Below are 61792 nucleotides of genomic sequence, written 5' to 3'. Positions count from 1 at the left end.
CTAACTGCTCCCGACGTCGTAACTAACCCGCTGACGGCATATCTAAGTGCTACTTGAGAATATTGCTGAGTGTTACTTAAGAATAATTTTGAATCTTATAGAGTAAAGACAAAACCACGCCTCGGAGAAACCCAATCCACGGACCAAACCCGGGACGGAGTTTCTTTCAATGTCCTGGGGAGACATTGAATATATGTGGGCTGGTTTCAGTCATTATGCAAATGTACTGTTTATAAGATTGAAACCTGCAGTCAGCTGAGACTGAAGAAGTCACTTGGATGAGTGACGAAACATTTCTCCCACAAAACGCTACGTCCAGATGAACAGATTCAACTTTTGGAGAGACAAAGGGAAGCAAAAGTAGACACACTGACATAGCACACAACACTGTCAAAGTAAAACAGGAAATACGACACATACGCACAGACACTCAGAGCTTCACACAACAACATAACAGACTTGGTAACAGAGGGAACAAGGGTGACTAGATGTGAAACGTGGGATCAGGAAAAGCTAAAGACAAGATAAACAAACCCAGGAATAACAATAATCAAAGAATTTCTTTTCTTTCTTTTTTCTTTTTTTCTTTTGCCTGTCCTGTAACATGAAATAAGCAGGAAAAGTATCCCTTTTGTTCATGTACATGGACAAAATTTTCCTTTTTCCTTTTTATAAGTCAGCATGTTTTTTTCCTTTTTTTGTGTCTGTAACTTGTCGGGGGGGGGGGGGGGTGTTAGGATTGTTGTAAAGGCAGTTTTCAGTTATCTTCACCTTTGGTTCCTCTGTACAACTGATGATAGAGCATTTAGTGTTTTTATCTCTTTGTTGTTACTGTTTAAGTTCAGTCTATTGTGCATTTGTCAACTCAACGCAATCTGAATAAAACCTGAACAGTAAAAGTTAATTTAGTAGAGTAAAAACTAAACATTGTACAATACAAAGATAATGAAAAGCTGTTTAAACACCAGCAAACTGGCTAAAAGACATTTCCCAGTGTTTCTATAACTTATTTTGTCAGAGAAAAGGGAAACAAGATGTCCCTCGAAACTTCTCACACCACAAATGCATGGTTCACTTCCTTTTTATACATAATTAGCATATCTTAAACACTTTAAACACACAACTTCTGTTTCCGTCCAGGCTCACTTACTGTTACTGGGTGTATTTACTGTATGTCATCATACAGTAAATACATGTTAAAGCTTCTGCTTTTTTCTTTTATGCATGCTATTAATTTTTGCAAAACCAATAAATTTTCTGTTGCTTTGCACAGCTGGCTGCATTCACCAATCCACACAGCAGGTGAATCCACTTGGCTAAGAGGTGAGTGGTTAAGAGGTGGCCATTTGGGGGCCAGCCTTAGTAGTATGCGGTCTATTTCCTTCAAACAAATCATTTTATGCAAGTTGGGTTTGGCTGCTGAAATCCCATCATTACTGATTATCTGTTGCAGATTTTTCTTTCTCTCCGTTATATTTTATTCTGCCTCTTGTCTGTGTCTATTAACGCTTCACTTTTTCAATGTGTGTACCAGATTACAGTGTGTACCGGAGGAATTCACTGTATTGATGATTTCCTCTCACAGTCTGTACCCTGTTTGATGCTAAAGAAAAAGAAATAATAATTGACTTTTCATCTATTTGTGACTTAAAAAATATCAAGCAAATCGTCTTTGAACTCTGTGATAGTTTGTGATTATTTAATGTGTATTTCTTTATGGAATTTAACTCCTTGACACTTCTGAAAATGGACCCATACTGTTGGTTCTGTCTCCTGCATCGGAGTATGTAATGAGACTGGGATTTTGTGCAATTCTTGCAAGGTCATAAATTACATATTGTTATAATTACACAAAATCTGTTCCAAACCCTAAACAGTCCCTGACTACTAGGACCTCCAAGCCTGTGGTCAGCTCTTGCATTGGGGGGGTGCAGAACAGAGTGTGACGCATTTGAAGGCAGAACTACATTGCTGAGAGAAGATAGTTTCTGGTTTGCAAGTGAAGACGGTAAAGAGGGAGCATTAAATATGAAAGTCGGTCACACTTTGAGCTGCTTCATCTTCGTCAGTGAGTAAATCTTCCTATTTCTCAGATTTTCTCTGTGTTAGTTGTTTTCTTTTTTTATTTGGAGTTCATTGGTAAATTTTGCTCATTGTTGAACAGTTTCCATCTATCTCCTGTGGTTAAGCATGTTGTTCAGATTCAAAAATACACTTACACTGCAGTTTACTGAAAACACGGTAACTCCTTAATATAAACCTGTGTGGAATTTACACAAGCATCATTTAGCACAACCACGGTTTGCAGCTTATTTTTGTTAGTTTCCTCCCACTTTGCTCCCTAGAAATAATCTTTATAATATATGAAGATGTTTTTCTTCCATACTATTTCAAAAAGTGCAGTTTAACTTGTACAACTACTTAAACTGCACTGTTTCTTCATAACAAACCAGAGAAAAGAGTCTTAAAAGAGACCTCGGCTCAGATATTTATAAGCAGTTAAATGATACCATAATTTTCAAAACTACCCAGAAAGTTGGTTCCTCCTCCTTTTTCTTCCGTTTAGAAAATGTTTACAAAGCAACAATCTTTTTTTGCATGCATATTTATCAACACCAAGGGGAATAACATCGTTCAAGTGTTAAACTTAGAACTTGAAGTGCTAGCCAACAGTTTAAAAAATGTCATTTGACAAAGAAACGCACTAAAAGGAAATTAAGATGTCATCCCAGACCAATAAATTAAATCCATTTTCTCTCTTGCCGGATCTTAATTAAATCTTCCTCAGCAGATGGTTTGGGTACATGTCAGGAAGAATCAGGAAGTTCATCTCTTTTGAATTTAACGAACATAAAACATATTGCTGTATTTTACAGGAATATAGTGAGTGTATAATATTTATCATTTTCACAGGCCTGCATGGAACCATTGGCCTCGCCAACGCAGAAAGTTCCATCCATACAGGTAAGTGAAAACATCACAAGCGAATGCAGATTTGTTATCCCTTGAAGGAGAATGCTCGTGTGTGTCTCTTAAGACTCATTGGATTACCAAATGACAAAGTGTGATTTGTCACTCCGGAGATCACGTTAATGCTCTAGAGTCCTCTGACGCTGTGCATTGTGCTTGGTGATCATGGAAAACCCATTCCATGAAGCTCTGTACACACTGTTCTTGAGCTAATCTGAAGGCCACATGAAGTTTGGCGGTCTGTAGCCAATGACTGAACAGAAAGTTGGCAAGCTCCGGGCACTATGCACCTCAGCATCTGCTGATCCCACTCTGTGATTTTACCTGGCCTTTCACTTTGTGCCTGAGTTGCTGTCGCTCCTGATAGCTTCCCGTTTGTTATACTAACACTAACAGCTGACTGTGGAAAATTTAGTAGTAAAGAAATTTCATGATTGGATTTGTGGCACAGGTGGCATCCTTTCACGATACCATGCTGGAATTCACTGAGCTCCTGAGAGTGACCCTTACTTTCACAAATGTTTATAGCAGCAGTCTGTTTGCCTGGGTGCTTAATTTTATATGTCTGTGGCAATGGAACACCTGAATTCAATGATTTGGATGGGTGAGTGAATACTTTTGGGAATATAGTGTATATTAATGCCTAATGAGGGAAAAGAATAAGCAGGTGGGAACACAAGTGGAATTATCAGGGAACAGGGGACTAAGGAAGAAAAAGTAAATATAGAGCACAAGAGATAGAAGACTACCAAACTAAACAAATACATTGAAAAAAACCCATAACACAGAGACAGGGATCCAATAAAAAGAAAACACTAAGGAGACTAGTGTCAAACAAATACAAGAACAGAACCCAGAAGATATTTTACATAGAAGATACGATAAATAATAAAACTTAAAAGGAATTAAATCTAAAGATAACTAATGAAAAAAACAAACTAAGAAGTATAGGAGGATATTTAATATAAATGAGTGCTGTCAGCGTTAATCTCGTTAAAATGACGTTAATGCTATAACTGCATTAAGGCAGCAAATCTTCGTTAGGGAGTTAACGGGAATCGCCCTGTGAGAGGGCTGCACGCCATCAATGCGTTGGCGCGATTAGCTCGTTAACATGTTTATGCCGTGCAGCCCCCCGTGCGTATGCTAGAAAAGTGCTTGAAGCACAGAATAAAGTGCTGTATGAATATGGGTGAATTTGGCTTGCAGTAAAAAGCCTTTGTCTTTTTTGTCTTTCAGGGATGGACTGCAGTAATTCCCAGTGTGTTGACCCCTGTCATAACTACACTGTACTGAATGATGACTGGCGTTCAACGAATAACACAGATATTCAGGTCCTACACTGTGATAAAAACATTGACTGGCAAGGTTGGTATCGCCTGTTTCTGGGGGAATCTGGTGCTCATATTCCAGAGAGGTGTCTAGACCCCAACAGGTGTGGAACTCATGCTCCACTGTGGATAACACAACCTCATCCCACACAGTCGGGTGAAATTCTAACTCGCACTGTGTGCAGTTCTTGGGAAGGCAATTGCTGCAAATTTGAGTCACACATCATCCATGTCAAACACTGCTATGGAAACTACTATGTTTACAAACTTGTGAAGCCAGCCACATGCCAGCTTGCATACTGTGCAGGTATTGTTCTGCTTTAAATAAGATTGCACTGTAAAAAAAATTTTCTACCTTGTCCTTAAATTCTGCTGTTTATAACAAAAATGATTTCAACACTAACGCAGTAATATCTTTTTATTTATTGTAAACAGAGGTGAACATAACAGATCCTGCAGTTCCTTTTACCACACCTGCTCCAACACCAAAGGTCTCGTCACCCTATCAGGTCCATATCAATGTTACAACAGCAGTGGATAACAGCACAGCAGTTGAGGGGGAGGTCCGCCTGGTTAATGCAGGTAATGACTCCTGCTCTGGCAGAGTGGAGATCTTCCATGGTGGACAGTGGGGGGCAGTGTGTGATGATGCCTGGAGCCTAGGGGAAGCGCAGGTGGTGTGTAGACAATTGGGCTGTGGCAGGCTCCTCTCCATACCAACAAATGCAGAATTTGAACAGGGCAAAAGACACATCTGGTTGGACAATGTCACATGTTCAGGCAGCGAAACACAGCTCTCTGAGTGCCATCACTCAGGGTTTGGATCCCACAACTGCAGCCACCATGAGGATGCTGGTGTCATCTGTGAAGGTAAATTTGTGCAGCTGGAGGTCTGTTTAGTCGAGAGGTTTGCAATCACTAACAATTATAGAAATATTATATTTTTGAATTTTACGGTATTATAACCACATGATTTTAACATAAAATATTTTGTCTTTTCATCCTGAATTATTAGAAATAAAGTCTATATTTTTAATCTTTTGACTCTTTTGAGATGACGTCCCCAGCAGCTAATAATCACTCTAAAGACGCTCTCTATAATGACTTCAGCCATTTGAGAGGTGCATGAGTCTCTTTTCAGGACAAATTCATTCATATGCATGTGCTTAATCCTAGTAAGACGGAACAAAACAGAATTTGAAAAAGACCATTACTAATCACAAATTTGGTTGTACATTATAGTTTCTCTCTTGGTCTTCTCTCAATGAGCTTCATGATGTAGTCACCTGAAATGGGTTTCACTTCACAGGTGTTCCTTGGTGGAATTACTTCCCTTCTTAATGTATTTGAACCCATCAGTTGTGTTGCGCAGAAGTCAAGTTGGTACAGAGCTGAAGCCCTATTTGACAACTGTTAGAATTCATATTATGGCAAGAACCAGTCAGCCAAGTAAAGAGAAACGACAGTCCATCAGTACTGAAGGTTAGTCAGCCTGGAAAATTGCTAAAACTTTAAAAGTGTCCACAAGTGCAGTCTCAAAAACCATCAAGCACTATGACAAAACTGACTCACGTGAGGACCGCCCCAGGAAAGGATGACAAAGAGTCAAGAGTCACCAGCCTCAGAAATCACAAGTTAACAGCATCTCAGTTTAGAGCCCAGATAAATGCCACACAGAGTTCCAGCAGGACAATGACCCCAAACACACTTCCAGACTGTGTAAGGACTATTTAAAGGAGGAGAGTGATGGAGTGCTGCTCCAGATGGCCCGGTCTCCAGTCACCTGACCTAAACCCAATCAAGATGGTTTGGGATGAGATGGACCGCAGAGTGAAGGCAAAAGGACCAACAAGTGCTCAGCATCTCTGGGAACTCCTTCAAGACTCAATGAAGCTCATGGAGAGAATGTCAAACGTGTGCAAAGCAGTAATCAATGCACAGGGTGGCTATTTTGAAGAATCTAAAATATTAAACATGTCTTGAGTTATTTGACACTTTTTATTTACTACATAATTCCCTATGTGTTCATTCATAGTTTTAATGCCTTCAGTGAGAATCTACAATGTAAATGGTTACGTGAAAAAACACTAAATAAGGTGCGTCCAAACTGTTGACTGGTAGTGTGGCTACTCCTGTTTAATGGTTTACTATCACGTTTCTCTCATTAGCTAACAAAACTGAAATTGTGTTTGCTCAGCAAGCATCATCTATTAGATGTTTCCAACAGGTAAGCTAAGATAAACATTACTGTACAAACATTAACATAAACATTACTGTTGTGGGCAAAAGACCTGCAACTGACAAATAAAGGCTATCTCATCTCATCTCATCTCAAATATTAACATACAATTTACTGTAGAAACATTAAGATAACCATTACTGTACAGACATTAACATAAACAAGGTATCAATGCAACGCACTCTCTAAAACTGATCTATTCAGAGTAGATGTCACAGGTGCTGCAGTGCACTGTAGTAGTGCCGTCGTGGAAGGAAAGCTCCACTTTGTACAGTCTGCATTTAACTTTGTTTTCTATGAAACACTTTAACATTTTTTTTTTTAATGTCTTTTTCCAATTTCTTCTGCCCTCCTGGTCGTGCTACGTTCTTCTTCATTAGTATTGAGTACAGTGTTGGCAGACGAGAGGTGATACTGCCCCGTAGCTTCCTGTAATGTATTACAGTTACAAAAACACATTTAGGTGGTTTTAAAATATGATGCATCAACAATAAAATTTAATGTCAACAAATTTTTATAGTCAACATCATTGATTATGTCAACGAATCGTTGGAGCCCTGCCTGTTATGAGTGTAGCCTATTGGCCAAGTATTCATACTGATGTAGCTGAGACCTTGCTTTCTTTTCTCATAATACAGTATGTATTGAAAAATCAAGACTATGCAACTTAAAGTACACCCAGAAAATCAATATAAACTGAGAATACTGCTAACAGGACCATTGCATAAACTCCTAACACCTTATAGCAATATGCAAATAGTGTTTACTATAACTATAAACTACACAAAGAGTATTTAAATTTAAGAGGGTCAGTTTCCTGATATTACAATGAAAATAAGAAATATACCACATTAAAGTCCTTTTTTGTTGCTTAACTGAAATTTCAATGAATTACTATCTTATTATAAGCCGGCAAACCAATATAACAGAAGATGAATGATGCAGCCTGAATATGTAGCTGGGGATCGACTTAGCTGTCACTTCGTGGATTTGGCAGTAGGCAATTTATGGATTTGAGTAATAGTTTTTACCACGACTACTGAAATGTATGTAATTGTTCATTGGGAAGAAGACATTTCACATTTAAAGTATTAATGCTATTATTATTATGCATGTCATATAAACAAAGACTGGTTCACAGTTTAGATTATTTCTTTCTTTCTTTTTTTCCTCTCTCATCCAGGCTCTCACCCAGATTTCTCCCTGCTTTTGGTTGTTATAATTGTGGTCATGGTAGTACTAATGCTGTTCTCTGTTCTGATGTTGATCTACAAAAGGAGGACCAAGACCTCTGTTGGTGAGTAAACTTCTACCACTATCTGTACCTTTAACAGTTATTCAAATTATTTATCTTCAGACCTTTTATCCAACAGGATAGACACCAACTTCACTCACACTTAATTTAATCTAATGATGTAAAATATCAATATCTTTTTTCTAGATTTGGACAGAAGGAGAAACTCAGACCACAACCAGACTGAGGTGACTCGTCTGTATTTGCTTTACTATTACTCTGTAACAAAACAAAGCACAGTGTGAATTTGTAGGTCAGAAAAAGTCAGGCTTTTGCTTTTTATTTAGTAAATACAGATGTTCTCTCACCTAATGGAACAAATGGTTTTCCACAATTAACATTCAAATTCACTTTCCTAATTGGTGATTTATACCAAGAATGTATCAGATGTCTTTGTGTAGTTTGAACATTAACAATCTGTCAGAGGCATATGAATGAATGATAAGAGGCAGGTCAAGTTTGGAGGAACACCCCTCAGCATCTACATGACAAAGGATAACAAAAAAGAATTTTATCTCTCGAGGACAGAGGGTAAGCTCACTACATGAATCATCCATTACTCACAATCCCCTGTAATTACATTATGTCAAGAATGGATGGTTATGTCTCTAAATGCATGGAGTGATCTCTGTGGGAAAAGATGGCATCACATCAGAATTATCTAGCCACAGTGCAAATTATTTGATCCCCTGTTAAATTTGTAGGTTTGTTCACTTCCAAAGAATTGAACAGTCTCTAAAGTCATTTTATGGCAGTTTCAGTTTATTGAAGATCAACCAAAAATCTAGAAAAAAAAATTACCTAAAATCACATAAATTAAAAACACTTATCAGGATGAATTTTGCCCCACTCCCAGTTGATCCCAATAGCCTTCAGTTTATTAACAAACTCCTGTGAAGTTTTGGGCTGATACACTATCTTTCTAGTTATTATCCTTACCCCATGAGGATGGTTACACTGAGAATGATTGATGGTCATTTTATATTGCTTCCATTTCCAACGGTGCACCAATTGCACCAACAGTGGTGAACTTCTCACCAAGCTTCTTGCTGATGGTCTTGTAGCCATTCCAGCTGTGTTCAGGTCTGCCGTGTTATTCCTGACATCCTTTGACAGCTCTTTGGTCTCACCCATGGTGGTGGAGAGACTGGAATGAACAAAAGCATTAAAAATCCACAAAAGCTATTATTTAACACAGCCAGATGAACTTCTAATTGCATTCATATTTATGTCCATGACACACAAGCACATACCTCTGCGTGAATCCCCTGTTACTCTGAAGATTACCCACAGTCCTTTGCAATTCCTAGCCAATGTAGGGTGACATTTGAGACAGTAGGTGGTAGCATTGGCCCATTAACGTTAATCTTTTTTGTGCAACCGCAGACACACGATTCCTTAGTATCTCTTAAAAGGGGCCTTACAGCTGTTATAATTTTTTTATAGTTTTTAGTGCTTTTCTACTCTACCGGAGCACTCAAACCATCAGCTTTGGCACGGGATATGTGTCATGCAGACTGGAGCAGCCAGGGATTGAACCACCAATCCTCCAATTGTTAGACCTGCTCTGTCTCCTGAACTACAGCCACCTGTGTTATTTTCTATTTTTCTTTTCTTTTTTTTCATTTGAATATTAATTAAATATTTTTTTTGCTTTCTTTTTTCCCCAGATTGCCCTCTATGAAAATTTTTGTCCAGTCTCCAGATGTGACGATTCAATCTACCAGAGCCTCGATCCCACCAGCAGCGACCAAGACCAAACCTACTGCAGTCTCACGCACTCAAAGTAGACAGTTTCAGAAAAGCATTCAGATCATTTCATATGACACAGAAAATGCTTATTTTTATGTGCGTGCACAAAAAGTCTGAACCACTAATGTTAAGCTTAAGTGTACATGGGAAGGAGAACTGGGAATTCGAATACATGAGGAGTCTTGGGAACAGGCTATAGCGAGGGTACGATCTTCCACCTCCTGTGCTCGTCTTGGACTCAATTTAAGGTCATACACAGGGTGCATTTCTCTAAGTCTAGACTTTCTGAATTGTATCCAGAAGTGGAAAATAAATGTGATAAATGCCACGGTTCTCCTTGTCACCTTAGCCACATGTTTTTTCTGTGTCCTGAGCTACAAGGTTTTGGACAGGGTATTTTGCTATTATGTCAACTGTTCTTGGGGTAACTCTTCATCCTTGTCCTCTAATTGCTGTATTTGGGATTTCTGTTCGCTCACTTACACTTGATTCCACACAAAAGGATATTATAGCCTTCACATCCCTATTAGCGAGACGTCTAATATTGTTGCATTGGAAGTCTGTTAAGTATCCTACTGTTTCCCGGTGGCTTAAAGATGTCATGTTTTTTTTAAAACTTGAAAAAATTAAATATACGTTGAAAGGTTGCACAGCCAAATTTTTTCACAAGTGTTAACCCTTTATCTCTTATTTTGCTAGTCTAGAGGTATTGCCTGTTTACATCTACTTTTGTTACTGTTATATTCCTCTATGTTTGATGGTTGTGTTGATCTGTGTGGGACTGGGGATGGGGGGGGGGCGTTGTGTTTTTTTTTTTCATATATATATATATGTATGTTTGTTTACTTAGGAAAATGAAGAAAGGTTGATTGTATTTCGGTAACTGCAAGTGCTGTTGTTTTCTTTTTTTCAATAAAAATATTTTCAAAAAAAAAAAAGTCTGAAGCAGAAATCTTGGCTTTTACAGAGGAAGTTGATAATGTGATACCCGTTATCTCCAAATGAGGTTTTAGTTTTCATCGAGCCAGGTAATTCAAAGAAAGCCTGTCTGTGTTCATAGTGTACCCCTCTGGTCAGACAAAGCTAAACAAACACTTAACCTACTGGTATATTTGAAGGATTTTTCTCATTATCAGTTTAAAAGATGTTGGCTAAGTTTTTTAAAGTCAGTGTTCACCTTTGTACCTTTTAATATGCTCGATGTAGGGAGTTTTTCATGTTCACCTGTAGCTTTGGCAATTCTTGATAACTGAGCCTCAGACAATGAGATTCACTGAGCAATTTACACAGCAGCAGTAAATCAAAGTTTATATATTTAGTGAAAAAAACAAAATATGTTGTTTAAGGTTAAAATCAATTATTTTTGCAACCGCAAATATGATAGTAAAGGTATCATTTTTAGAGAAAAAAGCGTTTGACTTTTTAAAGAACATCAATAACATTCAGTAACTTCAAGCAAAATACCTCCTGGTGATGCAAAATGAGTGGGTCATGAGTTAAACTTCAACTAAAGCAACCACCAATGAGAGTAGAAATTAAAATATTGATGATTGACCTATGACAGTATAGATTAGGCAACCAGAAGCTGTAATTTCCACTAGGGGCTGAATGTTAGCGGCAAAGTGATGCACAATGTGAGTCACTTCCTGTGTGAATGCCCTTTTACTTGTTTTGTAATCACTGCCTACAACAAACTCAAAGTTTGAAGCCACCATGCTTCTGCTGCTGATGCTCTCATGGTAGGAGTCTTCTGTGGTCACTGTTTAAGTACCTTGATAACAAAGCAGTCAAGGTTTTATTGCCACATCCTTTCTGAGTACTTTTTCCTGATGATGTGCGTCAGTTTACCAACTTGTAATGTGACTTCCAGGAGAATAAAGCACCATTCAACAAAGCAAAAGTCATCTCAAACTGGTGTCATTAACACTTTGTTAAGCTTCAATCACCAGAACACTTTAAAGATACAGTGAAACAGAAATTTCCAGCTGACAAAATCTGAAGAACCTCGATTGCAGGATTCATTATTTTCTCTGTGAGAAACATCTTTATTACTCAGAAAAAAGAAAGGATTGAATTTTTCATGCATTTGTGAATCTTATATACATCATGCCGTGCAAGTGCTCCAACCACTGTGTGTCAGTTTGCAATCACATCTGTTTTACTGCTTTATGGCAAAAGTTTTGTATGAGAAAAAAACAATTATATATCTTGTACGCCAATTCAACAGCCTGTCTGCATCAAACTCATTAGCCACATGCAGCGAGATGCCAGTGCGTACACAAGAGTGTCTGCTTTAAACTTTGGCATAAACATAATTTCATAAACACAGCAACACAGATGAGATGCTTTTTAGGCAGAAAATGAAATGAAATTCAATTCAATTCAATTTTATTTATATAGCGCCAAATCACAACATAAGTCGCCTCAAGGCGCTTCATAGATACAGAGAAAAACCCAACAATCATATGACCCCCTATGAGCAAGCACTTTGGCAACAGTGGGAAGGAAAAACTCCCTTTTAACAGGAAGAAACCTCCGGCAGAACCAGGCTCAGGGAGGGGCGGGGCCATCTGCTGCGACCGGTTGGGGTGAGAGAAGGAAGACAGGATAAAGACATGCTGTGGAAGAGAGACAGAGGTTAATAACAGATATGATTCAATGCAGAGAGGTCTGTTAATACATAGTGAGTGAGAAAGGTGACTGGAAAGGAAAAACTCAATGCATCATGGGAATCCCCCGGCAGCCTACGTCTATTGCAGCATAACTAAGGGAGGATTCAGGGTCACCTGGTCTAGCCCTAACTATATGCTTTAGCAAAAAGGAAAGATTTAAGCCTAATGTCACGATCCTGGGTCTTATGACCCAGTGTTTTGAGTTTTAGTTCATTTTGATGTTTTAGTTAATGTAAGCCCTTCAGGTTCCTAAGTTCATTTGTTATCATGCCTAGGTGTTTCTAGTTCTTATTATTTCCCCCTCGTGTTTCCAACTATGGTAAATCTCCCCTGCTCTTCATGCGTTTCATGTCTGTGTCTTACATTGTGAAGTTCGGGTTGTCATGTCTACGTCTCATTATGTTTCCTGTTTTATTGTGAAGAGGTCTGGTGTTTCTGTGTTCATCGTGTTCAGTTTTACTCTTCCCCTGTGGCGTTGTTATGTTCATGTTGATCTACTGTGCCTTTCTGTTCCATGTTTCAGATCCCTATGTTCTGTCTCCCCCAGTCTGTTAAGTTCACATGTCTTGAGTTCCGTCAGTGTGTTTCCTGTTTTACTTTCACAGTCTGTTCTATGTTAATGTTTCTAGTTTTGCTTCCCTTGCCTCGTCCTGCTTAATTACTCTCAGCTGTGCTCTCCTCCTGTGGCTCATTCCCCCTCGTTATCCCTCAGTGTATTTAAGCCCCATGTTTCTTTTTGTCAGTGTTGCGTCCTCCCTCATAGCTGTGTGAGTTTTCCCTGTGGCGCCGTGTGCTTTAGTTTTCCCAGTTTAGTTTATTTTGTATTGTTTTTTGTGTCCCACTTCACGCCAGCAATAAAGCTGTGTTTTTTGAGTTTACCTTTTGACTCTGTGAGTTTGCGTTTGGGTCCTACTCTTGCCTGCACACAGCCGTATTGTGACACCTAATCTTGAAAGTAGAGATGGTGTCTGTCTCCTGAATCCAAACTGGAAGCTGGTTCCACAGAAGAAGGGCCTAAAAACTGAAGGCTCTCCCTCCCATTCTACTTTTAAATACTCTAGGAACAACAAGTAGGCCTGCAGAGCGAGAGCGAAGTGCTCTAATAGGGTGATATGGTACTACAAGGTCATTAAGATAAGATGGGGCCTGATTATTTAAGACCTTGTATGTGAGGAGCAGGATTTTGAATTCAATTCTGGATTTAACAGGAAGCCAATGAAGGGAAGCCAAAACAGGAGAAATATGCTCTCTCTTTCTAGTCCCTGTCAGTACTCTTGCTGCAGCATTTTGGATTAGCTGAAGGCTTTTCAGTGAGTTTTTTGGACATCCTGATAATAATGAATTACAGTAGTCCAGCCTGGAAGTAATAAATGCATGAACTAGTTTTTCAGCGTCACTCTGAGACAGGATATTTCTAATTTTAGAGATGTTGCGCAAATGGAAGAACGCAGTCTTACATATTTGTTTAATATGTGCATTGAAGGACATGTCCTGGTCAAAAATGACTCCACGGTTCCTCACAGTGTTACTGGAGGCCAAGGTAATGCCATCCAGAGTAAGAATCTGGTTAGATACCATATTTCTAGGCTTTTCAGACCCGAGTACAATAACCTCAGTTGTATCTGAATTAAGAAGCAGAAAGTTAGCGGCCATCCAGGTCTTTATGTCTTTAAGACATTCCTGCAGTTTAACTAATTGGTGTGTGTTATCTGGCTTCATGGACAGATAGAGCTGGGTGTCATCTGCATAGCAGTGAAAATGTATGCTATGTATTCTAATGATGCTGCCTAAGGGAAGCATGTATAATGTAAACAGAATCGGTCCTAGCACTGAACTCCATAATTAACCTCAGTGTGTGAAGAGGACTCTCCATTTACATGCACAAACTGGAGTCTATTAGATAGATATGATACAAACCACTGGAGTGCAGTACCTGTAATACCTACAGCATGTTCTAATCGCTCTAATAGGATATTATGGTCGACAGTATCGAATGCTGCGCTAAGGTCTAGCAGGACAAGCACAGATGAGTCCACTGTCAGAGGCCATAAGAAGATCATTTGTAACCTTCACTAAAGCTGTTTCTGTGCTGTGCTGAGCTCTGAAACCTGACTGAAACTCTTCAAATAAACCATTCCTCTGCAGATGATCTGTTAGCTGTTTGACAACTACTCTTTCAAGGATTTTTGATATGAAAGGAAGGTTGGAGATTGGCCTATAATTAGCTAAGACTGCTGGGTCTAGAGATGGCTTTTTGAGTAAAGGTTTAACTACAGCCAGCTTGAAGGCCTGTGGTACATAGCCGATCATTAGAGATAGGTTGATCATATTTAAGATCGAAGAATTAATTAATGGCAGGACTTCTTTGAGCAGTTTTGTAGGAATGGGGTCTAAAAGACACGTTGATGGAAATGAAAATTAGCCTATGACACATTTAGAAGAAGGGGAGTGTGTGTGTGTGTTTGTGTGTGTGTGTCCTCATTATTGAGTGAAGTTCCTGTTTTGTGAGTTAAGAAGGAAGAGAAACAGCATTAAACCATCAGAGCCTCAAGATGAAAGCCTGTCACACTCTGGTCTGCTTCATCATACTTAGTGAGTGAATTCTAAATTTTAATTTCCGTGTTCTCTTTCTTTCTTTGTTGTTTGCATCTTTATTTTCTGTTTGTTAAAAACAGAAAATGGTGTCTGTTTATTAAAAATCAATCACCAGGTTTGTTTGTTTATTGGTTTTTCATGTTGAATCATTGATTTCTGTTGAACCACAAACTGTTTCAGTCTTTCTTAATTTTCTTCTCTTACATGTTTGTTTTGTGGTGTTTATAGCTGGAAACATGTAACTTGAACATGCAGGTCACTGAAAATAGAAGTTTTAAAACAATAAAAAAAAATGTCTGTGAAGGTTCTCAGTCATCCAGGTTATCGTAGTCTAAGGAGCTTGGAAAGAAAAGCGTCTGGACTTCTTTAAGTTGCTTGAAGACGTTTCACCTCTCATCCGAGAAGCTTCTTCAGTTCTAAGGTCAAATGGTGGAGAGTCCCAGATTTGAACCCAGTGGGAGTTAATCTGGTTTTGATATCGCTTCCCAGACGCCTTAACGCCCACTCACATCCTGGGCCATCTGACCTCAGGAAATCACATGATAGGGTGGGGCCAGGTTTCACAATGAGCTCACCTGAAACCCTGGCTGATTGTGACCCACACTCGTTTTCACACCTTGGCTCATGTGATTAGGTAGAGGATCATCAGGGGGTCCTTTGTCCCTCTTTGGGGGGAAACTCCCACTGGGTTTAAATCTGGGACTCCCCACCATTTGACCTTAGAACTGAAGAAGCTTCTCGGATGAGAGGTGAAACGTCTTCAAGCAACTTAAAGAAGTCCAGACGGTTTTCTTTCCAAACTCCTTAGAATAAAAAAAAAAATCACGTAAACAATATTCTTTAAGCTGCATTTTGCTCCTTAGTTCTTCTTAGGTTCATCCTAATCTCATATGCAGAAATGGCTATTTGTTGTATTTTTTGTGAACGTTGCCCATACTAAAACTTGCAGGTGTCTTTTCATGTATAGACAGTCTCACTGTTTTGCCAAATACAAATGTATCCAAGCAATCTAGCAGGAAATGTATATTTAGACACAACTAAATTCTATGAGCATTTTCGAAACCCCACATGCACCTGGTTCCTCTTTTTTGAACTAATGAGGCATCAGTCAGGTTTTTTTAGGCTCACAAGAAAAACCACAGCATGCATGTTCAAAAAATGAAAATTTTAATGTTAAGCAACAATCCCAAAACATTTTCCACAATAGAAACAATTATTATTCAATACACTGTAAAAAAAATATGGAGATGAATACATCATTAGAAGCAAATGACACTCAAGTAACTCTCAGTCAGCAGATGTTTGTGTAGATGTCAGAATCAGGAAGTTTTTTTTTTTAATTTTTTAAATATTTAAATAACAATATGAAGAATTTAACTGTACAATTAAAGCACATAATGATCTGTCTTTATAGGATGATGGTAACTATTGAATGCTAATCTTTTCAGCAGCACAGCAGGATGGTCTTGTCAATGCAGAAACACCCAGACACAGAAAAATGGAAGGAGAAGACGTCACACTTGAATGCACGTTCCTTATCAGTGGAAGCAGGAGGCTCTTCTGTAAGGAAGAATGTGAAAAGGGAAACATTCTGATTAATACAACTGCTGACACATTTCAGAGCGACAGATACAGCATTCAATATTTCAAAAAAAATTTTAGTTATGATATTATGTATGTGAGCATCACACAGCTGAAACAGTCTGACTCAGGAAGGTACAAGTGTACTTTGGACAGCACTTTGAACCCAGATTATTTTGAGATAATTGTCACTGAAGGTAAGTCTCTACAAAAATTATATTCATATTTCTGAAGATGTGAACATATTCACATCTCATTGGCAACAACATTTCTTTCAATTGATCTCCATTCAGTCATTTTTTGAATATAAGCTTAGCGTTGCCATAAAACACCTGTTAACCTACATTACTCGCATGCAGACATACAAACTGCAGGATTGTTTTTGTACTGATTGTTTCTTTGTTCACAGCTGTAAAAATTTCAACACCAGGCTCTACTCCAAAGGCTTTTTCATCATCAACCTTTCTCCTATCAACCTCAACAACAGCAACAACAGCAGCAACAACAACACAAAGTTTTAACTTCAGTTTAGAAAGCGCTACATCTACATCCTCCTCCACTGAAATCCTGAACCCTTCTGAGACACCTGCAGGTCCAGGTATGGGTTCGTCTGTGTATTTATCAAAAACCTCAACCACATTCAAGAGCAGTAGAAACATCGCTCGGTCATATTACTAAAGTGTAAACTTAACGTGTAAACTTTAATTCATTAACTAATGATGCATTGTCAGCTATTTGATTTTGAAATTTTAAGCACAATGTACAAAATGAGTAAAGTTTTCAAACAAATGCAGTGCATAAACAGTGCAAGAGTTAAATGAAGAACTCACGAACTGCACATGAACAGCTGAGTGAGACCACGTTTGACTTCCTTAAAGCACCATGACATGAGATCTAGATGACAGATGTTATAGACTTCCACTTCTGTGTGGTTACCTGTTACTGTGTGGTCATATCTCAGTGTTCTATATGTGATCCTATGACTATTATGCCATCAAAAAGTAGACAAAAATGCAGTGGGGAAAAGACTGCACAGAACTGGCCAATCACATTAGCTGTGGGCTACGTCGACCTGACATTACGTTACATTTCTCATGATGTGCATGCAAGCTTAACGTAAAAAGTTAGACTTGATAGTCACACACAGGACAGCCTCATTTGAGTAGTTGGCACTGCATGTGATGGAGGATTCAAGTGCAACAGTCGAAACTGAAACTTCATCTGAAAATAAATTAGGAGGACCAAAAGTAATTTCATACAAATGAAATGTAACTCAGAGTATCTGTGTTTTGGTTGCATAATTCATCGCCAAATATTACGAGTGTGACAGTAAAAAGAAATGTGTTCTCTTGAGGTGCAGATAAGCCGCTTTATGTGATTCTGATTCTGGTCATTATGATCACCCTCTTATCAGCCGCTTTGCTGATTTTCTACAAGAAGATGAAGGCCATTAAACCTAAAGGTGAGTCTGTAGCACAGTGAGAAACCTCTGTTTTTTACCACTTCAGAGCAACTCTGCAGATTAACCTCAGGGTTAACCTTAATTAAGTTCTTATGCTGCACTGCAAAAATTCAAAAACTTACCAAGTATATTTGTCTAATTTCAAGTCAAAAATATCTCATCGCAGTTAAAATAAGACACAATCAGCTACACAGTAACATTTCAGTGAGATATATGAACTCGTTTTTAGACAGTGCATCTTGGATCTGGAGAATTTTCACTTGTTCCAATTGCAGATTTTTTTTCACTTATTTCTTACAATTTTATTTTATTTTTTATTGTATTAAGTGAAAAAAATCTGCCAATGGAACAAGTGAAAATTCAGGCGTAGTCAGTTTACAAATTGGATTCAGGTCACAAAGTACAATGTTGGTGTCGAGTTTTAGGATGGTTAAATGCTTATAGAAAAATAAAATTGTTGTTAAACTGATTTCTGATCTGGAATAAACTGCTGTGACAACATTTGATTGTTTGACTGAAAGGTGTTCAGCACAGAGTCACATTGACCAGTTTTCATACATTGCTAAACCATCGACTTAGGAAAATTCAAATTCATTAAAAGAAAAATGAAAAATGATGTAGTGACAGAGGTTTTAACTTCAGTAGACCTATCCATGTCTGTGACTCTCAGATGCTTCTACACTAGAAGCTAGAAGTACTAGACTGATACTCACTGGGTTGACTTATTAAGATGTTAGGATATATGAAAGCTGACAGATGTCCCGGTAAAGCTGAACATTTCAGAAGCACAACATCTGCACAGCTGGAAAAAAAGATGCAAGATGTAACAGATTACAATAGGCATGAATTAAGTCAAGTGTGACTTGGCTGTGGCACTGAATACATCTTTAAGATTAAGTTGAAAGATATTCAGTTTTCATTCTTCATATTGTTCCCAAGTTTAGTTCCTTTTTTGTAGTTGGTTGTAGTTCCTGGAAGGTGTTTAAGTTTGTGTTCTCACCTGCATTTTTCAGGACCTCCTGTAGAAACAGAATACGCCAATATCACACAGGTTAGTTTTAGAAATTATGAGACACGCAGTCTTCATTACCTTCTGATTTTTATCAGTTGGCCAGTATGTTCTCTTTTTTCCAGAATAACCGATTGTGTGAAGAGATAAGAGACGGTGGTTCACCTCCTGCGGAAGTGTCTTCAGCTGATGCCTTTCCCAAAACCTGCCAGCGAGCTGGAGTTGAAAACCTCGAACTTTACAGCCTCATCACCTATTCTCAAAGTAAAGTAAGTAGAACTGTGGTCTGACTGGTCAGAAACCAGAACAGACCTGTTTGAGTAGTGTCATTAGTAATCATCGATAGGATATTTTCTTTCTGCCAGCTAATAGTAAAAAATAAAAAATGTCCAAATTCAGTGAACACGCTCTGGTTCAGGGTTATTAGGCGTGGCTAGTTTTTTTTTAAGTCCAGGACAAATCCTTTGTTCCTAAACGTTATAATTTTCAGCTTCTGTGAGGTGATAATTTAATGCAGTAGCTGAGGTTGTAGGTTGAAGTGATTTGTTTAGTTTCAGTAAACCAAGTTTAGTAAAGCAAAAAAGTTTTTTTCCACTCCTGTTTTATCTGCTGGATGGGTTTATTTTTTAAGTACGTTTAAAGTTTAACCTCACTTATTTTTCAGGCTGAAAATGACACAGATGAAGTTGATTACACTGAAGTGGATTTTTCCCACATTTCTGTAACTAACAGCACCCTCTGTGGAAAATCAGGTGATGTTGTCTACTCCACACCTCAGATACATGCTAGCCCCAGGAACCATGTTAAAGATGCTTCACCTCCTCTGTACTCTATAAAACCAAAACTGAAATAAAATACAAACTGAAAAAAGCGCAACACCTGAAGAGTCTTGCACTGTCACTGCAAAGAGAATAGAGGTTGCAGAGGGGCGTAACAAAGTGTTTGAGAAGGGTTTTTTCACAAATGATTCAAAGTTTAACTTGGAAGCCACGGTGTGAAACAAAAGACTTCACATGATGTGATGATGGAACAGAATATTTATGTTTTATTTACACTTTGTATGCAGTAAATTTTATCCGACTGGATGTTTAGTTTTTTGGAACGAAGCTTGTTCTCAGTAAAAGCTGTTTGTTTATGTTGTTTTGTACTAACAGTAGTTTTATTTGAAAAACGACCTATACTGTCTTCTTTCAGTTTGGTTCTGTATTCTTATTTCACTGTTCTTATTTCATAGGAAACATATTGTACAGTGGGCTGAATTCAAAAGCCAGTTTATCTGATTGATTATGTTCACTATGTAAAAAATTATCTAAATCTAAAATATGCAGTCATTGTCATCAAAATATTTTTGTTATAAACCTGCGGTGAGTTATAAATATTTTTAATAACAGAGTATCGATGTTGACCTTTGTGTCCCTCTGGTGGCTACTTCTTTAACCTTGCACAGTACACAGTACTTTAATGAATGTTACACTATGTTCCTGAACTTTTGCCTCCTACTAAAGGCCTCTAGTGCAAAAGAGGATTTCCTGTACTACAAAGTTTCACTTCTTAAAGTTTACCAGGGTATATCACCATGGTAACTGGTATTAAACCTAACCTGCCCTGGAGCAGGTATTCTTCTAGAGCTGATCAGATATGAAATAATTCCCTAACGACCAGTCAGTTCAACAGATGTTGGTTTCACCGTTGCTGAAAGATGAGTGTAAGTTTACCAGTACACATTTTAAAATATCCTCTTTCCCTAATGACTATGCTTATTTTAATCCCCCCACTGGTTACAAACAATTTTATGCATTTATTTACTTTTTGTTTTTGTGAACTTCAGGAATGTATTGAGAGGTGTCCTTCTTTAAAACAGGAAGCTGATGACTCAGCTAAAGGTTGAGTCACCTGTCATCTCATGTTCTTCTGCATTTCATTTTGAATTCTGTTTTATTTTAATCCTTGCTCTCAAACAGTTGAAGACCACCGACACCGCAACTGAAAAAAATAAAACTATTTTACATATGAATATATCTAAATACTCAATTGTATTCCAATTTTCAAGGCTTTGCTTAATCTTTATTTTTGCTGGCTTTCTTTCTATTTCAATTCATTATTTTTGTCCTTTGCATCTATAAATTCTTTCTTACGTATTCTTTATTAAATATTCGTTGTAAATGAATATCTTCAGTGAGAAAAAAGGTTGAATTCATAATCTTTGTGACTTTCTCTTTTGATTATTTATTTTTTATTCATATCCATCCATCATTATTTCTACAGCAGTGTGTCACGTTCTTGTGTTGAGCTTGCTAGCCATCTGGCTTGTTTAGACTCCAAGGATTTAAATCCAGCCTAACGCAGCTTTAGAAGTGATGAGACACAAAAGCTAAACCAACACAGAATCCTTCACTCTGCAGTTCAAGAAGTTAAAGCAAAGGGGAGAAGTGTAGAGCTGTATGATGTGTGTGGGGGAGGGAGTCCATCATTAAGAGAAGTGAGAAGTTCCTGGTTTGTAAGACGAGCAATATGAAGACAGTATGTGGCACTGTGGTCTGTTTCATCTTTCTCGGTGAGTAAATTTTTGTATTATTACTCCTTCTTGCATATCATTGCTTTATGTGGTTAAATATGTTTACTGGAACATGACGTTTGTTAAAAATATGAGGTAACTTCCCCAAATATAAACCACGCAGGAACCTTTTTTAAGGTTACCATTTTTTATTACCTAAGGTTATCTTTTTTTTCTCCAAAAATTCTCCAGATGTTTTTGTATTGCACTTCAATACTTAATAAAATTTCCACGTATATACTTTTTTTTAAAGAGTAGTGTTATAGTTGAGTTTTTTTATGGGGAACCGACAGTTTACAGTATCACTGTTTTGCAACACACTGGGAAAACTAAAAAAACTGGACTTAACATTTGGACTGTTGGAGCTGTTTTGCACCTTTGATGAACAATTGTAAAGTTTAACAGTGTTTCTTTGTCAGAGTGTTTGTGGTTAAACATGTTCAGAGGTGTAAGAGCCTCTGAAAGTACAACTTAACTTCCCCATTTTTATTTAAACACGACTTCAGTTTATTTTGTTTTTCAATAATTTCAATTTTTTTTAAAGAAATTATCCTGATTTTCTTGTATTGTTGTTGAATATACAGCCAAATATCTGCATACACTTGTTTTTTATTTATTTTATTTTAAGGATGTATTTATAGTTGACAAGTACACACTGTTGTTTCAACCTCACCGCTTTGCAACACAAAGGAAGGAAAAAGGGAAACTGGTCTTAACGTTTGTGTGTTATTCTAGTTTGTGCGTGTGTGTGTGCGTGCGTGTGTGTGTGTGACAGTAAGGGGTAGGACATAACAAATAAATACACGTAGCTTTGCTTAATCAATCAAGATGACAGAAAGATTATCTGTCAGACAACAACAGTGATTTTTAGAAGAAGGAAGAACTGAAGATGATGATGAAGAAGAAATCCACCTGAAATCCAGAGTCCAGTCTTTGTTACATGGGACTCTGCTGGACCAGTTATAGCAAGATGGTTTAATCAGAGTCTTACAGCAAGTTTTAAGGTGAACATGAGACGCTCCAAAACAACCACATCAGTAACTGGCAAATACAGAACTATGTATGATGTTAGAAGAGAGGTGGATGGGTTTACAGTGGTGTGTGAATAGGGTGAAAAGAGCTGGACTAAGAACGCAGCCCTGCGGTACTCCTGTGTTAATGGTGATAGCAGATGATGTAAGGTTGCCCACCATGACCTTCAGGGTGGGCATCGTTGCTCAAATAAGGAAGAAACCACTCAGCGTTGCTGCAAAGATGGCATAATCAGGGTTAACACAAATGATTGTTACTGTTGTGCAGGACATACAATCTTATTTCTTTTCAACCCAGGTGCCATCTACTGGGAAATGCTCCCTGATCTAAATTTTGTTCCTGATAAAGCAGCAACAAAAAGAAGAGCTGCAACATGTGTGTCACAGACACAGTATTATGTATTATAAGACATAGTATTATGTCTTCACTGCCTGCTACATTCGATCCTTTTCAGTTTGCCTACAGGCCAAACCGACCCACAGACGACGCAATAGCACTGCTCTGCACACTGCCCTATCCCACCTGAACCATAAGAACACATATGTGTGGAAGCTGTTTATTGACTAGAGCTCCACTTTCAACCCTATTATTCCATCCAGGTTCACGATGAAGCTTTGGAATCTGTGGTTCATTATGGGACTGGATCCTGGACTTCCTGAAAGACAGACCACAGGTGGTACAAATCCGTAGTGCTGCATCATCTACACCAGGGGTGTCGAACTCCAGGCCTCGAGGGCTGGTGTCCTGCAGGTTTTAGATCTCACCCTGGGTCAACACACCTGAATCAGATGATTAGTTCATTACCAGGCTTCTGGAGAACTTCAAGACATGTTGAGGAGGTCATTTAGCCATTTGAATCAGCTGTGTTGGATCTAAAACCTGCAGGACACCGGCCCTCAAGGCCTGGAGTTCGACACCTGTGATCTACACTGATGTTCAACACCGATGCTTGTTAACAGTCTGAATGGCCCACAGGAAGAAGGTGTTTGTGAGTGTGGTGGTGTGGGACCTGATTGACCTGACCCACTGCAAGCAGATGGTGCGTGGGCATCAAGGGGTCACCTGTGATGGCCCTGGTTTTCGTGAGCTGGAGCTTGCATGGCCTGCAGAGGTGGCAGATGAAAGTTGTTTCTCAGTTATGGCCCATATGTAGAGCACTCTCTCCAGAAAAGCGTTACAAGGCCAGCAGCAGTTTCTCGTCGGGGGTTGTTCTTCCTCAGGACACAAAGAAAGTGCAGCCATTGTTGGGCCTTCTTCACCTGAACGCTGGTGTTGTGGGTCCAGGTGAGATCAGTGGAAATGTGGGTTTTCAGAAAGGGGGAGACAGATTCCCCCCATTCAACATTTAGAATCAAAGGGTTGGGGATCTGTCTGTGCCTCCTGAAGTCCATTATGAGTTCTTTTGTTTTAAGGATGTTCAGCTTCAGGTTATTTTCTGAGCCTCAGCAGGAATTATTCTCTACCTCCACCCTGTATGCTGTCTCATCTCAATTAGAGAGGAGCCTGTTCATGGTGGTGTCATCGGCATACTTGAAGATGATGTTCATTGGTTGGATTGATGCACAATTATGTGTGTACATGGAGTAAATTAGGGGGCTGAGAGTACAGCCCTGCGGAGACTTGATGCTGAGTGACAGTTGGGCGAAGAGTTGGTGGCAGTCTGACTGACTGAGGTCTGTTTGTGAGGAAATCTTTGATTGAGGAGCATTTGGCAAGGGGAACACGAAGGTGGATCAGTTTGGTGGTAAATTATGTTTAACCATTCTTTGCTTGAAGATGATGCAACAGCAATGTTATTTTTTCCATACTTGTTAAATATGAAACATAAAAGGAACAACACTGCGTGAGTGTTGATATCCCGAAGTCTCTGAATGTTCAGCAACAACATATCTTCATTTTACGTTTAGGTCGGAAAAGCGGATGAAGATGGATTCTGAAGCAAGTAAAACTCAAGATGATATTCTAGCTTTTACACAAAACTTCAACTCTGAGTCTTCTTCAGCTGATGATTTGTGGAGATATTAGGGAAAAAACATGACATTTGCTGTTTGTAAAATTACTTTACTTTGCAAGTAAAGTAAGAATTTAGTGAATTCAACTAAACATTTATGATCGTTCACATGAAGTGAATAAAAGTGAATAAATTAAATTAAATTAAATGTACAAAAATGTATTATTCATAACATATTACAGGGTACATATTAACCATTGACTGTTCATCATTTCTACAGCACTGCACGATGGAAACACTGGTCAAGTCAAAAGAGGAAGTCCCACCTATAGAAGAAGGGAAGGAGAAAACATCAGAGTTGAATGCAAATTTTCTTACTCTGGAACCAAGAAGTTCTTCTGTAAGGGAAAATGTGAAAAAAGAAATATCCTAATTGAAACAACAAAGAACACAGCTAAAAATGACAGATACAGCATTCAGTATGTAGAAAAAAGTGTTCTGTCATCTGATATTCTGTATGTGAGCATCGGTCAGCTGAAAAAGTCGGACACAGGACCATACATGTGTTTGAGTAAAACCTGGCTTGGTGATCTGAGCCATGAGTTTTACATTCTTGTCACAGAAGGTGAGTTCCAGCAAAAATATTTTTTTATGTCATTGCTTTACATAAACTTAAAATTTAGTTTTTATAAGTTCCACTGATGACCACAAACTAAACCTTACATGCAAACACTGAATCTGCTTTAAGCATAATTTTTAAGATTTAATCTCATTGTTTCATTGTTCATGTTGTTTGTATACTTCAACTTTAACATTTCTGTCATCAGGCTCAACAACAAAAACAGAAACAGCAACAACAACAACATCAACAACAAAAACAACAAAAGCAATACCAACAACAGAGACTTCAGTCTTCAGTTCAGAAAGTGCTGGAGTTTCATCAGTGTCCCCCGAAACCTCAAAACAGCCCCAGAGATCGCCTGCAAGTTCAGGTACATTATACATTTTATGTTTAATATGTAATATACTGATGTAGATATGATCTCGGTTATTCAGACCCTTTTCCATTAGTACCTGCACAGACTTGTTACGGTTCAGGTACCAGGCACTAAAATAGTACCTGCTCGGCCGGGTTTCCAAGAGATCCGAACTTGGCATCACTCGATGAGTTATGATAGCACCTTGTTCACAAAAATCAAAACCACCATTTTTGAAACCCGACATTGAGGGAAATGGCTACAAAAAATGATGCCGTGGTCCCCCGACTCTGGCGAAAAGCCACAGACCAAGCAGCAGGTGTGTCGACATCCAATGTTGCTTCATGTTGCATAATTACATCATGGGATGCTCGCGTCATGTTGCTATAACAATGACCACGCACATTAGGCAGTACTTGACTGTCATGGAAAACCAGTCAATCTGAGTCAAATTTTGGCGAGACATTGCGAGTCAATCCGAGTAGATAATGAAAAAAATCATTAGACTCTCTGAGTAAAACAAATGTGTTCTTTTAAGCTGCTGCAGGTATGCTTCCTTATGTGGGTCTGTTTCTGGCCATTATGATCATCCTCTTCTCGGCAGCTTTGCTGATTTTCTGCAAGAACAAGAGGGCCAGTAAAGACAAAGGTATACACACACACACACGCACACGCACACGCACACACGCGCGCACACAGACAGAAAACCTGGTTTTAAAAGGTACCGAAAAACATAAAATGCATTATTTATCTACCTCGGAGATGTCCGTGTGTGGAAGAAAGAAAAAGTTTTTAAAAGCAGAAATGAATGAAAATAACAGAGTTTCTGGTTTAATTCTTCAAATGTGGCTTATTTTTTGACCTGCATGTTTTTCAGGACCTTTGGAAAATGAAAATGGTGACATCACACCGGTGAGTTACAGGAATTCTGAGACACCTGAGCTTCATTACTGCTTGATTTGTATGAATAACCTGGGTTCTTCTTTCTCTACAGATGAACCAGCTCTATGAAGAGGTCAGAGAAATGGACACTTTGCCTCCCCTGGGTGTGTCCTCAGCTTACACGTACCCCAAATACTCCCAATCACATGGATTTGAAAACATAGACTTCCACAGCCTCAGCACCCCTCCTCAGAACACAGTAAGTAAAATTGTGGTCTGATTTTAAGCTTTGAGGTCAGAAATCTGGATCTTTATATTAAATTAGGTAACAGTTTGAGTAAAAAAGTAATGAGGACCTCAGGTTATGGCTGAGAGAGTACAGCATCAGCAGATTAGAAATACGTTTTGATGACGGGGCTACATAGGGCCTTGGAAAATTCACAAAAAAAATCTTCAAGTCAATTCTCAAATTAACAGGTCACCAGTGAAAAGAAGCTAAAACAGGGCTCATGTGTTCTCAATTTTTGGTTTTAAGTAAGAAGTAAATGGTAAATGGCCTGCATTTGTATAGCGCTTTACTTAGTCCCTATGCACCCCTTTGCACTTTACACTACATTCAGTCATTCACCCACACACACTCACACACTGGTGATGGCAAGCTACACTGTAGCCACAGCTGTCCCTGGGGCAGTTTAGGAATGTCAATGGGAAAGAGATGTGCAGCTGATGAAACCTTCACTGATGAAATTATGTTCACTATTTGTTCAAAATGTATTTCGAGAGATGATTAATGAATTTTACGAAGATTTTGGAGGAAGTAGTTAGTGTTGCTGTTGATTTGTTTTGCATCAGTAAAGTAGCTAGCTTGTTTTGTACACTCCATTTTTGTGTATTCAACAATGTCGAGAATAACTGAGGATGTTAGAAAGATCTGGGACACAAAATGTGGATTTTTACTGTTTATGCATAAAGGTAGAGCAGGCTGTACCTGCTGTGGAGACTCAGGTCTTTTGGAGTGAAGGGCCCACTCCTGAAGACCTTCTATGACTCTGTGGTGGCCTCAGCCATCTTTTACGGTGTGGTCTGCTGGGGCGACAACATCTCTGTCGGGGACAGGAAGAGACTGAACAGGCTGATCCGGAGGGCCAGCTCTGTTCTAGGATGCCCTCTGGACCCAGAGGCATGAGTGACAGGAAAATGGTGGCTAAGCTGTCATCCCTGCTGGACAGCATCTCCCACCCCATGCAGGAGACTCTGGCAGCACTGAGCAGCTCCTTCAGTGGCAGGCTGCAGCACCCACGATGTGGGATGGAGAGATTTTGCAGGTCTTTCCTCCACTCTGCTGTCAGACTCCACAACAAAGACTTCCACTGATCAAACACACACAAACCCACACATGTGCAATAGCAATAACACTAAGTGCATTACTCTTTTTCTGGCATCGCTGTATTATACTGAATTGTATATAGCATTTGGATTCTATTTTATTCGATTGTATGTAGTATTTTATTTTATTTTATTCTATTCTATTGTGTACAGTATCTTATTGATATCTTATTCCAGTGTTGTTCTCTAATTTTTCTATGCAACTTTGCACTGTCCACTGCTGTAACAAAGAAAATTTCCCACGTGTGGGACTAATAAAGGTTATCTTATCTTATCTTAAATAAATCTATAAAAAATTATTTGTTTCAAATTGCTTTTAAGAAACTAAAGTTTGTTCTCACTTTTCCTTCAGGCTGAAGACAACTCAAGTACTCTTCATTACTCTGAAGTCGATTTTTCCCACATTCCTGCCACCAACAGCGCTCCATCTCGTAATGCAACTGATGCTATTTACTCCACACTTGTGGTATATACCAGCCCTTCCAGCCACACCAAAGATTCTTCATCTCCTCTGTACTCAGCAGTTTAAAAACGGTATTAATGCTGCCGATGGCACCTTCCCTCTCACAAAGATCAACAGGTGTTCGTAATTCATAGAAAATGAGGTTCTTTTCTGCTTATTTAAGTGAACTGAATGTTCAAACTATTAGCCTCGGATTAATTTATTTAATTACTTAGTAATATCAACTTTAACTTAACAGATAATTGCATGCATACTTTTTGGAAACTGGAGTATTTTCCATTAACAAATACAGGAAAACCCAACTGACATGGAACATCCATTGCTGTGTGAGAGCATGCAGTGGTCTCAGCTCAGTCAGCAGGTTGTTCTTGGAGAAACATCCATAAATGGAGTTAGCAAAACAGCTTCTTTCACATATAGAAATGTACCTCAAGTGATGTCTTTCTTGCCCAAACCCAACAAAACTGAGACTGAAAAGTGAATAATGGCATGAAAAGCTGCAGAAAACTCAAAAACATTGTGTCAGAAAACCCTAAAGACAAGTTCACTAGAGACAGTTTCTGTATACTTTCTGTTGGCAATGTAAACAAGCAAAAAAAAACCAAAAAAAATGGGTGAATTGATTGAAAATATTCTTTTAATAAAGCTTTTGGGACTGCGCTCTTCTTGCCTCATTATCCAGTGTTTTCGATCATACTTGGCTCCCATAATCTCTATAATACATGGCGCAGTCTTATTGTTCAGGCCTGAAAGTGAAGCTGATTTGGAAGGTTCAACAAATCCAGCAAATCCAACCACATGTTAGACTTTAATGTGAAGATGCCTAAATCCACAGATGAAACAAAATGCAACCCACCATAAAAAAACAAATAAATGAGCAAAACACCAAATTGAATTATAGGCCCCCAGCTTTGCTCACAAACCTGCTTGTTTGTGTAATTTTGTACTGACACAGACACTGAAAGTACTGTGTTAATTGTTTTTATAATCTTAACAATATCACAGTTCTGTGGGTTATTGGATTTGCACAAGGATCTTTGTGTTCTTATTTTAGTTTGCTTCACTGTGCTCAACCTGATTTTTAAATCTTAATTAAAATAAACATGAACATCAACAGTTTTAACTGTATGGTCTTGATTGCAGAATATTTTTATATATAAAGGTACATGGACTGGTTCTTATATAGCAATTTTTACTCTATTTGAACACTCAAAGTGCTTTATACAACACGCCTCGTTCACCCATTCACAGACATTCATTCTTTTTTCTACATCTAAATTGTTTCCATCCAACATTTACACACATTTATACTTATGCATGTTTCTGCTATTAATTCATAAATACAAACTGTCCTCTAGTGCAAATGTAGTAGTACAGGTCCTGTTGTGCCTGGTTATTTTCCCCTCTGCAGCTGTATTGTAACACATGGTGAAGTTTTTATTGCTATTGTAAACGTATTTATGGTATAGCGTCTGGTTCTGTGTGAAGTCAGATGGAAGAGGACTGTGCAGTGTTGTACTGCAAGACCTCCCTCTTCTATGTGGTGATAACCCAGCTATAAACCTTACCAGCATCTACAACGCTGGTATTTTTTCCCAGTGAGGAAGCACTACATCATAGTCGATGGATCAAAAAGGCACCACCTAGTGGCGATGTATGAGAACTCAGAAACGGTGGTGTCGTAAAACAAATTTTCACTTCCATCTTTATTCATGAATGGATGCAAACACACCTTTTCTGCATTCATAATTTTAACAAAAATGAATTGTCTGCACCACAAGTTTGACTGAATGAGACCAGCAAAGTTGGAAAATAGAATACGTGTTTGGTGCAGGTAATCTAATTTTTAAAATCAAAAAGAGGAGGGGGAAAAAATCAAGCTTTCAAATTTGCGTAGAAAGAACAAGAGAAAAAAAAGGTTTGCCTTCAAATGTCAAACTACAAACTGCATCACAAAGCCACAGCACTGTCTAATAATAGTGCAGACAACAAGACAGCAAAATTTATTATAAACTGTGTTATTTGCAATGACTTTTATACTGACTTTTTATATTGTTCACATAAGTTTGTGACTTTAATATCAGAGAATTTCATATATTTTTCCTTTTTCTTTGGAGTAATATTTTCACTTCATGCAAATTTTTAGATGACTGCTTATTCAAACTTCCTATTGGGAATTGTTTTAATGCAACGTTCCTTGTGAAATCCAATGAAAATATAGTTACATCAACATAAGAAGAATGTGACAACTCGAAGGCAAAAAAAGTTGTTTTGATAAAAAGGCTACATTTAGTTTTGACTTTTATGAGATTGCATCATGATGTTTTCTATTTTGTTGTTATTTTAAGTAACGCTTCATCTGGTGAACAGAACAAAAGCTCACTGGCACTAAAATAAGTTTCTCTGAAACCCAACGATTAATTTGTGAAGCAGGATTTCATCTCATCCAGGTTAGCCCTGGGTTCACTTTTCAGAAAAGCAAATTATTAATGAGAGCTAAGGACTAATCAAAACTTAGTATTGCATTGCTACTTTTTTGTACTACAGCGTAATCAGCTGATTCTGTGCTATTTCCACCTAATCACGTTTATCTTCACAACCACATCACGCCTTCCTTTGTTAACTTATTTTTCTTTAGAATTTCTTCTTAATAGTTTAATAATTATTCACCATTTACTTTACTACTTTTGTTTTTGTCATTGCACTATTTTTATCTACATTTGACACACAAACTACCCTGTGTAGTGTCTTTAAATGTCCATCATATTTCCATGAGATGACACATAAGCCAAGGGACGTAACATTGTGCATTGGCCTCAATATACAGAAACAGAGATATTTTTGAATAGTACAAAATGCACACAAATGAAGGGTTTGTATTTTTCTGAAATATCACTGATGACATTTGTTTCCTATGGATATAATTATCATTATAGTTAAAACAGTAATAATAATAATAATAATGGATTGGATTTATATAGCGCTTTTCAAGGCACCCAAAGCGCTTTACAATTCCACTATTCATTCACTCTCACATTCTCTCACATTATCACAAGCTACGGTTGTAGCCACAGCTGTCCTGGGGCAGACTGACAGAAGCGAGGCTGCCATATCGCGCCATCGGCCCCTCTGGCCATCACCAGGAGGCGGTAGGGTAAAGTGTCTTGCCCAGGGACACAACGACCAGGACAGAGAGCCCGGGGATCGAACCGGCGACCTTCCGGTTACAGATGCGCTTCCCAACCCCCTGTACAGTACAGAGTACAGTACTCTGTACTGTACATATACAGTCAATTTCTAGTTTTCAGCACTCAGGTACATGTGTGATTTTGGATGAGGATAACAACGTGAGATCTTTTCAGGGTATAGAAAACATGAGATATAATATAAATAAATAAGTAGAAATGCAGAGCTGACGAATGGGTCTCATCATTAAGAGAAGTGAAAGGTTCCTGGTTTACAAGTGAAGAAGGAAGACAACAGCATTAAACCATCAGAACCTTAACATGAGAGCCTGTCACTTTTTGTTCTGCTTTATCGCTGTAATCTTGTAATTTTGTGCTTTCTGGGTGTTACTTGTCTTTGTGTCAAGAGTTTTGATTTTTTTATATAATTTGATCAGCTTCATGAAATGTGCTTTTTTCTGTTTACTGAGCAATCTACATGTCTATGTGGCTTTTCACCTAATAACTTTGTGATGAACTTATTCAGCTACTAAATCACTTCCTGTTTTTAGAGAATAGATGTAGAGAAGATAAACCGCAGCTCTTTCCGAGAACATGCAGTTGTAGAAAAGGGCAAGAACCTGTTGATTCTGAGTGACGTTGTTATTTTTACACACACACACACACACACACACACACACACACACACACACACAGACATAAGACCTATAAATAAACTACGCAGGCAGACGCAGAGTGCCGATCTCAGAAGTTGCTGCCCACGCGTGTAAAAACGACTGCAGTCTTTGTGTTTTCTAACTCAGGTGTCTTAGCTGAAGAATTACAGGGTGATCTAAAGAAATCCCCTGTCATTTAGTTTTCTTTTAATTAATCATTAAGTTTTGCATGGTTGATGAAACATTTTAATGGTAAACTGTTTTAATATATTTGTTATATAGTTTTAAATATATTGTTATTATATTCTGTTTCTTATGTATATTGTTATTTTCTGTGGTTCTCGTGCTCGTTTTTCTGCCTAGAAATGGTTAACTTGTTGTTGAATATCCAATGAAATATCCACCCCTGTACTTGGCTTTTCATTCCACTGAAATATACCTTAGAAACTAGTCTTAAAAACAAGGATTAAAATAGATTTAGAAAACATATTTAAATAAACTAAATGTTAATGTCATTTGCTCTGTTTGTCAAACCGGTTTCTGCTTGGAGCTGATGCAGCAACAATGTTACTTTTTTTAAAATGTGAATGATAATGAGAGAAATAGCACTGCATAGATGTTGACACACTGAAGTCTTTAAATATTAAGCAACACATCCTCATTTCACATGCGAAGCTCTGCTGTAAAACACACATTACCTCCCATTGCTCTCATGCAGACACACAAAAATGACAAAGATGATATTTTCTTTGTTCACAGCTTCAATCATTTCAACATCAAACAACACTTCGCAACTTTTTCAACATCAGTCTCCACAACAACAATAACACAGAATTTGAACTTCCATGACTCAACCATGACTAGAGTCATTCATCGGGCTCAGGTAGGTAGGTGTGATGTGAGCGTGGATCCATCCACGTGTTTATCAAAGCAACTTGTCCCTGTCCTCCTTCAAAGTAAAGTAAGAAATTGGGAGTTCAGCTGAACTAATTTGAACAAGTTACGACTTTTCACATAAAGTGAATTAATTGTACACAAAAATATTTCAACAACATATTTATTACAGGGTACATATTAACTATTGATTGTTCATCATTTCTACAGCACTGCACGGCGGAAACTTTGGTCAAGTCAATAGAGTAATTCCCACTTATAGAATAATGGAAGGAGAAAACAGAGTTAAATGCAAATTTTCTTACTCTGGAACCAACAAGTTCTTCTGTAAGGGAAAATGTGAAAAAAGAAATATCCTAATTGCAACAACAGAGAACACAGCTAAAAATGGCAGATACAGCATTCAGTATGTAAAAAAATGTATTCTGTCATCTGATATTCTGTATGTGAGGATCGCACAACTGAAAAAGTCTGACACGGGACCATACATGGGTCATTTGAGACAGACTGCAGGCTATAATATCTGTACACAATAACCTCACTAATATTTGGTAGGATTGAGGTCAGGGTCATTTGAGAAGTGTAATGTTAGCTTGCTTTTTTCCAAAACTTGTTTTGAATTGTGTTGGGGATCACGGTCCTGAAGCTTCACCCCAGTTTAATTTAAGTTTAAACTGCAGAGCTGTTGATTTGGGTGAAGCTGAAATATTTGGATGTAGTCATTTGTCTTCATTATTCGATCCACTTTGTGCGATGTACAGTACCACAGCAAAACAGCCCCAGACCATGATGCTACTTGGCAAAGTGCTGACACATCCGAATAACTTTTACTTACATACAGTTATTTGAACTGATAATCTTGGAATCTGCAGTTGTTTAGAAATGGTTCCAAGAGATCTTCCCAGTTCGTCTAAATATACATTTCTCCTTCTTGGATGGTAAAAAATTAAAGTCAGTGTAAGTATATATTTGAGTCTGTATGTATACTTTTGATGTTGTGTAGAAAATCCAGAATAAATTCAAACTTGTTTACCCGGTTCTATTTTCTTTCTTTCCTGTATGAAGGCAGTAATTTCTTTTCTCAGATTTAACTGGATATTCTGTTCATGTCCAATGATTCCAAGTAACTGCCCAAATTGCCCAAACTGCCCATCTAAGTACCCAGATATGTTTCAGTATGGCTGCCGAGTAAAAGGGCTTTCCCCTGGAGAAACCTCTGCAATTTGAATGTAAATACTGATCCATAAGAACTCTGTGGACTAAAAGTTCCTGCCACAAAGTTGTGCTATTGAGTAAATGAGGAAAATTCTCAAGCAGACGTGTCACAAAAGAAGGAAGTGTCCTTATTCTTACCTGCTGCACGCAGTTAAATCAGATTTTTTGTAGCAGAGGTTTCTAAGGGTAAGCCAACACATGTTGCTTAAAGGTCTGTTAAAAATAAAAGTAGTGTAATTTACACAGCTCCACAGTGTCGGCCTAATCTCTGGTTGGTATGGGCAGAAGTCAAGAGGCTGCTGCTGGTAGTGTTGCAGTTGTGGGAAGGTTGGCCTACTTGCTTAAGTCATGGTTTTAATGTCACAGCCTGTCTTAGTATTCGTCTTGACCACATGCATGTCTGTCTCCTGCGGTGCACCGTCATCTCAAACTAGCAATAAGTTTTGCAATAAGGAGATTTATATCTTGAACAAACAAAGACTTTCATTAAAACTATATCAGGGGTAATTTTCTCTGTGCAGAACCCTTTGCTTCTAAGAAATGTTTGACTGAATTGAAATCCATTAGTGCTGAACAGTATAAATATCAGAATTTTATATCCTACAGCACAGTTAAGGAACTGTGTGTTGAGACTCACAGAAATCCAGCTGAGTACGGTTTTAGAATAACTTTGATTGTAGAGTAAAAACAGTTGCTAGGCAGTGTTTGCAGTTTGACGGGTTTGTGTTCATTGTTTGACCCGATGAAACTACAATACTGCCATCCAGTAAATTCATACATGTAATTTAATTAAACCCAAACAGCTTGTGTCAGTAGAAACTAAATAAAGCTAAGTAACCCAAAAGGATAAATAAATGGATTCTGTAGGACCACGTTTTTTTAAATGAAGAAGGGAAGATTGTGTATCTGTGTGTGATGTGTTTGAAGGAGAAGTGTCATCATTTTAAAAAACCCAAAAAACACAAGTTCCTGTTTGTGAGTGAAAAAGGAAGAGAAGCAGCATGAACCCACCAAAGCCTCGATATGAAAGTCTGTCAAGCTTTACTCTGTTTCATCTTCCTCAGTGAGTAAATTAACCTCACATTTCTCTCATTTCTCTGTTCTCGTCATCGCTGGCCTTTATCTTTGTTTTTTAGGAGATCGTCTGTAAGTTTTGTTCCTCATAAACAGTTTTGTCTGCATACTGTTTCATCACTCACGCGTTTTTTTTTCAATGTGGTGTTTAAAGTTGAAAACATCCTCCTGAGATCCAGAAGAAAAAATGTTTTGATATTTCGATTTTAAAAAATGTAAGCATTGCAAATTTCTTTTCAGAATCATTATTTATCTATTTATTTATTATTTTCTGTCCCTTGAAGTGGAGATCAGGTCTTATTTGATCACACGATGATATGATCCTATGAATCCTATGAAGGGAAACATCTTTCCAAGGCAGCCTTGTTGAATTCTGTTTAATTTTTCTTCTTGTTATTTCTCTGGACTGCCCAATCTTGAAGAACCTGTCTCAACTCATTGAATTGGCTATAAATACGAACCGGTAGACTCAGATCCTAGTCTCTCTAAGGCCACAGATATGTTGAAGAATATTATTGTTCCAGAATGTTTTCATCTTTAATGCTAACTTCAGAAATAACCATCTCCCTCTTATTTGTGTACTGATTTTGTTTTCTAAAACCTGGTTGCCTGTTTTCTTTTTGGCGTAATGAGAGGACCACCTGTTCTGTAGTTGCAGGCAGCTTTGTTCTGTTTTCATATTTCATCCTGAAAATAAGTTCAAGCCAGTTGCAGCATTGTTAAAAATGAAATGATAAAGACAAGAGGCACACAGTTTAATGCACTTTTAGCATATATATTATGAATAATGTAAATTGGTCATTAAAATTAAAGTGGACTTAAACAGTATTTTTAAATCACTAAATGCTACAAGTATTTTACAGAACTTCAAAGTTTTTTGAATGACTCACCATTTAGACCTTATGAAGCCTTAAAAAATTCATGTTTTTTAAGTCAATGTGTCAACAATTTTTTCAAGCTAAAAAGGAACAGCACAGCCTCATGGTGACAAACTGAAAACCTTACAACATGTGTTAAACAACAATTTCAAAAACCTCATCTGACAGACAAATACACAAAAAGCAAATAAAGAAGTCATCACAAACAAAACTAAGCCTGTAACTAAGCTTTCGAGCTTAGCCTGACGCTGATGTCTTTTTGCAGCTGTAAGGAAGAATTGGAAGACTTCTGTTCACAAATTCAAAAATAAAAGTAGAGATTTTAGGTGAAATTGAATTGAAACTAATTTGAGCTATTTTGTTTTAAATAATTACATCTTTTCAATTTAGTTTAAAATATTTATTCAGACTGCAGGTAACTGTTCATATTTTCTACAGACCTGCAGAATGGAAACACTGGACTTGCCAACGCTGAAACTCTCGTCTATGAAGGAGTGGAAGGAGGAAACATCACAGTCGAATGCAAATTTTATATCCTTGGAAGAAAGACATTGTTCTGCAAAGACGAATGTGAAAAAGGAAACGTTCTCATTGAAACACCTGATTACACAGCCCAGAGCGGCAGATACAGCATCAAATATGAAAAAAATTATTTCTCAAAGGATATCGTGCACGTGAGCATCACACAGCTGAAAAAGTCTGACTCAGGATGGTACAGATGCACACTGGACACAACTTTACAACCATGTGATTTCAAGATCTTTGTCAAAGAAGGTGAGTCTCTACTAAAAAATCTTCTTCATGTTTCTGAATCAACATTTACTTCTCAGCTTGTTTTCTATTTAAATAAACTCCATATGTTATTACTTGCATGCAGACAAACAAACAAGGAAAAAATCAGACAAAAGACTTGCTTGTTCACAGCTTCAATCATTTCAGCATCAAACACAACTTTCTTCAACATCAGTATTTCTCTTTTCAGGCTCTACAAAAACAGGAAATAATTTGAACTTCCATGTCACAACCACAATGCAGTGAAACTAGTCTTAAAAACGAGGATTAAAATAGATTTACAAAATATATTTAAACAAACTAAATTTAAACATTGTTTTCTCAGAATTTTTAAAATATCTGTGATAATAAGAGATGCATGGATGTTGACACACTGAAGTCTCTGAATGTTAAGTATCACATCCTCATTTCACATGCAAAACACACATTAACCCCCATTACTCTCATGCAAAAAGTCTTCAAGCAGGAATCTTATAGATTTGATTGCTTCTGTGTTTGCAGCTTTAATCACGTCACCATCAAACAACACTTCACGACCTTTTCCAATATCACTATTTCTCTTTTCAGTCTCCATGACAACAACAAGAACAACAACAATACCTGACTCAGGTACGTCATGTGTGCATGTCTGTGTGAATGGAGTGTGCATCCATCCATATGTCTGTCAAAGAACCTCATCCATGTTCATGAATGAAACATCAACAGCTGTGTAAGCACCGGTCTGATTTATTACTGAAAATGCAGAAATGGTAAACAGCCTGTATTTGTATAGCGCTTTACTAGTCCCTAAGGATTTACACATTCAGTCATTCACACACTGGTGATGGCAGCTACAATGTAGCCACAGCCACCCTGGGGCGCACTGACAGAGGCGCGGCTGCTGCTCTGACCACTACCAGTAGGGTGAAGTGTCTTGCCCAAGGACACAACGACCGAGACTGTCCAAGCCGGGGCTCGAACCGCCAACCTTCCGATTACAAGGCGAACTCCCAACTCTTGAGCCACGATCGCCCCACAAAAATACACAACTTTGTTAGAAGTAACAGAAAATGAAAGTATTGGCACTAAAACAGAATTATCAAAGTAAAAATACAATTTATTTCATAAACAGGGACATTATATTTTTTGGATTTTAACTTTAACGTCTGTTAACTGTAAAATGGACTTGCTTCTAATTTTCTAGGATTGTGGGATTAAATTACATTTCGTAACATTAAGCTGAAACTATAGAAGAAGAAAAGTTATGACATAGATGTAATGAAGTGAACAGCACAACAGTTAAATGAAATGTCAACAGCTTTGAGGGACTTTCTCAGAGCATCACTACATGTGGTCTTGATAAAAGATAAAAATAAATTCTATCTATAATTATACACGTTTCACTACAACAGTCACAGACAAAGGAAAAGCTCAAGTGAGTGAGTGTGGGTCTGAGTCCTGTCAGGGCTATATGCATCTACAGCTAGAAAATGTAATCTTCTTGTATTGTGGCAATTTCTATCATGTTGTTGGTGTTGAAACAGTGACTACACTTATTTTGTTTTTGGCTGTATTTTCAAGCATGAACCCAAAAGCAGAAGAGATTTTGAAGCATCATCCTGCTGATAGATAGCATCAGTTTCAAGCACAACTGCGTCTTATACACATGAAGTTTAGATACAGTTACTTATTTGGTTTCTTTGTTTTTTATGGTTTTGTTTTGTTTTTGATTTTGTTTTTTGCAAAAGCTGCCTTCAGAGGAATCATATTCTCTCACAAATCTTTATAAGGTTTTCTTTGCAGATAAAACTAAACCATATAAGTGTCATTTTATTTCACTTCAACTCATATTGATACTGTATTTGCAAAAACATAAAATAAAATGTGGTCTTTTTTTTTTTTAAATCTAGACTCTACTATAAAAAAATACTTTAGCTGTTTACATGGATTTACTCCTACTGAAATGCAGCACTTGATTACGCTCTGCCTCTCCTCATACATCTAGAGCAGCGGTCCCCAACCCCCGGGCCAAGGACCGGTACCGGTCGATTGGTACCGGGCCGTGAGAGTTGAGGCTCAGGTGTGAAATGTATGGTTTTCAGGGTTTTTATCGTTTTTCAGCGTTATTTTATTATAGTTTTTATTGTTAACTCGGTTTTCCTGGGTCTTTTTACGTGTGTTATGAATAAATCTTATTTTTTTCGGTACTAGTTTTATTTTGTTGTATTTATCCGCGACACCTTAAAGGGCGGTCCGTGAAAATATTGTTGGGCATAAACTGGTCTGTGGCGCAAAAAAGGTTGGGGACCGCTGATCTAGATGATGAGGTGAGGATTCAGAACATTTATTCTGATTAGTGCTCAGTTCTAAACCATGAAAGCGTCAAGAAAGAGCTGTTTTTGTACACCGAAAATTCACCAAACTTCAACGATAGTATTTCAACATGAAAAATTGTTTGTGTCTACAAACATGTGTCTAACACGAAAAGTTCACGAGCTCCTGTAGGACTATGTTGTGGTTTATATTTTATAGATTATTTCCTGTAATGTATTTCTGTTTCCTAGCGGTAACCTGCACCGAACATGCTTCACCTAATTGAATTCATTCTATTCAATTTAGTTGCTTGACGGATGATCCATACACAGAACAATAATGTTTTTACTGAATTGTGCTCTTCCTTAAAAAGAGTAAAAGGAAAATAAATCATACTTCTTTAACAGAAGCTCTTAGCCAGTAAACATGAGGCCTAGTCATCCATCCAAAAACACCAACGCAGCATCAAATGCACACACACACAAATGCTACACATGTGATCAGGGATGATAGTATTTCACTTTATATTTCACCAGGATTTACCAGGAACTGTGCGTCTCCGCCTCTCTTGTCTTTCATCCAGGTTTCTCCTTGCATTTGGTTGTAAGTATAACTGTGGTGGTGGTTCTGCTGCCTGTTGCTCTGCTGCTTATCTACAGAAAATGGGCTGGTGGCTCTTTCGGTGAGTTACCTTCCAACATTATCTGCACATTTGATATTCATTAATTCAAAATATTTCTTTTGCCACTGATTGGTTGCTGACGTGCCCAGGTTACGTCACAGTTTATATCCAACAGGCAAAAGCACTCACATAGCACTTTGCTGAAAATGTTTTAGGTTCTGAAAAAACATGTAAGAATTCAGTGAATAAAGTTAATAGTAACTTTCTGTCTTTTCTACAGGTCTGAACAGCAGGAGACACTCAGAACAAGGCCAGACTGAGGTGACTTATCAGTTACTTGTTTACTCTCTTTGTCATCTTAAAAAAAAAACTGTACTATTGAGCTGGAAAGAAACAAAAGATCAGGATTTCCAATTTATGTTTATGTGCTGATCTAATGGGAAACTTTTAAGTAATATTGCACTTCAGCATGTGCCTAACATGCATTAACATTATACTACACTAAAAAACTTTTTGTTTGTAATTTGAACATTAATAATCCAAAAGAATCATCACCTGATTTTTTAAATCCCACTCAGCTTATCTCGGTCTTTTGTGCCTTGCAGCTTAGTGTTTTAGTCACAATGTTGCTGTTTCCATCAACCCAAGTATGAGATCTGACAGCAACCACACACTACAAGAAAGTAACATATTTAGTAGTTTCAGAAGCAGATGTGTTTTTTTCTGGATATGTATGAAACTAAACTCAAGATAAAAACAAAAAAATTAAGACTTCACTGTTTTCCGCTGCTTACATGTTTGGTTGAATAAATATTTGTCCTCCACAGGGGGCAGCAGTGATCAGCTTTCATTCAAATAGTGACATTTTCCATCGTATACTTTTACATTTGAAATAGATTTTTTTTTTAGGTCTGGTTGGTAAAACAAAAGCAGCGTTTCAATGACTCTGCTGTGTTACAATAAATTCATTTTATGAAGCTGAGCAAACTGAAAAACTGCTAATAAATAAATAAATAAATAACTCCACTTACACCACTTCTCTTTATACTAAGCAAGTATAAAACACACAGCTTCTGTTTCCATCCTGACATTAAAGACCTGTAGTACGTCATCAACTTTAGGTCTGTTGTGTCACTGCTATTGTTGTGTTTCTGTCTTTTCTTCTCAGTTCAGTTAATTTATTGTTGTTTTTTTTCCCAGATTAGTCTCAGTGAACGCTATCATCCAGTCTCCTCATGTGAAGACTCGATCTACCAAAGCCTCAATATGGCGAGCAGAGATCACGACCAAATCTACTCTACACTCAGACACAATAACCAGTTTTCAGACATGAGCTCCTGTCAGACTGAATGACTGCATGAAACATGGCAATAGTACTTCTATTGTTTACGTTACCAGGCTCAGTGACACGGATTTTGTCGTCAGACTTTGAGCTCAAGGTTTTGTGCAGACGTCCACGTGCCTGCCAACTTTTAATGATGGCAGATATGAGTCATTTGCAGAGGACAGGAAACTCCTCTACAGTGCACCAACTATGAGTTCAAGGAAATGTAACGGAGTAGTGTCAGAGACTATTGTAAAATTATAATATTATTTTATGCCATGTCATACCCCTAGTTAAAGATTGTGAATTATTATGTAGTTTTAGTTTGCATTATTCTCCTGAATTAGAGGAAGCTGATAACTATTGCATTAGTTAAACTGATTTGCATTACATTAGACTGCTGATTTATTGTGATGAGAACAAAGCAGAACGAGCAGCAGTGGCAGCAGCTGAACTCTGACCTGAACAAAAATCTTGACTTGGCTGGGAGAGACAGAGGAAGAGCTGGCGCAGCAGCGTAGACTGGAGCTTGGCACGGACATCCAGACGATTGAGCTGCGTATCAAAACCAACTGGACGACACTGGTAACTGCAGCAATAAAATAAAGGCTAAAAGCTCCTTGGACAGAGGTTCTAGGCTGAGTAAGTGTGAAGGGTATAAGGTAGCACCAAATAAAGCTGGGGGAGAACTGGGGAGTGTCATCTGTGCCGGCTACTGTTGTAACAATAGTTTTTCTTACATCTGAACTGCGCAAACACAGAGGTCATCTCACATATGGTTTGCCCATCAGGGGGACAAAGGACCTCAGGAGTGAGAAGAGATGAACCCGGCCACACTGGATTATAGGGTGTTGGTGAGCTCATTATTCTAATGAGCTCATCAGGGGGAGTGTAAAATTATAATATTATTTTATGCCATGTCATACCCCTAGTTAAAGATTGTGAATTATTATGTAGTTTTAGTTTGAATTATTCTCCTGAATGAGAAGAAGCTGATAACTATTGCATTAGTTAAACTGATTTGCATTACATTAGACTGCTGATTTATTGTGGATGAATGATATTGTTTTATGATGTTATAAGAAATACTGTTTGCAGAAAGTCATCGCCTTATTTGTCTGATTAGAAGAGAACAGAGTGTGCTGGAGTTTTCTGCCCCATCTCAGCAGGAGCAGATAAAACAGGGAGCCAAGGTCGTAGCTTAGGCGCCGTGTGAGAGAAAAGCATGTGAATGTTTAGGCTTTTATGATAAGGTGGGGGCACCAGAGGCTATAAGAGTTTGATTAATGCTCCACCATTTGGAGATCTGAGGCTGTCTGCATCAGTGTCCATCTCCCACGCGTGTGACTATTAAAATCATCGTTTGACTTAACCCGGCCGGACCAGTGTTGTTATTGTGGTTTTTCTCTTGTCTCCATCCCCAATTTTGAACTCGTAACACTATCTTGGTTTATTTTCATACACTTGATTTATTCCTAGTTTTTTAAGGATGTACCAGCAGCCTTAGCACGCATTCAAAATGTTTTGTATTTAAAATCTGTGTAACTTTCCTCCAGATAGTAAAACACAAACATAATGGACAAATCTGAACCTCAGGGGAGTGACTTTATACTCTCTAATATCAAAAAGGACAAAGATATTGAAAATGAAATAACATAAAATAAAACCTGTAATATCATGAAAATTTTGGATGTAATTCATTTGCCTTTTTTTCCCACCTGTCCTGATTGGTTCTTTTGCCATCAGAATTGTTGTCTAAAGGCAAAGAAAGAAGTCCAACGGATTTACTTTACCAAATGGACCATCCCAGCCTTGCCGTATTGGTCTATTTGTTTCACCTTTGCTTTAATTGATTATTTTATTTTATTTTCACTTGCTAAACTCGGGACAGACTTGACTGGGGGAAAGAAAGGGGAGAAAGAAAGAGGGAAAGAAAAACAGCGGGGAAGAGGGACGGTGATAAAGGGCAAAAAACAAAAACCAACAAAACAAACAGACAGAAAATACAAATATCAATCACCTGGATCACCTGCTGAGAAAGAAAAAAGAGAAAACAAGCAAAAAAAAGAACAATATAATAAACAACATCATTGTGATGATCTATGTGAATATAACAGTAAATACTAAATATTAAATATTATTGTGCAGTACGTAAGAGCAACAGAACACAGTGTGCTTTGAGGTAGGAGCCAAAAAGGGTGTAGTTTGTGTGTGTGAGCACCCGTGTGTACACCTGTGAGCATGAGCGCGCTTGTATTTAAAAGGTTCCTTCATGTAATGATCTGCTGGAGGGTGTGGGGAGTCACCCAGTCACTCAGCTGTGCCAGAGTGACCGAGCCACAGGTCGAGAGGCTGAGGGCACCCCACCCCCGAAGGAGCCCGAGCGAGCCCCAGGCTCCAGGCCCTGATAAGAAGCCACCAAGGAGTGAGCCGGTGCGTACCTGGATGCCCATCCCCGAACACAAAGAACCACCAATGCACCGATGTCTGAGGGCGTCTGCCAATGGCAGGGGGAGTGGTGGGGGAGATGTCCCCAGAGAGGTGGCGTCTGATACCCGACCTGACATATAGACACAAACATACAGGCACACACAGATACTGACATCTATTCCCACCCTCATGCTCTCATATGCAGTTACTCAGCACTCACCCAACATGGAGACAGACATAAATAGACACTGTACACACAATCGCACTCCCCACGCGTACTCTAAGCCCCAGGTCTACTTACCCTTGCTCCTGGAGGGGGAAACTGCACCCAGACCCAGGTGGTGTTACCCTTTTCCCTGGGGTGGAGAGAAGCAGACCGCCCGACTCTGCAGCAGCAGGGAGGCCCCACATTCCAGACCCCAATCGGACGGCCAACTCCTCCTCCCAGCCCCCCCGCCCAACAGGCAACAGAAAACGGGGGTGTGAAGACGCCATACCTCCCTCCACCCGCTCACATGTAGTGTTGATGCATGTGTGTTCTAAGGTGATTTAAAACCCAGGGGGCATGGACCTACCTGCCAGAGAGCAGCAGGTAAGCGCATAGCCCCTCCTGATAGTAATTTGCTTGCACTATTCATTGGTTCCGGGATTCTTGAGCCTCGCATGTCCCACAGGGACACAAGTGGACAGGTGGACAGGTCACTAGACTGTCTCACGTGAAAGTCTTCTGACTATAATAAAAGTCTTACGAGTCCCACAAAGAGAGGAACATCTGATCACCCTAACTGTGAAGCAAAGCCAAGCATTCACTTGATAGACAGTCTTTCTTTTCTTTTCTTTTCTTTTCTTTTCTTTTCTGTGTATGACGTCAGTTAGAGGGGATATTTTAGATGTTGCAATCTTTGACACACAGCTCAGGAAGCTCCACCCACCTGCCGTTACAAACTCATGTTTACAAGCCAATCAGGAGAAAGCTGACTTAAATGAAGGCTGGTCTTAACGGAGGGGTGAGCTGAAAGAGGATGGAGGAGGAACTGAGGGAAGCAGTAGTACACTGTCAGACAATTATTTAAAAGAAATTTTCATTGAAGTCCATACAGTCTGTTTTGGTAGAGACAAAAAAAGAACTCTGAAAACCAAAAGAGTAACGTTTTGGAGGATAATTTAAATGGAAACAGACACTTATCATGTCTCTGTGGAAAAACTGCAGACAGGAGGAGTGTTTATTTTAAGGAAGGGGCACATTAATAAGAGAAGTGACAAGTTCCTAGCTTGTAAATAGAGAAGGGAGAGAATCAGCTTGAACTCTTCGGAGCATCAGTATGAAAGTTTGTCACATTTTGTTCTACGTCATCTTCCTCAGTAAGTAAATTTTCTTCTTCTTCATATTTAATTTTCTCTCCTCTCGGTGTTTATTTGGTTGCTTTCTTATAAGAAAGTTGACCTCTAGGTTTTGTTCCCTGTTGAACCGTTTTAACCACAAACTGTTTCTGTCTTTCTCTGTTCCTGTGGTTACACATAGTGTAAGATCACTCAAATTTTGTTTCGTCCCACTGCCTTGCCCAGAAATGTTTTATCTCAGTTTGTTTCCAGTCAAATGTTTTTTCTATAATGTCTAAAAAAATTAACTTAAGGTTGCCTTTTCTCACGCAGACAGTTAAAATGCAGACTGTAGTCTTATACTAATATATCTGTATGGAAGTAAATAGTGCTGCTTCCTTCTTTCTGAATTATTCAGAGCTTGTAATGCAACAATCATTTTTCCATGACGTTTTTATTAAGCTAGTTAAGAACAACAGGGCAACACTTACGCAGCATCGTCAAATTGCCATAAACTCATAAACAAATGAAAGGTTGGTTTTCAAGAGATTAATTCTGAGTCTTTTTCAGCAGATGGTCTGTGTAAGTCTGTACAAAGTCTAATGACAAGTAAAAATGTAATTTAACTGATGTACTTTTAAATGTTGCACTATAATAAAGTGTATAAGTATCTGTTTCCAGTTTTATTTATTTAAAATACTTTATCATTGGACTGCAGTGTTTTACATGATGGTAAGAATTGATTCTTCCTGTTTTCCACAGACCTGCAGGATGGAAACACTGGACTTGCCAATGCTGAAACTCTCGTCTATGAAGGAGTGGAAGGAGGAAACATCACAGTCGAATGCAAATTTTATATCCTTGGAAGAAAGACATTGTTCTGCAAAGACAAATGTGAAACTGGAAACATTCTCATTGAAACAGCTGATTACACAGCCCAGAGAGGCAGATACAGCATCAAATATGAAAAAAAAATTTTCTCAAAGGATATTGTGCATGCCAGCATCACACAGCTGAACAAGTCGGATTCAGGACGGTACAGCTGCACACTGGACACGAGTTTTCAACCATGTGATTTCCAGCTTGTCATCACAGGAGGTGAGTAAAAAAAATATTATTCATGTCCCTGAAGATGTGAAAGTCTCAATGATCACAGTTCCATATCTTTCAAATAACCTACATGTGTCATATTTACACTACACGTTTAGTTTCATGAGTTGTGCTGTAAAGACACATTAACACCTATTACTCACATGCAGACAGAAAAGCTGCTTCAAGCAGGATTTTTATTATTCTGATTGTTTCTTTGCTCACAGCTTCAGACACTCCAACACCTCATGAGCCTTTATCAACATCAACATTTCTCTTATCAGCTTCCACAACAACAACAACACACTTCAGTTCAGGAAGCTTCACACCTTCATCAACCTCTCCTGAAACACCATCATCAGGCTCAGGTATCATATATGCACGTGTGAATGTGTGAGTGTGAATCAGTCTCGTGTTTATCAAACAACCTCCATCCATGTCCATTAATGACACATCAGCAGGAGTGGAAGAAGCACTTTGATTTATTCCTGAAGTATAATTAGAAACAGTTGCGGTGAAGAAATACACAACTCTGTTAGAAGTAAAAGAAAAAAAAGTATTCACATTAAAATAGAATTAAAGTACAAAAAGTAAAGTACAAGAGTCATTTTATTTTAAGCTAAACTTCAAAGTTATCAAATAAAAGTAGTGCAGTATGGCACAACATCTGAATGAAGAACTCAAGAAGTTTAAACCACCGGGCATTAAAAGCTGAGTGAGAACATGCCTGACTTCATTAGAGTTTCACTACATGAGTTCTTAGTGGCAGACAAAGATGTTGTTGGTCCATCACTCAGCAGTTTCTCAGATTTCTTTCCATGAATTTATACAAGTATCAGTGTAACAGTTTGTGTGTCTTTAGTTGCATCAGTTAACCTTTATTGATTAAGAGAGTAACACTAAAACTCTGTCCTGCTGAGGTGCAGATAAGATGCTTTACATGATTCTGACTCTGGTTCTTGTGATCATCGTCTTATCAGCAACTTTGCTGATTTTCTACAAGAACAGGAAGGCCATTAAACCCAAAGGTGAGCCTACAATAAACACACAGCAGTGTTTCATCTTTACAGCGCACATCACACATTAATTTCCTGGAGATTAACCCGACATTACAGTTAATCTAAACTTATGCTGCAGACCTAGTCATCAGGTATGAACTTAACACCCACTGATCTCTGCTGCTGACAGAATAAAAAAACTGACTCATGTACATTTTGTTTAAATTCTATTGTGTCTTAACGAAAAAGCTGAGATATCTTACAAAGTCAGTAGTTTTCCAGCCTGGCTTTAAACAGGTCAGACTATCAATTATGTTAAATGATGTTTGTTTTATGAACTGCATTTTCAGGACCTCCTGTGGAAACAGAGTATGCCAACATTACACGGGTGAGTTTTAGGAACTGTGAGACACCTGAGTTTCATTATCGCTTTATTTGTATCCACCATCTGGTTTATTCTCCTTCTCCAGGCCAAGCAAGAAATAAGAGAGGGGGCCCCACAGAGGAAGGTGGAAGTGTCTTCAATTTACACCACTGCAAAAGGCCCCCAACCAGATGGAGCTGAAAACATCGACCTCTACAACCTCACCACCTGTTCTCAGAACAAAGTAGATACAACTCGTTTCTTATTTTAAACTCTGATGTCCAAATCCAGGACAAACCAGTCTGAGTAATGAAGTAATTCATCAGTAGTCATGGATGGATATTATACTATTATTATGCCCTGTGGATATACTGTTGCATTTCTTTCTGCCAGCTAATAGCAATGACTAGAAATGGCCAAATTCAATGCACAGGATTTGGGTCCAGTTTATTAGGTACAAACACTTTCGTTTTATTCACGAGACATTTGTTTACTTTTTGTTTAGATATAACTTAAAGAGCAATTCAGAAAACATGGCTGAGGGTTATGTTTTTAAAGATTTCACACTCAAAATGTGGGTACAACTTATGTGTACAAGAAAGAATGATGTCTCAGGCTGTAGCTCCATAAACCATTATTTAATTACAAACACGTTTTTAAGGGTCTGAAGGTTGATCTCACTTTTCTTTCAGGCTGAAGACGACATGAATAAAGTTAATTATGCTGAAGTGGATTTTTCCAACATTCCTGCCACCAACAACACATCCTGTAGTAAAACGGATGAAGTCGTCTATTCCACACCTCTGGTACATACCAGCCCTTCCAACCTCACCACAGATGCTTCACCTCCTCTGTACTCTGCAGTTAAGAAACAGTATTAATGCTGTTGATGGCACTTTACCTCTCACAAAGATCAACAAGTGATTATAATTCAGACAAAACTGAATGTTCTTTTCTGTTTATTGCAAATATTAATGTGCTTTCAATCAGTTAATCTCAGGTTAAAAATGTTTCTTTATGGTAGTTGATAGTTTAGTTTAACTTAACAGAAAACTAATCCTGTTATTCCCATTAATATTTCCATAGAAACTCTGTAGGACAGATTTAATGAAACAGTTGCATAAAGCTCTGCAAACTGACCTGTGAGTAGTACATTGCATTTAGCTGTTGGATTTCCAGATAGTAATCCTATAACCAAGCCTGTGTCTGTAATCATGCAGCATTATTAGAGATCCCTAATTGTATTTTTTACTGTGGCTAACAGTCTGGATAGAGGTTTACCTCAAGACCATTCTGTCTCAACTCATGCTCCATAACTTTGGCTAACGGTGTGCATGGTTAATCATTTTAAAAGCATTTATTTTAATCAAATAGTAGTTTGTTTGTTTTTTACCAGACCTAAAAAAACTGATACTAAAAAGAAACAAATTAAGGAAGCTGCAAAACAAAACAAAAGCAAAGAAATTGTTATTATATTATGTTATTATTCCAGTTTACTCTCACCAAAGCCATCCTGGTCCTAAACAACTTTTACCTGTGTATAAAATCACAGCAGAAATAAACTGTGACCTGCTACAAGCAGGTGGTTGACAAGCTGTCATGGTGGCTACATCCATCTTTCATATACATTCTCTAACCTCCAAGGACCTGACATCCACATATGTGGAAAATACATTTTGGGTTGTCGACACCAAAATACCCAATTTTGCTCTACAAGGGCCAGAGATCCACTTACGAGGACATTATACTGCCGCTGTTCTATCGAAATTTAAAACAAATGTCCTCTTATGTGGATCTCATTATTCTCAGAAACAAAAATCAGGTAGAAAAAAAATAATCAGGTAATTCTTTGATTTTCCATTCATCAGGTCCCAATCAGTCTAAATAAGGCTCACATATCATTCACTCATACTAAGAGTAACTAAATACGTATTACTATATAATCTTAATAATATTACATTATTATTTTTCTGAGATATTGCATTTGCACATACGTTTTCTTATTTAAAATTGGTTTTATATTTATGTTTTAATATGTGGGGATAGGTTAATTGGATAATCCAAATTGCCACTAGGTGTGAATGTGCGAGGGAAAGTGAGTGCGAATGGTTGTCTGCCCCTGTGTGACTGGCGACCTGTCCAGGGTGTACCCCTCCTCTCGCCCTATGACAGCAGGGATAGGCTCCAGCACCCCCCGCGACCCTGACAAGGATAAGCGGAAGCGAATTGATGGATGGATGGATGGATGGATTTATGTTTTATTGAACAATGTTAATGTATTTTTTACAGTGTTGCTGTAAAATAATATTTCACTGGAAGGATTATACTATTTAAATAAATAAAATGTAAGAATATTTTGATGTGTTTCAAGGAAATGAACGATCAAAAGAAGTACATAACATGTGTTTTCTCAATAAAAAATACTCCAAGTCTGGATACACATTTCTTCAGTGTCTGCATTGAAAGGCAATTTATTCTCCAATGTAGCTGTTGGAACTACAGGACCTGTTATCATACTGTAGAACTACAATACAACGCAAGTGTGTGTGTGTGTGTGTGTGTGTGTGTGTGTGTGTGTGTGTGTGTGTGTGTGTGTGTGCGTGTGCGTGTGCGTGTGTGTGTGTGTGTGTGTTTATCACATTTGTATGGCATGCAAGCAATGTTCCCTCTAAGCTGCGCACGTGCGCAATTGCGCACTGCTGGCACGGTCTTTGCGCACAGAAATTCTGCGTTGCGCACAAAAAAAATCTAACCTGAATTTAAATTAAAATTAAAACTTTAACAATTCTGTTTTGCAGTGTTAGTCAGTGAGTGACTGGCTGCTCCCATATGGGATTAGAACGATGCCACCTTATCCCATAGTCCAGCCAATGATGCCTATATATGCAGCCAATCAAGGTCGTTGACAGGCTATGACAGCGTCCTTATGCGCCGACACCGGTGTTTTAGCGAGCAAAGCGGTGTGGCTGATGTGGAGTGAAGCCACGTTATTGACAACGTGTACAACCATTGGAGATGTGAGCAGGACAGACGGAAAAATTGACGGAAAAAGTGTGGACTTTATACCAGTTTTTAAATTCTGTTGATCGGCCACGTAAAACCAGAGTTATGATAAAAAAATATGCAATGTTTGGTTTTCTTCCTGAATACTGTCGTTGTTTATATTTACTGCAGGAAGAAACGGTAAAAACGGCATTTAAAAAAAAAAAAAAAGGCTTGAAAGCACTCTCCACCTGTGAGCAAAAACAAACCCCACCCCCCTGTCCCTTTCCTATTCGTCCAAAAAAGTACCATGTCGACCAATCGAAAAATGATATGGCAACATGGCATCTAGTTGTTAAGAAACGGGGGGAAGTTTTAGGAGTGACGGCGGTGCTTTGAGATGTGAGAGATTTGAGACGTTTAGCGCAAATCTTGTGTAGTTAGTGTGTAGTGTAGTCAATAGTTTTATTGTGTGTGTCAGAACAATGAGGCGACTGCTGAATGTTACAGGAGTGACAGGAGTGACACATCTCCTGTTGTCAGGCCTGCAGGTATCAGGCTGTTGTTCTTCTTTATCTCATAGTGGACAGAAATTATTTTTGGAGTGGCACAAATAATTTGTGTGGCATCAGATTTGATGCAGAACAGCTGATTGTTCTGTAAATAGTTTGAAATGTTTATTTAAAAATGCCTTGGCTGCATTTAAAAAAAAATAGCTGCAAAAAAACTTTGTTGTTTGCCAAACTCAGTAACTTTTTTGAAGAAATAACTATATAATTAACTGCCCAGCATTGGTCATTATATACTGTATTTTGCAGACAGAGTTACAGGACTCTCTCCCAGACCACAGACTCATACTCATAATACAAGTCAGAGCTTTATAAAAAAAAAAGAAAGAAAAGAAAGTTGTGTTTTCGAAATTGGAGTTTCAATTTCAATTTTATTTCTATAGCACATTTAAGAGTCACAGGTACAACAAAGTGCTTCACAGACGAGCCATATTTGCAGATTTACAACAAAAGAGAACAGTCAACAACAAAGAAATACAGTTATAGGATGGTAATATTATTACAAGCACGAACCGGGAGGAAATTATACTAAGTAGTTTGAAAGGCGAGCTTAAACAAATGGGTTTTTAACCGTGACTTGAAAGATTGAATAGTTTCCGACGCACGGACATCAACTGGCAAGCTGTTCCAAAGTTTTGGTGCAGCAAAAGCAAAGGCACGATCCCCTTTCGTCTTTAGTCGAGACATTGGTTGCATTAGGAGCCCCTGATTAGAGGATCTGAGTGCCCTTGTGGGGATATATAAATTAAGAAGGTCAATCAGATAACTAGGTGCCAGGTTATTTAAAATTTTAAGTTCTACATACTACACAGGTCATGAACAAGATTTTTTTAAATTTTCATTGTAAGTGGGCTAAAGCAGTTAATTAAAAGTAGCCTAACATAAATGTAAAAACTGACAATGAAAACTGTCGGTTTAACCCTGCCTGCGCTGGCCTGACCTGCAAAGTTTAAGGTGTGCACTGCACAATTTACCCCACAAGGTTGTGCTGTTGAGTCAGATAAGTTCTCATGCAGAAGTGGCATAGAATAGAGATTGAAAAATGTGACGTCATTCAAGGGGAAAACCGCAAAGGATTGTGGTAACTCGTGGCAAGAGCTACTAGCGCACACAGGCTTTCAATTGAAATCAGTTACACAGCGATAAAAAGAAACCAAAAATGGCAAGAAGCTGTTGTATTATTAACTGCACAAGCCGGGCGAGCAACAGCCGCGTGAAGCCGACGGGTAAAGCGACTGGTTTTTATCGGATTCCGGCGTGGAGCAGAAATATTCCAAGCCATGTCTCCGAAGTCAAGAAGAGGCGACGGATGGCCTGGATTGCCGCTATCCGAAGACCTAATATAACGTTCGAAAACACTCCACCTCACATGTTAGTCTGCTCCAAGCATTTCCACAAAGTGTTTTGTAGTAGTTAATACGTCTTATTTGGCGCTGAACAGAAATCATCGCGCTATGCTCCTTTGATCATAAAATGATCTTGTCTTTGTCTGTATGCATGTGTGTTTTTCAGCACCTGTCACTACGGAAACTACAGCTGAGATCCAACCACAGCAGATAACTCCACAGCACGAGGATGAAGATCTGCAGGACTGTAAAATGTGTTCTCTAAGGTTACAAGAAATAGCACACCTGCAGGAAGAAAACCTAATATTACAAAAAGAACTGTCCAAAAGGAAATTAGACATGGGATTCTTGAAAGATAACAACTCTAAAGTTAAATTCTACACAGGGCTGCCTTCTTTTGCTTTACTAATGGGGGTGCTACAACAAATCAGCCCGAGCTTGCCAGACACTGACAGGAACATTTCCCAGTTTCAGATGCTCTTGTTGTCTCTCATGCGTTTAAGACTCAACCTTCCAACTGCACATATTGCACACCTCTTTGATATTAGCCGGACAACCACATCCACTGTATTTAACATTACTGTAAATGTGCTATATGCTCACCTCAGTCCACTGGTGCACTGGCCGGGAAGACATTGCATACAGGCCAGTATGCCACACCAGTATGTTGAGATGTTTGGTGACCGGGTGACAGTTATTATTGACTGTTTTGAACTGTTCATAGAGAGAGCACAAAATTTACGCGCCATGGCGGAGACGTATTCCACATACAAAAGTAGACACACAATGAAATATCTCATTGGCATCACACCACAAGGGACCATCTCTTTCATTTCTAAAGGATGGGGAGGGCGTACCAGCAATAAACGAATAGCTGAAACATCTGGCTTTCTACAGAAGCTGTCACCTGGGGACATAGTGCTCGCTGACCGGGGTTTTGATATCAAGGAAAGTGTTGCCTTAATGGGTGCCACTTTAAAAATCCCAGCATTTACACGGGGTCGTAGTCAGCTACAAGCAAAAGATGTGGAGGACACACGAAAACTGGCACATGTCAGGATCCATGTTGAACGCGTTATAGGCTGTCTACGGTCCAAGTACACTATCCTAAATGACACCATCTGTTTAGGTTTTGTGGTGCCATGTGAAAGTGAGAACATGACTTTGCTGGATAAGATAGTCGCTGTGTCATGTGCGCTCACAAATATGTGCCCAAGTGTTGTTGTGAAGCATGCAAGTGATGAATAACTGTTTTCCAATTTGTTGTATCAATTGTTTGTTGTGGTTGTTATTGTTTTGTTGTGCAGCTGTTTTTTTATACAAATCAGCAAATAATGCACAACGGTATACTATTTTGCCTTTGTCCTGTAAGCTTCTGTCACGGTCTCGCTGGCAGACCGTGGGGATGTGGGGAAAGGAGGACCCAAAATGCAGGACTCTACAGTGCAACAGTGTTTATTTACAGTGGTGACAATCCGAACAACAATAAATCCCCCCGTGCGATCCCAACTCCCGTTCCGTGTCTTCTCCTTTAGCCCGTGCTCCGTGCTCTGTCTCCGTTCCCTGTGTACTCTCCGTGTGCTGCCTCCTGGTCGCCACAATTCCTCGGGAAGTCACTCAACGATCCAGCGTCGAGGAGCTCTCAGCCACACTGTTTTGAAGCTCCTCTGACGAGGCTTGATTGGCGCCAGGTGTGTGGATTCCTGGGTGGGACCGGTCAGCTGGCAGGGCCACACCCACCAGGCCTAAAAGTGCCTGCCACGACCGCACCCTCACACACACACACACACACACACACACATGCACATAAACACCTGACAGTACACCAACACGGAAAGCAGGACAGCGGACACAACCATAATAACAATAATCACAATAACCACGATAATAACAATAGTCCACACTGCTCACAGACCCCGAATCCCTGGAACTGGGTCCGTGACAGCTTCAATAGTAACATGTAACACTGTTGTCAGTTATAAATAAAGACAGTCCTGATGAAAGACTTGTGCAACACTTACTTTATTTGTATTGGTTCTGACACTGTATATTAGTACAAACTGAAAAGAAAGAGATTGCGTCGGCCCATTCTGGACATAAAGAGATAATTAACAGCACAGCTGTAAAGTGCAGTGGTGCAAATCGGCAAATATTTACAACAAAGTATGACTGTTGTGACAGACATTTATAGCAATGTAAACATCTTATAATTCACTGTGAGTGACAGAACACCAGGTAACACAAACCATAGAGTGCAGAGTACAGGAAGATGGGTCCACCTTAAAGTGACACTAAACATGAAATCACAATAAAGTCCTTCAATATAAGAGAGTTGTCTCTGAACGGGTGTAATTGAAATACTGTCTGGTTAGTTTTCTATGCAAGCTTTTTTCTTTCGTTTTTTTTTTTGTCAAGGTAACATCCATGGAATGTGGCCCTTGTGAAACACTGGGTTCTGGACCAGTGTAGTGATTGGCCAAGAGCTCAGGCATCACAACTTTGTAGAAGAAATCCTGAGCGACAGGCAGCATTTTAGCCCACAAGTCTACATCTGGCATCACACGTGTAATAACACAAGCTTCGGTTGTCCACACAACAAAGTCACAAAAGTGTATTGGAACCGACAATGAACTTCTTGCGGTGCTGCAAATGCGTGCATTTGATGCGGCGCTTGGATCGTTTTGCCACGAGTTACCGGCATGCAGTGCGCGAAAGTCACGTGGTCTGTCAATCTCTATAAAAGTGTTTGATTATCGCTTGTAGCTGATGTTGCACAATGTAGCAAAACAATTTAGCAGCAGACGGTAAGCCAACACATGTTGCTTCAAATTCTCTTATAATAAATGGAAATTAAAATTAGTTTAAACAACACAATTTCCATCTAATCACAGCAGAGATAGTGAAGGTAGATGAGTTTCAAAACCTTGGATAAGTCCAGTCTCCTGGAAAGAGGTTGGACTATATCCCAGTATCCCCTTGGCTTGCTACCAATACGTTGGTGTTTCTCCCTGTAGACAAGAGGGTTCCCTGAAACCTCTGGTCAGGTAATGGCCGGGCTTCTTGGAGTCCCAGGGTGGGGTGCTCCACCTGGTGACTCCCATCGTTTTGGGAGACTTCAGTGCTCATGTAGGCAATAACAATGTAACCTGGAGGGGCACAATTGAGAGGAACAGTGTGTTCTGTTACTGAATTTCTGTGCAAACCACAGTTTATCAATAACAAAGACCATGTTTGATCATAAGGGTGTCCACCCTCGGCCAGAAGGTCAGTGATTTTACAATTGTATCAGCAGATCTGCAGCTGTATGTTCTGGACTCTAGTGAAGAGAGGGGCTGAGTGTGAAGCAGCGTGAATGAGAATCAGCACCTCCAAGTCTTAGGACACCTCAGTCAGAAGTAGGTGGAGTGTCCACCCCGGGTCAGAAACAAGTTATTGGCCCAAGTGGAGGAGTTCTTGAGGTCTGGTTCACAAGTGAAGACAGAGGATAGCAGGACATCCACTGACAGATTGGTGTTGTGGCTGCAGTGATGCCAGCCATACTGGTCCATCATGGTGAAGAGAAACCTGAGTGTAAAGACAAAGTTCTTGATCTACATCCCTACCCTCACCTATGGTCACGAGCTCTGGGTAGTGTTTGAAAAAAAGAGATGGCAGATACAAGCAGCAGAAATTAGCTTTCTCAGAAAAGTGGCTGGCCTCCCCCTTAGAGATAGGGTGAGGAGCTTGGCTATCGGGAGGGGCTCAGAGTAGAGCCGCTACTGCTCCACATCAAAAGGAGCCAGTTAAGGTGATTCAGACATCTGACAAGGATTATTATTATTATTATTATTAATATTATAACTTTATTTCAGACATATACAACCTCCTGGGTGAGGTGTTCTGGGCATATCCCACCAGGAGGAGGTCCCAGGGCAGACCCAGGACATGCTGGAGAGATTATATCTGTCAGCCTGAACGCCTTGGTGTTCCCCCGTATTGGAGGTAACTGGGGAGGTCTGGGCTTCCTTGCTTAGGCTACTGCCCCCATGACCCAGATAAGTGGAATTAGTTTTGCTGTCACTGAAGTTTAAAATTAACGCCATCCAGGCTTTGATTTCACTGAAACATTCTAACAGAGCCTTTAATGAGCTGCCATCATTTCACGGTGTGGGACGGAGAGATTTCGCAGGTCTTTCCTCCCCACTGCTGTCAGACTCCATAATAAAGACTTTAACTGATCAAGCACACACATCCATACATATGCAATAATACTAAGTGCAATAATCCTTTCTGTCATCGTTGTATTTTTACTCAGTTGTATATAGTATTTGTATTTGTATTCTATTTTTATCTTATTGTATATTTGTTTTATTTTATTCTACTGTATATAGTATTTTATTCTATTCTGTACAGTTGTGTACTGTATTTATTCTTATTGTATTCTAATTTTTGCCTCATAACTTTTGCACTGTCCACTTCCTGCTGTGACAAAACAAATTTCCCACGTGTGGGACTAATAAAGGTTATCTTATCTTATCTTATCTTATCTTATCTTATCTTATTTGTATGTATGACCTCTGTATCTCTGACCTCTGATGGAGGAATCCAGACAGTGAACATCCAGCAACATCAGTTACAATGTGTTTCCTCAGCACACTTTAAAATCAACTGGGTTGTACGAGCCATTTATAAATAAGGGCGTTATGTCTCAAACAAGTGACAATTTTCTTACAGAAAAGATGAACAAAAATGTGCGTTTGAACTTTAAAAAGCACAGGCTACATAGCCCACTTCTCCTTAATGCACGTTCACTTTCTATATCTTAAATACAACTTCTGCTTCTACCCTGAAACTCAAACTTTACAACAGGTCATGGCCGCAAAGTATTCTGTAATTCATTCCCTCACATATAAGAAGATGAAACACCACATTTTTTTTACCTGTTCTGCTTTTTCTTATTTTCTGTCAGACGCACATTCTTATAATACTCACATTCAATATGGCCAACTGAGAACCTACCTGATTATTTTTGCTGACCATGTCCAGCTTTATGATCATAATGTACCTACCATCTGATGGTTCCTTCAAGTAAATAAAGTGCTGTGTCACGAAACTCAAATGACTTCAAACTTGTTTACTGAAGATGAAAGTGAGTTAACTGTACTTAGATGATCTTCACGATCACCCAATCTCAGTACAATTGAGTAATAAGGTGAGTGAATACATTTTTGTTTGAAATTTTCTATTTTGATGGCTCAAAACTTCCTCTCTGTCAGTGTCAAAACTTTTTTAGTAGTCGAGTTGCTTTTAGATGATGCAGTGTTTTTGGTTTCACACGAAACTGGAGTACAGCCAGACAGCTAAATTAAAGTGAATTTGATCAAGTCTGAAAAGTCTGCTTTGTGAGACGCAGGACAGACTTCCAGAAACCAAAAGAATCAACTTCTGCAACTTCTGAAGGACGATTTAAAAGAAACCCATAAATAAATGGACACTTAATCTTTGACTCTGCAGTAGAAAAAACCCCATCAAAGCGCAGGAGTGTGAATTTGAAGGAGGGACTGCGAGGATAAGAGAAGTTAGAAGTTCCTTATTTCCAAACAGAGAAGTAAGAGAAGCAGCATTAAACATTAAGCCGTCAGAACCTCAAGATGAAACTCTGTCACATTTTCTTCTGCTCCATCTTCCTCTGTAAGTAAATTCTTATTATTTCTGATTTATAAAAATGTTTGCAGGTTTTGCACTACATCAGAAAGAGTGCTGAAAGCAGAAGCAGAGGCTGTCTGTGAGTGAATGTCCACAGCTGGATGCTTCGATACTGAACCGCGGTCACAACATCCACACTTAAAAAAAAAGTTTGTGCGCCTTCAGCGTTTTGTACGCTACAATATGGGTTCGATATTCATGGTGGCTTTAGGTGCACCTCGTGCATCTATACTCCCGAACACATCAGAATGTTTAAAAGGCTGGTTCAGTTTAATTTTGCTTTCTTGGGATAAACATCTGTAATTACTTTGTTGTTCTATTTGATGCAGTGTTTTATATAATTCAGGCTAACATCATGACTATAAGGAAGCTTTTGAATTTTTTTTTATGTCAAAACAAGTTCAATTTTTCATCAGCAAATTCTACAAAATATCATCTAATTTCTTTATCTGTGGATTTTCAAATACCTCACTACACACAAGTCAGTGGGATAATACTGTTGAATTTGATGCAGCAGTAACAGAATTACAGTATACTTTGTTTGAATGAGGACATACCCACCACTTCGAGTTTTCCAGGTAACTTGTGGCTTTCAGTAAAGAATAAAAGGTCCTGGTCTTGGCCAGTAAGTCACGTTTCTGTGAAAGCTAAACTGCAGCAATCTAACTGTGGGCAATAACTGGCAAAAGACAACAACGTTATTTGTGGCTTTTTACTAAGTTCAAGAGGAACAGCACAGCTTAAATGTTAACAGACTGAAAACTGAATATTACGCATCTATTTCAAAAGCCTGAAAGCAGATCAATTTCTTATCTCAAACAACTAAAAGGTCAATTTTCAAACTTTTAACTCTGAGCTGAGCTGTTCTTCAGCAGATGGCTTGTGTCGATGTCAGGAAGAAGCAGGGTGATTTTGTTCAAATGAAAAATATAAAGAGAGTGAATTTAAATGAACTACTTTAAAATGTTGTTCTGAATTACAGTGAAAAATCATCTGTCTTATTTTAATAAAATATCATCAAACTGCAGTGTTTACAGGAAGTTGGTAATAATTGATTGTTCATATTTTCTACAGACCTGCAGGATGGAAACACTGGACTTGCCAATGCTGAAACTCCCATCTATGAAGGAGTGGAAGGAGGAAACATCACAGTTACATGCAAATTTTATATCCCTGGAAGAAAAACATTGTTCTGCAAAGAAAAATGTGAAAAAGGAAACATTCTCATTGAAACACCTGATTACACAGCTCAGAGCGGCAGATACAGCATTGAATATGAAAAAGAAAAATTCTTAACTCCTATTGTGCATGTGAGCATCACACAGCTGAACAAGTCGGATTCAGGACGGTACAGCTGCACACTGGACACGAGTTTTCAACCATGTGATTTTCAGCTTCTCATCACAGGAGGTGAGAAAAAAAATCTTCTTAATGTCCCTGAAGATGTGAAAGTCTCAATGATCACAGTTACATATCTTTCAAATAACCTACATGTGTCATATTTACACTACACGTTTAGTTTCATGAGTTGTGCTGTAAATACACATTAACACCTATTACTCACATGCAGACAGAAAACCTGCTTCAAGCAGGATTTTTATTATTCTGATTGTTTCTTTGTTCACAGCTTCAGACACTCCAACACCTCATGAGCCTTTATCAACATCAACATTTCTCTTATCAGCTTCCACAACAACAACAACAACACACTTCAGTTCAGGAAGCTTCACACCTTCATCAACCTCTCCTGAAACACTGTCATCAGGCTCAGGTATCATATATGCACGTGTGAATGTGTGAGTGTGAATCAGTCTCGTGTTTATCAAAGAACCTTCATCCATGTCCATTAATGACACATCAGCAGGAGTGGAAGAAGCACTTTGATTTATTCCTGAAGTATAATTAGAAACAGTCGCGGTGATGAAATACACAACTCTGTTAGAAGTAAAAGAAAAAAAAGTATGTCCCTGAAGATGTGAACTTCTCACTGACCACAGTTACATATCTTTTAAATAACGTACATGTGTCATATTCACGCAACAAATTTAGTTCAATGACTTGTGCTGTAAACACATATTAACCCCTATTACTCACAAGCGAACAGAAAACCTACAGAAAAATGATTATTATTATTATTCTGATTGTTTCCTCATTCTCAGCTTCAAACACTTCAAACACTTCCTCAACACACCTCATCAGCCTTTTTCAGTATCAACATTTCTTCTGTCGGCCTCCACCCGAGAAGCAGTCTGATTTATTCCTGCACTATAAGAAGAAACCGCCACAGTGTAGAAATACACAATTTTCATATAAGTAAAAAAAAAAACAACCCCCCCCCCCCCCCCCCAAAAAAAACCAAACAAACCCAAAATGTTATTGACATTAAACTAGAGTTAAAGTATAACAGAAAATTAATCTGAACTTATAAAAAAGTGAAGTCATCAAATAAATGTAGTGCTGTGAAGGGTGTCAGAGTGTCACTGCAGGAGGTCTTGATGGCAGATAAAGATGTGATCAGTCAATATTTGACTTCAATGGTTCTCAGGTCAGGCCAGCCCAGGCAGGGTTAAACTGACAGTTTTCATTGTCAGTTTTCCTTTTGTTGATAAAGGTTGATAAAGAAATATTGTTGCATCATGCTGAAAATCATCACTGCTGATTTTTGTAGTCCCTGCAGTTTTACAGCTTCTAGACCTGCTGCTTGACACTTCACCAAAAGATCCTTTTATCTCATCTGGAACATGAAGTCAGAATCAAAGGCGTGGTTCTGACATGATTTAAATCATATCTGACCAATTAAAACTTCTCTGTACATTTAGGATTGTTCCACAACAGCACCACTTACTACTCTGTTGTTATAAGATAAGATAAGATAAGATAAGATAAGATTGCCTTTATTAGTCCCACACGTGGGAAATTTGCTTTGTCACAGCTGAAAGCAGACAGTGCAAAGTTATATAGCAAAAATTAGAGAACACTGTGAATACAATAAGAATAATATACTGTACATAACTGTACAGAATAGAATAAAATAAAATATACAGTAGGATAAAATAGAATACAAATGCTATATGCAACTGAGTAAAGACTTTGTAAACTTTGTCAGAAAAAGAGTATTGCACTTAGTCTTATTGCACCTGTGTGGGTTTATGTGTGTTTGATCAGCTGCAAAAGTCTTTGTTGTGAAGTCGGACAGCAGTGGTTCCCAAACTTTCTTTGCTAGGTCCCCCTTTGTTTTATAAGAAAATATTCGTGCCCTCCTGAACAAACATATCCTCCAACCACACACACCCATTTTTTGTTTTCAAACTCCATTGCTGTTTATTTTACACCTCAAACTTTTTGTAAACAATTAAACAAATAAAAGTAAACTGCAATAAATTACAGGTTACAATACAATAAACTTTTATCTCTTTTGAATAACAAAAACAAACCATCTTTATGGTGTAATTATTCAATGTGTAATTGTTTTGGTTTTTTTACTGTGTAATAATATTCAACATTGCTATCATTTTTCAAAAAAAACCTCTCTGTGCAAAATGGGCTTGAAAACATAAACAACCGTCGGATACTGTTTGTCCGGGGGAACAAATTGCGAGAGGATCTGCCTGATATTATTTGCATCCCACTATAACTCTACTGTAACTATACTGTATAAGGATATAACATCTCCAAAATTACAGTAGTAGTTGGTCATTATAACACATGAACATTACCTGATGCTGAGTGAAGCAGAGCAAAGTTAGAGAGGTTTTATTAGAGACACAGATAAGCGTTTTGCAATTTGGCATAATTTTAAAAAAGTTTAAATTTCTGCGTACTGAACAGCAGAAATGAGGCTTTCTTGTCAGAGATCATTTTTGGGGGGAAAATAGTGGCCGACAGTGCTGTACATGACTTGTGCATAATAAGAGAATAAATAATGCA

At 38.5% G+C, this 61792-nt stretch overlaps 5 protein-coding genes across 12 annotated transcripts; all 5 read left to right on the top strand.

The window, feature by feature from the left end:
- The first annotated feature begins 1259 nt into the window (after positions 1-1259).
- Positions 1260-10356, top strand: LOC113013503 (scavenger receptor cysteine-rich type 1 protein M130-like). Its single transcript, XM_026154486.1, has 8 exons — positions 1260-1323; positions 1878-2068; positions 2914-2964; positions 4210-4608; positions 4737-5171; positions 7724-7837; positions 7982-8022; positions 9505-10356. Exons 2-8 carry the CDS (start codon positions 2029-2031, stop codon positions 9622-9624), a joined length of 1200 nt encoding a protein of 399 aa, XP_026010271.1. The 5' UTR covers positions 1260-1323; positions 1878-2028; the 3' UTR covers positions 9625-10356.
- A 4438-nt stretch (positions 10357-14794) lies between these two features.
- Positions 14795-20919, top strand: LOC113013548 (uncharacterized). 4 transcript variants are annotated; one of them, XM_026154552.1, is made up of 7 exons: positions 14795-14850; positions 16305-16631; positions 16844-17032; positions 17795-17896; positions 18910-18947; positions 19031-19174; positions 19570-20919. In XM_026154552.1, exons 1-7 carry the CDS (start codon positions 14811-14813, stop codon positions 19756-19758), a joined length of 1029 nt encoding a protein of 342 aa, XP_026010337.1. In that variant the 5' UTR covers positions 14795-14810; the 3' UTR covers positions 19759-20919. The 4 variants fall into 4 exon arrangements, with proteins under 4 accessions (XP_026010337.1, XP_026010339.1, XP_026010338.1 ...); XM_026154554.1 differs by having other exon boundaries at positions 14800-14850; positions 16302-16415; XM_026154553.1 differs by having other exon boundaries at positions 14800-14850; positions 16302-16631; positions 17849-17896.
- A 1864-nt stretch (positions 20920-22783) lies between these two features.
- Positions 22784-28810, top strand: LOC113013348 (uncharacterized). Of its 3 annotated transcripts, none has more exons than XM_026154175.1 (7): positions 22784-23164; positions 24723-25067; positions 25270-25434; positions 25958-26068; positions 26297-26331; positions 26414-26560; positions 28040-28810. In XM_026154175.1, the coding sequence occupies exons 1-7, from the start codon at positions 23098-23100 to the stop codon at positions 28214-28216; spliced, it is 1047 nt and encodes a 348-aa protein (XP_026009960.1). In that variant the 5' UTR covers positions 22784-23097; the 3' UTR covers positions 28217-28810. The 3 variants fall into 3 exon arrangements, with proteins under 3 accessions (XP_026009960.1, XP_026009959.1, XP_026009958.1); XM_026154174.1 differs by lacking the exon at positions 22784-23164 and adding an exon at positions 23382-23775 and having other exon boundaries at positions 26024-26068; XM_026154173.1 differs by lacking the exon at positions 22784-23164 and adding an exon at positions 23382-23775.
- Positions 28811-44546: 15736 nt separating this feature from the next.
- LOC113014002 (uncharacterized) lies at positions 44547-48673 on the top strand. Of its 3 annotated transcripts, none has more exons than XM_026155283.1 (7): positions 44547-44874; positions 45595-45930; positions 46206-46289; positions 46848-46949; positions 47270-47307; positions 47390-47527; positions 47976-48673. In XM_026155283.1, the coding sequence occupies exons 1-7, from the start codon at positions 44835-44837 to the stop codon at positions 48162-48164; spliced, it is 927 nt and encodes a 308-aa protein (XP_026011068.1). In that variant the 5' UTR covers positions 44547-44834; the 3' UTR covers positions 48165-48673. The 3 variants fall into 3 exon arrangements, with proteins under 3 accessions (XP_026011068.1, XP_026011067.1, XP_026011069.1); XM_026155282.1 differs by having other exon boundaries at positions 46149-46289; XM_026155284.1 differs by lacking the exon at positions 46848-46949 and having other exon boundaries at positions 46149-46289.
- Positions 48674-52032: 3359 nt separating this feature from the next.
- Positions 52033-53448, top strand: LOC113013999 (uncharacterized). Its single transcript, XM_026155281.1, has 2 exons — positions 52033-52205; positions 52347-53448. The coding sequence occupies exon 2, from the start codon at positions 52433-52435 to the stop codon at positions 53426-53428; it is 996 nt and encodes a 331-aa protein (XP_026011066.1). The 5' UTR covers positions 52033-52205; positions 52347-52432; the 3' UTR covers positions 53429-53448.
- The last annotated feature ends 8344 nt before the right edge of the window (positions 53449-61792 follow it).

This window comes from Astatotilapia calliptera, chromosome 20 (genome assembly GCF_900246225.1).
Source record: "Astatotilapia calliptera chromosome 20, fAstCal1.2, whole genome shotgun sequence".
In the NCBI taxonomy this organism is placed as follows: Eukaryota; Metazoa; Chordata; class Actinopteri; order Cichliformes; family Cichlidae; genus Astatotilapia; species Astatotilapia calliptera.
The sequence above is the reverse complement of the archived record's forward strand: the minus strand, read 5'-3'. Positions and strand labels throughout refer to the sequence as shown.

Bases quoted from the DNA above. Each gene is read 5' to 3' on its own strand.
- LOC113014002 (XM_026155282.1), top strand. From the start codon at position 44,835: ATGAAAGTTTGTCACATTTTGTTCTACGTCATCTTCCTCA. The intron at 46,290-46,847 runs GTATCATATATG...GCTGAGGTGCAG, and splicing joins AACACCATCATCAGGCTCAG to ATAAGATGCTTTACATGATT. The intron at 47,308-47,389 runs GTGAGTTTTAGG...CTCCTTCTCCAG, and splicing joins AGTATGCCAACATTACACGG to GCCAAGCAAGAAATAAGAGA.
- LOC113013348 (XM_026154173.1), top strand. From the start codon at position 23,559: ATGGCCCTGGTTTTCGTGAGCTGGAGCTTGCATGGCCTGCAGAGGTGG. The intron at 23,776-24,722 runs GTGAGATCAGTG...TCATTTCTACAG, and splicing joins CGCTGGTGTTGTGGGTCCAG to CACTGCACGATGGAAACACT. The intron at 25,435-25,957 runs GTACATTATACA...TGTTCTTTTAAG, and splicing joins GAGATCGCCTGCAAGTTCAG to CTGCTGCAGGTATGCTTCCT.
- LOC113013548 (XM_026154551.1), top strand. From the start codon at position 14,811: ATGAAAGCCTGTCACACTCTGGTCTGCTTCATCATACTTA. The intron at 16,632-16,843 runs GTAAGTCTCTAC...CTTTGTTCACAG, and splicing joins TGAGATAATTGTCACTGAAG to CTGTAAAAATTTCAACACCA. The intron at 18,948-19,030 runs GTTAGTTTTAGA...TCTTTTTTCCAG, and splicing joins AATACGCCAATATCACACAG to AATAACCGATTGTGTGAAGA.
- LOC113013999 (XM_026155281.1), top strand. From the start codon at position 52,433: ATGTGTTCTCTAAGGTTACAAGAAATAGCACACCTGCAGGAAGAAAAC.
- LOC113013503 (XM_026154486.1), top strand. From the start codon at position 2,029: ATGAAAGTCGGTCACACTTTGAGCTGCTTCATCTTCGTCA. The intron at 2,069-2,913 runs GTGAGTAAATCT...TCATTTTCACAG, and splicing joins GAGCTGCTTCATCTTCGTCA to GCCTGCATGGAACCATTGGC. The intron at 4,609-4,736 runs GTATTGTTCTGC...TATTGTAAACAG, and splicing joins CCAGCTTGCATACTGTGCAG to AGGTGAACATAACAGATCCT.